Source organism: Thunnus thynnus, chromosome 11, assembly GCF_963924715.1.
Source record: "Thunnus thynnus chromosome 11, fThuThy2.1, whole genome shotgun sequence".
Lineage (NCBI taxonomy): Eukaryota > Metazoa > Chordata > Actinopteri > Scombriformes > Scombridae > Thunnus > Thunnus thynnus.
Genome location: NC_089527.1, coordinates 12,805,160 through 12,877,248, shown reverse-complemented (window position 1 = coordinate 12,877,248; position 72,089 = coordinate 12,805,160). Strand labels below are relative to the sequence as shown.

Here is a 72,089-nt window from a genome sequence, read left to right as displayed (position 1 = left end):
CTGTTAAGAGATCTCTTCTTAAAGCAATTTTAAAAGTGATGGGGGACAGAATCCAGAGTCCTTGTTTCTTTTGCTGCACCGCAGCACAACGTGGTTTTGCAAAGGCACTAGATTGGCCAATCAAATATGTGTGAGTTGTAAAATTCAGTCTCAGAGTATTATAAACTGCTGTGCAGTGAATCTGAGAAGCCTTCAAATTCACGGATCTGTTATTCAAGCTGGTCTGGTAAATTTAGATTTAATTACCTTGAACAATACACCATGGTGACAAACTATTTCAAATTATTGGAAACCAATTGTATATATTGGAGTTTTCAGAATTATCAGAGCCTCCAACATAATATCTACTTGGATGCTGACATAAATGATTTTTACAAGTTGGAAACTTGTAAATATGAATAGTCTCATATGACATAAATGCAGCATAAAGCTCACTGCTGGCAGGTAAAAAGAAGCTGTAGTAGAGGTAACCCTTCTCAGGCCAACAGTAGAGTCAGCAGTGAAAAGGACTGAAGGACGTATTGTATAAGACACTGAGCACTCAAAACCGAGAGAAAATGGGAAGAAATCAAAATAGTGCCAATAGTGTTTACTATGTGCCGTTTCCACTATATATCGCCCTCAAAAACTTCACAATGGAATGAAAAAAATAGTGGCCATGACATTGACTTCCTGCCTTTTGCTAACAAGACGGTGGCCAAAAAAGGTATGACGGCATGGGGATTCACCAACTCTGACTGTCTATATAACTGGAACTGAACTGTAACTGCTGTGTCAATAAAATCGCTACTAGCAGTGTGGCTTTGTTCTCAGTTGTTTGTTTTAGAATAGCCATAGTCTTTGTCTTCAATTGTTAGGCACCAATTCACATGACCTTCAGAATTACATACAAATGATGCACATTTAAATGATGTTTATGAAGGTGGGAATGATAAGTTTTAAAGTCTATCTGTATTCTCAGAATTTCTCACAGATGTAGAAGTCATAAAAGTAGAGGGGATTGAAGGTGGGAACATGAGCAACTTTTGCTTCAAGAGGAAGTCTTGGAATTATGTTTATATCAAATGATCAAGTCTGTTGAAACAGCACGAATACAAACACAGTGAGACAGAATGATCAAAGTAAACCACAGCTGTGAATGTGAACCCACACAAACACAACATTCATTTGTGAGTTTGGATTGGGCCGATTCTGCTGTGAAACTGCAAAGGGGAATTCGGAGGCATTCGCTGACCACTTCATTGCAAATTCAGAACACTTGAGTTTTACTGTAGCTTTCATCTCTATGAAAATGCTGAAATGACTGGTGTAGATTGGTAGGTAACCTATCAGCTCGTATTAATGCTGAGATTGGACATGGTGTGGTTCAGTAGTTTAGTTCAGCCTTTGCGAGCACAAATTCTGCTACCATGTTAAAATGGTAGATGAAAGTCAGAGGTTCAACTGCCTAATGAGAACTCTCATTATTAAGGTTGTACTATCTTCTGAAGAACCATATGGGTACTCATTTTTCTGTATATGTGAGAACATACTCCCCAAATGGAAGAGAAAAATATGGGAAGGCTTGTGCAGTGGACTGAGGAATTGCCATGATTTGCACATGAGTGCAAAGAGCAGGGTTCAGTGATTTTTTTATAGCCCAGAGGATCACTTCTCTTCAAGTCTACACACAGTAATGCCATAAATGTAGAGGGTGCGTATTACTCATACGTACCCTCATCGTTTATGCTGTATGCAAAATAGAGAAAAAAAAAAAAAAAAAGAATGAGCATGACCACTATGTCATTTGCTGGAGGTGAAAGAATAACTTCTGTAGAAGCTTGAAAGATGTGTCGAACTGGACAGAGGGCTGAATTTGGCATTATCTTGTATTTTTCCTGTCATTGGTTGAATGTCAATTATCTAGCCTGAATGAACTACTGCCATGAGAACAAAAAGAAATGGAAGTAAATGTAAAATTATTGATCTGACGCTGAATTTTAAAAAGTTGGCTGTTGACAAAGGGCACCCAATAATCGACTTGCAAAATAGCAGGGATCTGCCTTTAAAGCTGAAGGTCACTGCAGAAAAGCAGGTAACCGAGGTGAGCCTTTTCTTTCTCCTTCTAAAGTGCATTTTTTAGTTCTCTAAACTGACCCCCGCATGAAAAATGAAAGAAATCCCCCTCTTTCCCATGAGTAAGTGGAACAAAAGCTAAATGTCACCAGTTGAATCTTTTCTGAGCAAAAACCATTCATGCGAAACATATACAATATATGTAGTTTATTGTAAATAATAAATGAGCTTGCTTTCTAACAGCCTCTTAATAAAAAAAACTGTCTCTCACTCCTCTTTTCAAAGTTCATGGTGTCAGGTTGCAGTAAGATGAGGATGCACTGTCAAGAGAGTGCACAATTGGAGCTTTAGTTGTTTTAGACAGAATCGGCTAAAGCTGGGAACAGACCTAAAGAATGATAACACACAGATCACGTGACTTGTTCAACACACACAGAGTTCTTTTTGAGTTTCAGAACAGTTTTCTTTTTGAGAGTATGAGATGAGGAAATTGATATAAATCTCATGTCTGTGCGTTGAGGTGAAGCTGGAGTCAGAGTGCCTAGCTTAGTCTAGCTTAGCATCAAGAGTTGAGGCAGGGAGAAACAGCTAGCCTGGCTAAAGCTCAGTAATCGATGTGATATATTGTGTGTTTAATCCATCCACTAACAGCAATATAAAATTGTTTCATTTCTGTTTGTGCAGAGAAAACTTCAGCTGGGCTTGGATGGATTTTATTGTCCAGTACATTTGCACACAGTTTTTGTCCATAGTATGAATTATTATTTTTTCCTGTGCACATGACTTTCTCAAGATAATTACACTGTATGATAAAATACAGCTGGGAATCGTACAGATCTTTGCTGTCTTTGCATCTTTTTTGAGAACATACTGATTTAGCTGTATAATGTAATCTAGAAATTATTGCTTAGAGTACTTTGTAGAGGGACGTGATTACAGTGATTGAACTGACAATGCTATATTAACATCATCATCATCATCTACCTGTTAGTATTTGATATCTTGATGCTGAGCGGGGGATCTCATTACTGGACAGATGCTGACTTGTTATTCTGCTCACAGCCCATCAGAGCAGGACAGATGGGACGGGGGGGGGTTGGAAGCCTGGGAGGTTCTGCTGACCCTCTTCCCTTCCCTATCAGCTGCACCAACAACATGCCACACGCGTCATGGGCCCGACCCATCCTCTACTGTGACAGAAGCTCACCTGCCCTCCAGCCCCCCAGAACAACAGGGCGCGCTCCCCTGCCAGCTGTGTCGAACAGCCTGCGCCACTGGCCCGGTGAAGCCTGAACAAATTCTGCGGTCGCCTCTGGGAGACTTCTTGTTCATTAGGGCTCTGACATTTTATAAACAATGGCATAAATAACTGTTGTTGGGAAATGTTCAGAAGACTGTGAGGGAAATAAAAAACCTGTCTCAGAGAGCATAGGAGTAGCAATCACAGATGAGGGTGCTGGCATGCAGACAATATCATAAAATTGTAAGATATTTAAGATAATTGTATTCTTTTTTTAGCTTGCCGTTTTAACACCTGGCCAGGGACAAAAGACACCATTTACAGTTTTCTAATTTAAACTTATTTTTTCCTGTTGATGAATGAGTGTTGTCCCTGTAAAATGAACAAATAAAGTAAATGAATAAAAAAATATTGACAAATTCACTGTACAACTCTATATATGACAAATAAAACCTTTGAACCTTGAATTGTGGCTTAAACCTGAGACATGATTGGCTTATAAATTATATACATGGTTTTCAAAAGGTGTAAATGTTTTTAAAATAATCCTTATATAACTGCAAGTAACATAAACACAGTTGTAGGCTAATGTAATTTGGGTCTTTGATGGGCTTGGTGATTTTTTTCTGATATTTTATCCTTTGATATAACTAATTGTAGTGTAATTTGTTTTTTTTGTTGTAATTTTTATATATCTTGTGCTCATCCTGTAATGGAAACATGTACAGTTGGATGCTAATTATGTATTTAAGGAATAAATTGATGCTTTGGGAGATATGCTCTCATTTCTGTATGGTAAATATGAAACTAAAGCCAGCTAGCTTAGCATAACGACCTAGACTGGCTCTGTCCAAAGGCAACAAAATCTGCCTACCAGCTGACCGAGAAATAGTGCAGCCAATAACCCCCCATGAAACTACAGTGTGTTGTTTTTACACTGTTTTTTTCATACATTAAACAAACAAGACATAGCGAGCTTTAGAGGTGCTGGTGGGCAGATTTTGTAATCTTTGGCCAGGCTGGCTCTTTTCCCATGTTTCCATGTGCTGAGCTAAGCTAACCAGCTGCTGGCTATTGCTTTATATTTACCATACACATATGAGAGTGGTATTGATCTTCTCATCTTGACAACTCTCTCTGCAAGAAAGCGAATAAGCATATTTACCAAAATGTCCAACTATCCCTTTAAGGTCTGTGGTACATGAGGTTACATTTTGAAAGGTTCTCGAAAGGAGTCTATCTTGTTATTCTCTTTTTTAGTTATATTTCAAACATTGATATAACAGTAATGATAATGTAAGTCCAATGTGTGTTTGCTGGGATGTGATTTAGAGGCATAGAGGATGTATCCTGGTTCATTGATGAAGGTCACAGGTTAATACGTTTATACTTGTGTGAAACATGGCAGCGGAATATGGATTATTCCTATCTAATCAAACTTTGTCCTGCAGACTGCTCTTCTATCAGTGGTGGTGGACTTGCCGTAGTTTTTAGGGAGAAATTTACATGCCAGATGGTAAGCACAGAGTCTTACAGTTCTTTTTAATTGCAAATGTTTAGAGTCAATTGGCTAAACCCTATTTAATGTATTCTAATTTACAGATGACCAGGCCCAATCGACTCCTTCTTATCAGATTTTGCTGATTTTTTTTTATCATCTATCATAAAGCTGGACAGAGTCCTAATGATTGGGCATTTTAATCTTCATATTGATATTATTACGTGTAAAATTGCCTCTGAATTTCTTAATCACACTGAGTCCTTCGATTTTGTGCAACATGTATCTGGCTCTACACATATGGGAGGGCACACTTTGGACCTTGTATTTACACATGGAATGGATATTGAACTTGTTGGCTCTAAGGATTTATATGTCACTGACCACAAATGTATTTCATTTGATATTTGTATTAAATTGGAGTCTTCTTTGCATATGAGACACATCCATTTCATAAACAAGGCTGTGGCTGTTAATTTCTCTTTAATGTTTGACAGCAATAATATTTTAAAGGATGGCCATGTGGTGATTTTAGTTCAATCATTTAACAATCACCACTCCTCATTACTGGATAAAGTGGCTCCTCTCAAACTTAGAAAGATTCGCTTCCATAAATTCGTCCCCATGGATAAATTAAGATATCTGGAGTTTTAGGCGCAAATGTCGGATGACTGAGCACTTGCGGAAAGCCACAAAGCTTGAAGTACACAGGTTACATCTCAGAGAACTTATGGGTATCCTCAACAACATGGTGACGGCTAAAAGATCATCTTATTTCTCTAATCTAATATCTTCCAGCAAGAGAAATCCTAAAGTCCTGTTTGATACAATAAACAATATTGTCTCTCCAGGCACTCCGAATTTGCCAATTTTCTCTAACAGTGACTGCAATAACTTACTTAAATATTTTACAGATAAGGTTGTAAATGTTAGGGCAAACATCTCGCCCTGGTCCAGTCCACTCACTAGTGGTTCCTCTAAACCATCCATCTTGGATTCCTTTTGTCCTGTTTCTATAGACGATATTACAGCTGTGTTGGGAAAAACGAAACCCTCTTCAAGCCCACTAGATGTCCTACCAACATGTTCTTAAAGGTTTTTAAATTCATTGGTCGCTGCTTAGTCCATAATATAAACCACTCTCTTCTGTCAGGGTGTGTCCCCAGCTATTTTAAGCAGGTTCTTGTTCAACCTTTGTTGAAGAAACCAAACTTGGACCCCTCCCTGCTAGAGAACTATAGGCCTATTTCTAAACTCCCTTTCTTTTCTAAAATTTTAGAAAAGGTTGTTGAAATGCAACTTGTTCAAACTCCACTCCACTGAAATGGCTCTCCTTAAGGTTTCAAATGATATCTTAATGGTTCCAAATGCTGGAGAGTGTTCACTTTTGGTTTTACTGGATCTTTGCACAGCATTTGGTACTGTTGACCAGCACATAGTAATCCACAGGCTAAAACACCTGATGGACATTTCTAGGACTGTATTGGAGTGGTTCTCCTCCTATCACTCAGGACTCCATAAGGTTTTGGGGCCTATTTTATTCTCCATATCCATCTTTCCACTAGGACAGATTATCAGTAGTTTCAGCAACATCTCCTATCATTTGTACGCTGATGACATCCAGTTATATTTTTCCTTCAAACGTGATGAGCTTGATCGACTTTCTGTATTGAACTGTTTAAATGCAATCAAGAACTGGATGGCAAATAATTTTCTGCAGTTAAATGCAGATAACGCTGTCTGTACTATTGCTCCTGATAACCTTCACTCAGTAATCATGCAGAACCTTGGTGCCTTATTCTTGTCTTCTTGGTCTAGTCTGCGTAATCTTTTTTGACCAATCCAGGAGTTTTGATGCTCATATTAGGCCGTTGACTTGATCATATTTCTTTCACTTAAGAAACATAGCTTTACAGTTTTGTCAAGAGCTGAAATGGAGATGCTAATCTCATCACGTTTGGAATACTGTAATTCTCTTTTTCCACACAATCCAACAGATCTTCACACATTGCACCTATTTTAACCCCTCTGCACTGGCTTCCTGTTATTTTACAATTAATTTAAAAATTTTGGTGCTCACTATATAGAGCCCGACATGTCCAGGCTCCACATTATATTATGGATCTTCTGCATTCCCACATCATGAGCCCGAGTCTTAGGTCCTCTAACCAGGGTCTCGTAAGTGTCCCTCGGACACGTTTTAAGACTCAGGGAGACTGTGTTTTCCAGTCGACTGCACCTAAGTTTTGGAATAGTCGCCCAATAAGTCTGAGGTCTCTGGACTTTGTGGACTCTTTTAAAAAGCAGTTAAAAACCCATCTGTTCAGACAGGCATTTAGGTGGCATGTGGTATTTTATGTTTTAACTTGTATTTTATGTCTGTTTCCCTTTATGTGTTTTATCTGTTGTTTATCTTTGTTGTCTTTATTTGACTGTGAAGTACTTTGTGACTGGTGTCTGTGAAAGGTGCTATATAAATAAACTTTACTTACTTACTTGTGTCAGCTCTTCATTAAACTGACTTAAGAGCCTCTGGCATCATATGGTTGTCTTTATTTATTTCTTTTTTTTAAACACAAACCTGAAACTATTTACTGTCAGCTGTGCAGAACAGCCTGCTTCACTGCCCTGCTGAGGCCTGAACAAATCCTCCACTTGCCACTGGGAGACAGTTTGACTCTGATTTTGTGCTCATTAGGTTTGTGAGATTTTGTAAACAAATGGCATAAATAGTCTAAGTTCAGCATATGCATGTAGTGAGTATATCTAATGTATCACAAATGATTTTTCCAACAGATGAATACTAAAATGTTATTTTGAGAGGCAAGATTGTCTTGTTTTGGTTAGTCCTGTTTTTGAGGAATAGAAAACAGCGTATTCGATTTTGTCCATCCACAGAATGCCAATTATGACGCTGTTTAGTAAAGTATGAGACAGAGAGGAAAACAGTCTTCTATCAACAAAATAACAAATCTAAAAAGCAACAGTTTTCAAGCTGTGTCTATCTAAACAGTCAACCAACTGGAGACTATCACTGCCTTTTGCTTGAAGAGAAGGTGAAGCTACAGTCTGTGAAGAGGGTCTGATACTTGGATGGATGATGACACTGGGCCTAGACAGCCAAGTCCCAGAGGGCAGTCCTGACGCAAGATATTAGAACCTGAATAAATCATGTAATGTTGCTGTATCATCCCTCCCTGCCCTGATCAATCTCGCCCGATCAATACATCAGTCTTCAGGCATGATATCTGAGGGACAGTAGAGCTGGCACCTGGTCATTAGCATCAGGTGAATGATTGGCTGACAAAGAGACTCGGTGGAGGCAAGGGGGGCAATTATAGCAGGGGCAACGAGGGGTGAAAAGCATAAATATTGCAAAACGATCACCCGATAATGGAATTCTTGCAATCCCAAATAGAGAAAGATCAATTTTACACTATTTGGTAAGCTTTCGCATCAGCCATCTGCTCTCTGCAAACTCTGGAGATGGGTACTGTTTATTATTTCTTCAAATAATACCTTACTCTGGTCAGTTGTTCGTAAAAAAAAAAAAAATCTGGCTATTCGCAGCATGATGTTCAGTTATCTGACAACACCTCATATTGTTCAGTCAGTTTATGAATGCAAGTCGATTCTTATTTTGTTCTGTGGAGCAGAGATAAAGAAAGCAATAATCCTTTGTATTAAAAGTATTGCCATGGCTCCTTCAGTTCATCAAAGCAGTGTGAAATAACAACACACTGTGCTACTAGTTGCTGATTAATTCATGTTACACTTGCTCACAGCAGGAACAAAGAGTCTTACTTTACAATCTCACTGGGACTTATTTCCTCATTTTCCTCATTAGGGAGCATTTATGGTCTTATCTTTATTGTGTATCATTCCTGTAAATCTAACTCACTTACTCACTCACAGTATATTTAACATGATGACGCACTGGGTTGTACAAATATTCTTTGGCAAAATTGCTGCTAATTATTTGCTTATTAGAAACAAATTACCCAGTTAATTATTCGAATTTTGTTGGTATTTTTGCACATCAGTCATCACTTGTAAAATTTGTCTGCTTACAAAATTAATGTTTCTATCGCCTCTTAATAGTTTATTTCAAAGTTATGCAGCGTTTTCACTAATAAGCCTCTTTCACAGAAGACATTTTGATGTCACGGTCGGTGTTATGCACGCCCCCTGTTGGCGTTTCCTCACCCTTTGTGTTGCTGTTTTTCTCTCTGCTCTGAAATGTCCTATTCCTCCCCAGAGTTTGATAAACAGATAGAGAGTGCCTGAGTGGATTGAGGCTGCATGCCTATAAAGGAGAGATGGCAGAGTGGAGGGGGAGACCATGGCTGGGTAGTGCTGAACTGGATAATGCACCATAAGGATGGATGAGCAACCCTGACACTTGTGGTTATGGAACAAAGAACACAACAAATGAATAACTCTGGTATAAATGTTTCCATAATCCATACAAATGTTGGTTAACAAGCCCGAAAACTTACTGTAAATACACCACCAAGTGAAGGCAACTTCTCCAACTGGTAGCAGGAAAAAGAAGCAAACGAAAAACTTTTTAAATTTTATACAAAGCAAAAATGAAACATTACTTACACATCATGAATAGATCTTATGAATTACAAAGTCTGTTCATCAGTGCAAGAAAAAGCAATGAATAGCAAACAGCACATATAACTGATAAATACTGCAAACTGAGTCTGTCTCTACTGTAGCTTGAGTCCTAATTTTCATAATATAGTATGGTTTACTCTGATTGGGGTTTGGGTCAACACAATATTTATCAGCAATTATTTTGCAAATTGAATAACTGTTCTGGTAAGCTTGTTGGTTGGACAAAACAAACGGTCTGAGGATGTCACCTTGGTCTGTGGGAAACTACTATTTTCTGACATTTTATAGACCAAACGACTAATTGATTAATCAAGAAAATAATGGACAGGTTAATCAATAATGAAGATAATTGTTAGTTTCAGCCCTAATTTAGGTAAAAGAAATACATTGTAATGTTGCTTTTGTGTTGCTTAAAGCTCCCTAGTAGCACAAATGCTAACACAACCACGGCATACCATTGACCAACATTAATCTTATCGAGTCTCAGCATCAAAGAGTTTGCCTCACAGCTCTGATGCTTGGTTTATTTCTTTGAAATGTCCAGTTTAGATTCCCGTTTTTGATATGTAGATGTGTCTGTGTAGCTCAGTAAAAATGAATGAGCACTACACTAATTGCATGGGTGGGCTAGTTGCCAAGGTCAGGAGTTTGATTTCTACAGAGTAAATGAACTTGCAAGCACTACTTGGCCTTTTGGATAAAGGCGTTCACAAATAAGATATGGAAAGGAAGAACAGGTAGCTCAAAAATACATCAACAGAAAGAACCTTCAACAACACTTTTCAATCACATTTCATCATCACAGGGAAAAATGCACAACCACATTAGGATATTGTCTATTGATAGTTTTGTGGAAATTCCAGGAAAAGTACAGTCTCTCGCTATAACTGGTGTTTGATGGTTAAGGTACAAATAGATTTAGGCAACCACGGTATGACAACTTGGATATGACTATGGAGAGACTGTGGTCATGGTTAATGGTTAAAGCGTTGGAGCATTGACAAGGAGACAGGATTTAGCCACAAATTCCAGTGTTGATGTCTTTGTTCACCGGTCCATCACCCTGTAAAAAGATGTGTTCAGGCTAAGCTAATTTTAGAGGCAGCATTATTACATATGAAGTCAGCGCAGACATGCGAGTTGACCCGAATTTTCTCTGGGGTGCAAAAGTTGAGACAAAGATGCATCTGCATGACTTGAAAATGTTTCAACTTCAGCGAAAATTTTGCCCTATCCCGAGGGATTTATTACTCCAATTCATGAACTTACGAAAGAAAATGAGAGTGCTCTAGAGGGAAATAGACTGACAATAACAAGAAGAAAGATCAGCTGTCACACAGACACTTAACACACCTGAAGTGCATCACACTTGTTCTGGCTTTGGCATTGAAAATAAACAGTGGTCATTTTAAGTAGTTTCTGGAGAAAACAGCCTGAAAATGGTGAATATTCTCATTCTTTAATATTGATTAGATTAAAATGTGTATTTTGAATAAACTAATACAGATAAAGACACTTCATCAATTCCTGATGGCACCTTTATTCATTCCCGATCTGAGGTAATTAATGAGTACAGTGGAAGTGCAGAGATGGCTTTCTATAGGATTTTGTCCAGTTCTCTGGCTCATATGACATTTTTGTACTCAGTCTTGTTGACATTTATTCCAACAAACATTTTGCCACACAGCTGAATTGTAAGCAGTCATTCTAGCATGAAAACTGAATGAAATAAACAGCTGCAGGCCTATAAATTGAGCCATATATTCCATTCAGAGGCTTAGCAAATCCAGTAGAGTGACTCTGTTGATCAAGATTTCTAACCTTTATCTCAAAATGAAAGCTAAACTAATCAAGCAATCTAACATTAACCTAAATGCTACTTAAATGAACTGAAATGAAATAATGAAAGAAGAGTCCAAGAGGTCTTATTATAGTGACATATATACTGTACCTAGACAGCCACTGAATATAGCAGCTGATTAATTCCTCCTCCATGGTTACAGGTTTTTAATCAGTGAAATCACCCAGTAATACTGTTAGAAAGGAAAATATACTCTCGAATTTGCACACCATTTTACACTGTTAGCTATCTCTGTTGTAGTAGATCAAGTGTGGATATAGGTGTTAGAAGGAGGAAATTTATCAAATTTCATGTATTAGTTGGGATATACTTTTTATAATGTGGTCGAGTAGAAAGCGTATTTTTTTCAATTTGTCATTAGCACTACAAAAGAGACATAATCCTCACCAGTTAAGTGGGCATAAAAGCCAAAATTGAAGGGGACTCTCTCTTTGACTAACAGGTCAGAAATCACAGGGAAAAAATCCAATTTTCTCACCTAAACAAGATTGGCTTTAAGTCATGGGATGGGGATTTTTTGTAATCTTAGAAGTATTTTGCCTATCAATTCAAGGTGGGTCTTTTGACAGATTGCAGCACTAATAAGATCAGCTCAACACATAATAGCATGTGACCTTTTACAATGCTTTTGGCTTCACCTCCATACTGGAACATTTAGCTGTCGCTGTGGCCAATTATTTCTCAGGTACCTCCTGCTGTGCTGGATAATAACACTTAATTAGCCCGACAATGCAGGGCGGGCTCTCTTCTTTCCCCTTCATCTCCCATTTCCTCTATCTCTCTGTCTTTCCCAGTTGGAATGCGGCTCTCCGACAGGGTTTGCAGTGAGGGTCAATCATGTCCACTCTACTGCTTCAGTACTCGCCTGCACAGTGAGAGGTCGTGGGCCTGTGCAGTCTGGCCTGGCCATTATCAGAGTATTCACAGGTATCATGCTTTCAAGGGACGTGGAGGTCAGACCAGTGGTGGGCAGGAGGGAAGATGAGGGCCCATCTGCCTCTCTAGCCCCAAAGCTACTCCCATCATCATCACCATCATCATCCAGCAGGACACAAAAGTAGGAGGAAAGATTAGCCGACAGCCACTGGAATGCAGTATATACTCTGTTCCTGCAAACTGTGTGGACTCTGGGGTCACATTCAAGAGCCTGAACCAACTAAAGATGAGTTGAGGTTGTAGCTGTGCTTCAGTACAGGAGGAAAGAGCAGCAAAGTCATCATACTTTATTGGCAAAGGCTTACAGATTTGGACATGGAACACTGTTCTAATATTTGCATGGGCCAAGAGTGGATAAGAAATGTCACAGGAACTACAATCAGCACACAAGAGCATGCTCAAGAATATATGCTGGACAGATTTTTCATCATTCAATCATTGGCTTATTTCACAGCTGTGTGACCAGCAACATCCACTCAGATTCATGCAGGTGTACAGTGCCGACATCATAACCTGACAGTTATTGTTACTCTGCTGCTCATACTAACGCCGTTTGCCGCTGCAGCTTCCCTCCACCATCCCAACCTTATGTGGTATATTGCAGGGTTGATTTAACTAGGATTTATGTTCACGAACAGTACTGCGCAAACGTTTTAAGCACTAAAAGTAAAGTGAAGATGCTCAAAATTAATGCCATTAATAGTTATTTATCAATTAACTTCATACAAAATTCAGTAAGCAGAAGAAACCTAAATCAAATCAATATTTGCTTTAAAACAGCACCAGTTCTTCTTGGTATGCCTCAGTAGGTTGCTCCAAGCATCTTGGAGAACTTGCCCCAGTTTTTCTGTGCATTTAGGCGTCTCAGTTGCTTCTGTCTCTTCATGTAATCCCACACTGACTCAATAATGTCGAGATCAGGGCTCTGTGGGGGCCATACCATCTGTTGCAGGACTCCTTGTTCTTCATGTTGCTGAAAATAGTTCTTTATGACTCTGTCTGAGGTCATTGCCATGCTGTAGAATAAAATTGAGACCGATCAGACGTCTCCCTGATGGCACTGCATTATGGATAAGAACCTAAATAAAAGTACCTATAATGTTTGTGTAGTACTCTATGTTTATTAGGGGGGATTAGATCTTTCAGTAGAATCCTCATCAATGCAGCAGAGCCTTTGTCCACCAAATCTAACTGTATAACAATTTGCTATAAATGGTCAAATTTTTTGACATAAGTGTCTCTGACTGAACTGTAATGGAGGGATTATTAGAGACTCACAACTCTGTGTGAGGATGTGGAAGATCAGAGTCATATCTTTCATTGCTTTCATAAACTGCAGCATACTGTAATTATGACAGGAAACTGACAGATCGTCCCTGTTGGCACTTTGTATTCATGGTATAACCTGACTTTAATACAACAGTAGGCAAAAGCGGCTGTTAAGGATTTTGTCTCATCAGCTTTTGACAGACATGTTTGACTTCTGTTCGGTTGTTAGGCTGCTAATATCACCTTCACTGGTTGGCTAATGACCTCCTACACAGCAACATTCAAATCCAGTGAATAACACATTCTTCCTTGTGGCATAACATTGACAGAATAAAACTCCTCTCCACACAAGACAGAATAGACTTTTTTGATCAACAGAATTCAGTCACTGACAGACTGATCTCTTCATGCAATCTGTTTACTCTGTTACAATAATGTCAAAGGATCCAAACAAGTGGTTGGAGAGGACAAAAACTGGCTAAATTTACACCTCCATAGATCTGGGGTGATGGACAGCAGAACCAACCATGTACTTTATATTCACGTGTCATAATACAAACAGCTAGCTGCCTCACATACCTGAAAAGCAGACTACACTGTGAATTGTCTTACAATAATTTGAGGCTACAATGAATCCAGAAGGACCCTTGAACATGAGCCAGTTATATGTGGACACACACACACAGATCAGACCACTGCAATGTCCACAGAGGGCTATTGACCTACAGAAACTAAAGTGCTAATTTTTAAAAAATCGTATCTCTGTTAAGTTATATTATTTTCTGTGTCATATTCATTAGTAGTTCAGCCCCTTTGACAACAATCCTGGAGCCCCTTGTTCCCCTCCTGAGATCCGTTATTCAGACTTTTTCTATAATTTTAATGGAAACACTTAATGTGTTTTTCAGTCACATATAGTTTAATATCATTTTGGTTTTTCTTTTAGGCTACAGGGTGAATAATTAGCTTCAATGAGTAGAGAAACTACACAAGAAATTCTGTTGGCCTTCAGGCTATTTATGTATGCAATATGAAAGATGTGAAAGTCATGAATTTGCAACATGCAATGATATATTTTGATGTGAACTAAAACTCGATATGTTATCTGTTAGTGAGTGATGCTGCTTTCGACTGTCAAATCTGTGCCTTGTATCTGAATGGACAAGAAGCTTTGCAATATTGAGATGAGTCATACATCTGTGTATGTTCATTGTTTCTTGTTGCTGTCAATGTAAATCTGCACTCTAAATATTATTCTGTAGTTAACTATAATTAAATGTTAAATGTGGTTTGTGGTTTATGTGGCATTAAGATTAAGAACTGCATAACATAATTAACCAATTGTATTTATTTTAGTTGCTGTTTTAGTTTATTTGTAGTTTTCTTTGTGCCTCTCCAGGATGAAAAACTCTCGACGTACAGTATGTCCTCTCCTGCAGGGCTTTAGGAATACAGTAAATTAATATTTAGCCATTACTAATTATTATACTTATTATTATTGCACACAATCACTTGTCCGAGTATGTCCATGAAAGTACCATGTGAAGATTTTTTTGTGATTTATGTCACAAGAGCAGTGCAGAACTACTATAATATGTACTTTCTTGTAAGAATACCTTTTGTTGCCACAGTAAATGTCCCTGGTAAAAAGGCCACCAGAATCAGAATTAGGTCCATCAATTTTGTTTTAAAGGTCAAACATACCCATACTGTACATGGGGTACAGCACTTCAGTGTTTGGCTCTACTTTTTTCTGTCTGTATTTGATGATTTCACCAGTATAAAGAAATTCCACATTCATCACATCTTTTCAGCCAGGCTAGAAATAGGGCAGAGATACCATAAATTGCTAAACAGGACACACTACTTCCCTTTTGATCCGGCCACAGTGAAAGTCAAAGCCTTAGCAAACTAGCTGATGTCTGTGGTCTTGGTCAATTATTGTAAAAATGGCAGGCACTGCGGCTGAGATCAGAACAATAGCCCAGTCAGTCAGTAAATGACTTCAGTCAGTCGTCAATTACCCAGACACTATGTGGGAAGTACTAAAGCCACCTAATTACGTTTAATCTCGACTCTAGATGTAAAACAGGAGGTTAACATAATATCACTTAACCATCTTCACGGTTCAGTGATGCCAAATGACTAAGCTAATGAAAGCCAGTCTGCCTCACTAACACCCTCCGACTGGCCATTTTTTGCGAGACAAGGCTCTCTTGAAAATCCAATTTTCTGTGTGCTTGGTTTCTTTTTTATGTCTATTCACTTGTCATGTCTTACGTCAAGGAGATTATTATTTTTCCGTTTTCTTGCCTCTCCCTAAATCTATCATTTACAGCAGGTACAATACTTGGATAGGGCAAATCCTTTCTGCATGAGCTCCCCTTCTGTGGCAAGGACTTGAAAGGGGATGGAAACTGTTGAGCAGAAGGAATGAGGTCTGGGGGTTTTGAATATGTCATTGGCTTTATAATCTCAGGAGGGAAGACCAAAGTACAGTTGAAAAAACAGAGATTAAGAATTTAAGTCATTTGGGGATCAAGCAAGAAAAGCCTCTACAAACTACAGTTTAAAAAAAGAAAGTAAACAAAGTCTAAAAACCCACATCGGGAATATATAAATAGTCATAAATGCTGCACTCACAGGGCTCACGTGTCTTACTGATAGCCACATCACAGTCATAGATCATGAGGAGTTATTACAGTTCTAGCTTGTAATGGGTCTGTACAGGTAATGGGAGAATGGGCTGAATGTGACAGACAAATGGCCAATTTTCTCCCCAACCTCAGAAGGCCCCTAATACTCTCCCATATGCTTTGTGCTCTCATAAGACACATTGCAGGACGTACTTTGGAAGTCTCATTTCAGGCAGCACATTTCTAGAAAAAGCACTATGGGAAGAAAGATCTATCAGAAAAAATGGCACATGAAATATTATGTTGTAAAAAAAAAAAAAAAAGCACTGGCTTTGTGACAAAGAAGAAATTGATGTTGAAAAACCTGTTTCAGATGTTGCAGTGAGCTCTGTCACATTCAGACAATCACCCCAACAATGTTTACAGAAACCTTCCGAATGCTTCAAGGTAAACTCTAAAGTAACCTGAGGGCATTCAACAGTGTACTGCACAGCAAAGCATATACACACAGAGACTCTTAAATATAACCTACTGTAAACATGTTTATTAATAAGTGATGTGCCCTGAGGCTGACATTGACAGCAGTCAGTGTACAGATCCTAATGAATTTCAATTAGGTTTTCAGGGCAACATAAAGCTGATTTTGACCCTTTCAAAGATGAAACCAAGTGATCAAGCACTAATATTATCACTAACTGCAATAACACATTACAATCCTATTATCTGATCATTATTAATCAACATAGTCAGGTACCAAACAAACATTGAGACGTGTTTTTCTTGCCATAATCATTCCTCCTGTTCATACTGGCTATTAAGAGATCCTTTCATGCACTTTCAATGTAAGTGATGGGGGCCAAAACCCACAGCCCTCCTTCTGTGCAAAAATTATTTAAACATTTATTTGAATTCAAAATTAAGCTCCTGCGGAGGTGCTGGTAAGCAGATTTTGATACCTGTGGACAGAAACAGAATGTGATAAAATGCTCTATTACTACTACTATTCCTTTAAACACACAATATGTAATTTCTGCTGCTAGGGGTTTCTCAATCAGTGTTCATCGCTCAGGAGGTTTTTACTAGGAGCCGAATTATCCGCAGAGGTCTCCTCTCCAAAACAAACTTACACAGGGATTCAAACCGGTAAAAACACTGAATAAAGCAGTTTCACTTAAAAAATCAGTATTTCTCTGATGCTGTTAGGCGGACGCAGAACGTCCGGGAGGGGTTCTGTGTGAGCCAAGCTGCTGCTAACGTTTGCTCAGCTTGTTTCCAGTCCATTTATGACAGTGTGTGGCGGACAAACACAACGCCGATGTATCATCTTGTATGCAATACTCTTCGGTAAACGCCATTGTGGTGGACAACCACAACGCTGACGCATGCATCTTGCTCATGTATACTCTTGGTAGAAGGGGTATGACACCATTGACAGGTGACCAAATGAAACGGACCATTACCTTGATTAAAATCAGGGATTTCTTTGGGTTTGAACATTGTTGGAAACATTTGGGATAATGTAAGTACGCAACTCAACAAAATATATAACATAGATATAGTTACATATGGAATAGTTACATATTTTAGCTTTAAAACACTAGAAGCTTTTTTTACTTCACATTAAACATTTTGCAGCTCTCAATTGTCAGTGAACTCAACAAAATCAACCTGTGTTCCAGAAAAATTACCTTGTCATGATATATCACTGTCTCTTTCCTTAAGCCTTGTCCACCTTTGTCTGTTTTTCCACTGATAACATGAGTATTGCTGACCTTCTGTATAAAATCCCTCTTTCTGGTAATTCCGATTGGACCAAAAAGAAGAAGATAGAGATGGAAAGAAGGGTCCCTGCAGACACCTTGTTCCAATATTCTACACCAGCTGCTGGGTAGTTTAAGCCTCTGGGGTTAATCTGCTATTTAGTAGCAAACAAGCACACATTAAGTGGATTTCCACTCAACACAGCCCTCTGCAAGAAATGTTGTACTGGACTCTGATTGTGTTCAAGGGCTTACCCTTATGCTTGGACAAAAGGGGGTCTTGTGCCAAGACTGTGCTGATTTTCATTCAAAGAATCATGCCATTATTGGCATGAGGGCGGCTGCTCCTGTCCTTTGAGCTTTACGTGCCAAAGTGACGTTTTTTTAAACCTTTATTCGACAAGCATATGCCTGTGCCCTATGGAACACCCCCATGCTTAATTTCTAGCCTAAAGTCACTCCAAAAGGGCACCTGAGTGGCCCAAGTAACCCTAACCTAACCCCAACACTGCCTGTGCGTGCCACAGATTGGAAATGTGTAACCAAACGGGATTTAATTGCTTGAGTTTTTCTATTGTAATGCAAAACATCCACTGCTAGAGTAAAGCAGGGTGCAATTATTTGTGAAAACTGACCACATAAAATACAGAATGTAAGCATAAAGAAGACTGTAAAAAATATATTGTTTACACATTAAATCTAGATTTCTTAAGCACAACAACAGATACAGTTTGTGTTGCAAAAATGGTTTTGAATAGCTTGTAATTAAGAGTAATTTACACCAACAAATAATTCTACCAACACAGTTTTGCAGTTTTGTGACCTTGTCAGCCTTGTCAGCCTTGCGCTGTTATATACTGTACAACATGTTGTGTTTACCGTTGCTTAATCTTTCCCCCATCATTAGTTGTGCCACATTATCGACAGAAAATAAAAGATTAATGTGTTCTGTGGCCATACCTTCAGCATAAACCTCTCCCCTAATTCAATGTCCATTGCTTACAGGCTATTGTGCATGTGAGCAGAATACTAATGTCACTCCAAGGACCTGATGGCTTTGAAGTGTGCCAAGGAGCTGAGAAAAGTCCAAAAGGCTTCATTAAGAATGAAACAGACACAGTTTTTTGTCAAATATAAAATGCCGCCAAAGAGAAAGGAAGCTGTCTTTTTGACAAATTCAAATTCTCAGTTCTGACAATGATGTTTTTCCTTAAGCGCCCATCAATGTCAAGTGCAAAAAATATATATATATTGCAGATTATCAGTGACATTCTTCTTGAAAATCATCAAAATTACTAAATTGTAAGTTGGATCCCCTTTTCAAACCACCAGACTTTTTAAACCTGTTATAAAAATCAAAGCCACCACATAAAGCTTCAAAACACGAAAAGCCTGTTTAAATGGGCCATATTATACCCATTTTCCACAAGTTAACACAGTTCCCTGGGTTCCTGACATGCTTCGGTCAAAATACCACAAGAATCAAGCACCACAGCAGCCTTCTCATCCTGTCTAAACAGCCCTGTTCAGAACGACTGGTGTGAATGCCTGTCCCACCCACCTCACGCCCCTCATTTGCCCCTCATTTGCAGAGAACATAGCGGTGCCCATAAGCAGTGCAGCAAACACACCAAATGCCTCGGGTTACTTGCATGACTTTGACCGCAGAATCATTTATGTTTATTTGCACCAAACAGCTAGCAAGCAACGGCAGGCACTGACCAATCCCCAATCAGCATGCTGATGTTACTGAAGCTCATCAGCCTGACTGAACCCAAAGTAAACTTATATTTTTCTGTGATTTAATTGCAATAAACGGATCAAATGGATGCTGAAATAACTACATCATGATGCTGATTTGTAAAAAGTCTGATTCCATGCTTTGTCAGGTCTGTCCGCAAGACCACAAGCAAAGGACTTTTAAAATGCTTGTTTTCTGAATGGAGTTCAGATTGATCAGAGCTATGCTAACACTGTAGCTGCTCCATCCACACCTAAAATAATATCATTTAAAGCCATAAATATGGTAGCGACATTATTGTTTATACACATAGATATATATTTACGCTTTTACTTTAAAATTATATAAACTCACCGGTATTTAAGATGTTTATTATTGATGACAGCAGCTGAGGTGGTGTATGACTCTGGTGTTAGCTTTGGCTAGGTTGTGAAGCAAGATTGAAGATAAATCCACTTAATCCCAAAAGTTTAAAAAATAAACTCCTCCCACTGGTAAATTGCTCTGGATCAGAGCAGATTGAGTGCTTATTCCTCCAGAAGATGAGGCAGCAGCAGCAATGCAGGGCTCCCCGGCTCTCTCCTCCAGAGCTGGCCGATACTCAGCAGCCCCGCAATACCTGCAAATTTTTTCGCCCTTAGCTTAGTTTAGCTGGGTCCCAGCCGGCGCTTGTTAGAAAAATATGGCAGACCTCAGGAAATTCAGTGGGTGGAGACTCATATAGAGGTATGGATGGGGGGTAGTACAATTTCAATGAAGCCCCAAGAGACGTAAGAAGGGGCATCAAATCTGAATTGCTTGTTGAGTCACAAGAGTATAAAGCAAAGCAGCCCACACCAAACTGACTCAGTTTTCTTATTTCACAGTTTGTGTGATAGTCGGCACATCAGAGACCCAAATATATACACACAAGCACTGAAAAAGTGAGTTTTTCATATGGCCCCTTTAAAGTTAATCTTAAACTTGATAATTAATAGTTTATAATTTATCAGGTTGAAAAACCTCCAGCCATTTAGAAGGATAGCTTGCTAGCTATCTAGTTCAGAGAATATCAGCGCTCTTTTGTACATTTCTCCTCATATCTGCTTTTCTATAAGTTGACCTTTTACTTACTTTCGAAAGTTCTTTCACTATTTTTTATTTACAAGTGCCAGAGTATATTAAATTGTGTTACAGTGGGTAATCACTGCATTATCGGGTGTTACAAGCACTTCAATATGTTGTGGAGAAAATGGAGTACCAGGAGTGTCATTATCATTGACTCCTGGTAGTTAAGAACTGGCAGCTTTGACAAAAGACAAAACCAACTGATGTTTGATATATGGTTGTGATAAGATTGTGAGATTGAATGATTAAAGTAGCATTAACTCAGCCACTCCAGATACTGTGCTATGACTAGAACGTAATAGGATCATATCTAATGCAGTTGATGAGTGAGATGTCTGACTGTCACTTGGAGCCTCAGGATGAAGAGCCTGCTATCCTCAGTGACATGAGAGCTGGGGGCTATGATGGCAGAAGGTGTTATATTGCATTGTTCCCAGTGTCACCAGGTTCAATAATGCCTATGCCATGTCTTATAAAAAAAGAAAAGTGAAAAACAGATGCTGCAGGATGTTTGACATGTACAAAAGGACACATATATACACACATACACACACACACACACACATACATATATATATACATATGAAAATGGTATATTTCACCATTTTCTGACGTGTTATAGAACAGCTACTCAATCGATGATGAAAATAATCAATAGCTGCAGTCGTATATACATACTACTAGCAGTTATTGTTCACTGGCACCTTTTTTTTTTTGAATGAAGGAAGGCAAGTTTTTGTATGCTGAATGGAGGCGCAGGACTTTGATATTGGAGACTGGGGTTTGTATCCCGAGTAAGTTAAGGCAACAAAAGTGCAAAAGCAGTTTTATCTTGCTTTACTTTCTACACGCAGATATTGCATTGCAAGAACTGATGTTGGAGGCATAACAAATTAAAAAAACGTTGTCAGGGCTCAGAGGTCAAAGACATTGGCTATGAACAGCGACCAGTGTCCAGTTCTAATCGGGCCAGGGACTTATGTTGCACCTCTTTCTAACTCATTTCCTCATCTCTCCACTGTCTATAATAAAGGCAAAAAAATATGTTGTCAATGTTTTTATCAGATACAGTCATTAAACATGTGTCCCCATTATGCTGATAAAAATGTAATCCAGGTGGCATTACGTTTGTATTTGCTGTTACAAATTAGTAGTACATGAATGTTATTCCTTGGAGGTTCTCTGACCTCTAGGCAATCGCAAACCGAACAATATGATTGTGATCTTCGGATACACTGAAATGAAAGAATGTACAAATATGTTATTTGTGTTACATGAGGAGAGTGTAGTATTCTTCATTGTATTTTGTATATGACACACATGCATCAGGGGTAAATGAACATGTAAAATCAATGTTACAGTATGGATCAAAGGATGCATTGTACATTAACAACTGTTGTGAGCTAAGCTCTTGCTCAGGGGAAAATGCCAAGCTGCACTGGCCTCGTGCTAAAAATAGTCAATAATCATATCACACTGCTATTATTGAGAAGATCAAGTCCTAGCTCTTCTACAATCACAAAAACTGATCAAACTGAGCAGTTTTACAGCAAAGATGTGAAAAAAATGAAATATGGTTTCATTGAAAAACCATGTCTTTTTTTTTTACTGTATACATCTGAACTGAAGTGTTGAATGCTGCAATGAGACTTTGTCCCATTTTGTCCACATGGACCTTGAACATTTTCAACACATTGGCTGTTCAGTCAGAACCCACTTCACAAACTGGTTTAAAACAAAAAAGCACTTGTTCATAGCCTTGTAATTCTTTCTTCTCTACATTAAAGGTTAAAATGAGTAGAAGAACAGAGAAATGACACATAAATCCCTCTGCATTCTCATTAGCACACAAAAGGCATCTAATAAAAGGCTGACCTTCACACCATGTTTTTGAGGGAACCTGCAGTTTTAAAGTCTGTCTTTATGCCAGATAAGCAGTAGTGCATTTTAATCCTCTCTCTGCTGAGTGGGGCATCTGGTTAAATAACTGCCTTTTCACCTCTTCTCTTTGTAGTGGGGATTTCTGTTATGACTGCGCTTCTCTCCGCAGATCCCCAAGACCTCAGATCCACCCATTGTATAGGCACATTGTGTCAAGCTTAAGCTCCCGCTCCAAATAGCCTTCACAGGCTAAGGCAGCATATTCCTGCCCATGGCATGAACCAATCCTTATTTCCGGTGAGTTCAGATTATAAAACTTCCCTTAATATTTACATCCTCTGTTTACAAAAGCTCCTGTTGGTCAGTTATGGTTGGATCTCAAAACCAATTAATTTTTTTTCTCTCCTCACTGAGCCAGTGCTCCTTCCAACATTATCTTTTCCAGTTCTTAGTGTTTCCAATTCAACGTTTCCAAGGCAACAAGCCATCAAGCAAGATACTGCAGGTGTGCCATTTCAGGCAATTTCAACTCCAGCATTTCAGCCAGGTTAATTACTTATTAAAGATTTAAAAAGTGCACACTGACATGGTCAAGACAAGTAGTGAGAAGTGGGTGGTTTCCTGTAATGAACCTCATTATTCTTACCTTGCTCTCCACACCTTGTTACAAAGGAAGTGAGGGTGCACCCTATAAATATACATATGCTGGGAAAGTTTGACTGCACTACCTGTTAGGCAGTATGTCCAATCAAAGCTGCCTCCATGCCATATATGAAAGATCACAAGAGGTGTCAGTGTATGACAGTTTCTGTACTGCTGACTTTGGTGATCTCCCTCAGGCAAAAGATCTTCAGTTATCTCATTCAGAGCTGATATATGAAGCTCAGAGATTGACGCAAACTGGTTTAACTAAGCGGAAGACAAGCAGACATCCCCTGTTCGCCTTCAAATTATTCTTTAAAAGTCCTTGTCAAATGTGAAAGTCCAGGAAGTAGTTACACAAAGTGTGAAGCTGTCTGTACCCATCAAGTACAACAGAGAGAGCGAGCCAAAGCATTAGCGTGAACAGCATCTTAAACTGAAGATCAGGATGGTATGACCTTTCTGCCAGTTGGTGTTAACAGTACACGGAGTTACAGCTATGTTGGATGACGAAGGTGCACGGCTTCAGTCCCTGGTGACTGGTACAGTAATCTTGTTCTCCGAGAAGACTTTGACACAAAGCAAAGAATGCTTGCACAGGGTTTAATCAGAATATGTGGCAAAGCAATACAGAGCTGCATCCTCATAGTATAATCCTTTGCACTCCAATAGTGAATACAGTATAGAATTCCAATTAATAGTGCAATCTAAATACATTATTTGTCACAGTCCACACATGGACAAAATACTAACCTTTAATTATTCTGTTTTTCATTCTGTTTTTCATTATGCTCCATTATTAATAACATTATTTAGTATATTTATATAAATCCAATCCCAGTTTTAATGTGCATGTTTGACTTTGTAGTTGTTTCCACGGTCAGATGTAATGGTATAAAACTGCACACCAAATAAACAGCCATGAAGACGATTTTATTAGTGATGGCAATATCAGTCGGTCTGTCTGTCTGTGTAGTGCTGCCACTCCAGAAGAAGATGCAGAACTGGAAAACTCTAAAAGTGGAAGCTGAAGAGGCATAGTTGATAACAGGAGAGTAAACAGGAAGTGCCAAGAAAAGAGGTGGAAAAAACCAGCAAAAACCTGCAGCCTCACAGCACGCTGCCACCTGCTCTTCCTATTACTTTTACGTTCTCAGCAACACCTAACTGGAAGCGAGGGTCTGCTCAGGTTACCCTAGGGTGAGCTAAACCAAAAACAACACTTTCAAATCATATAGAACAAAAGAGAACATTAATTTAGGATTTATTTGTTACTGGTTAGAGTTACAGCTTTCAATGGGCACAAACACAGCAACGAGTGCATTAAGTTTAACAAAATGTCACTTTACTACACAACAGTTTTACCCACAGAGCCTAGTGACTCACTGCTTAGAGCACCTAATGATACACACCTGTTTTCACTATCACTGATTAAGTAGACAATCTGCCCTAACCTCACAAAGCACACAAAAAACACACTATCACAACAGAACATGACATTGTGAAAAACAAACTACTCAACTAAAACTTGTATTCTGTTATTTGTGAAACATGGCTGATAAATTACCAGATTAACTGAAACAATAGACTGAAATTAATGATTCATCACAAAGACACTGTGTGAAGGGAAACAGACTGAAATATCTCAACAACTATTGGATAAAATGTTGTACAGACATGCATGGGGTGCTTTTCATTATGCTAAAGTGTCTCCTCGCTTCCCTCACTCGCGTCTCTTCCTTGCATCTTAGCACCTCTCAGCAAGGATGTGAGAGAGGATGCGAGGAAGAGACGCGAGGACAGAGGAATTTAATCCATCAAATGGGACGTCCTCGCTCACTCCAGCGTCATTTAGAGGAGACGACAACCAGGCATGACACATAGCACCTAAACTGTCAAATATGAAGAAGTCAGCTATAAATATGTAGAAATGATTAAGTAACAGTTTTACTCTACAGTTTACGCTTAAAATTCATTCATACAATTAATTAACAACCTTAAAATGTTACTTAATTTCTACATAGTGATAGCTGGAAGGAAAACACCTTATTACTGCTTCAATATTTATCATTTGATTATAGATCTATAGCAGCATCTGGATGTCACAGAATAAGACACAAATAGACCATTTATATCTGTTAATTACTGTAAGAACACAACCAATGTAAAGTAGCAATAACATAGCTGCAGCCTGCAAAATATGTTTAAAGAAAACCTTGCTTATTTACTTTGTGAAAGTCTGATGTCCTTTTCAGACTCAGGATGATTTTATAGGAGACACGCAGCTGTGCTGAATTATATTTTCCTGAAGGAGCTGAGACGTACTTGAAACGAAAAAGCAGAAAGGAGAAGCCTTACAAGAGTGTTTTTTTTTGTGATTGATTCATGATGAATAAATATGATCAGCTGCTGTTGATGCTTTCAGTCCTGTTCCACAGGTACTTTTCATGATCTGCTGTATTACAACAACAGCCCGACTGTTTTCGTCCCGTCAGATCAGTTGACCAACCAGTAAACACATTGGATAAAAGGGGTGTTGCTATTTGGTAAAAAACTTCTGTGTAGGATATACCTGTGGTTCCTTGCTCTAAGATCCTCCAGGAGCCTCCTCTCTCCTCTAGGTGCATTTAAGGGATTGGAAAATCCACCATGATGGTGGAGGGAGATCGGTTTCCACGTCACGGCTGGAGGACAGAGGAGAGCTGACGCAAGGAAGCATATAGTTAGCATAATAAAAAGCACCCATGGTCCTCAGAGGATGAATCTTAATGACTTTGGTGATCCTCTGACTTTTCCTCTAGTGCCACCATGAGGTCAGTTTTCACTTATTCTGTAAAATATCTCTATCCTTTCTGTCTATTTATCTTCTGAATGGATTGGTAGAAAATTTGGTACAAATATTCATGATTCCGAGACAATGTATTCTATTGATTTAGGTGATCCCTAGACGTTTCATCTTGTGTCACCAGCAGGTTGTACTAGATAGATAGATAGATAGATAGATGGATAGATAGATATCCTTTCAGATGTTGATCCATGATGGCACAGTAGTGCTTTGAGCTACATTTGAAGTACAGCCTCACAAAGCTGCTAGCGTGGCTGCAGACTCTTAGTGTTGTTGTTTTTTATATAAATGAAATGTAACTAGGAGTTGAGGGAATGGTGAGGGTACCTATCATTAATGAAAGCACTGACAGAACAGAGGTCATACTGTAACACCAGCTCCACAGCAAAGGATGGAGGGTGACTGGTGGTTCACACTCACAAATGGAATACCTGAAAAACAACTACTATTGATGAAAAATAGCCCCTTGGCTAACTCTGGCACATTCAAAGCAATGTTTATTAATGTGCACTGTCCCTGTTAAACAAACCAACAAACAACTCAGAAAGATATGGCATGTTTTTTTTTCTGCATTTATTGTCCAATTCAACATTGCTAATTTTTGAAAAATGTACAAGCACTAGCAGGTGGAGCTGTCTCTTCTGTTTTAGTCATATTTGCCCTGTTGGACAGTTTGAACTTGAGACAAGTGACAGATTCAGAGTGGGATGATGTGACAAAACCCAGCATATCATGGTGACATGTTGCTGCATGTACCTCAACCAACCATCTCTCCAGTTATGTTTTCCTTCTGCATAATATGATTTTGGTTTGGTTTTTTGTTTTGTTTTTGTCCGGTGCTCCCTTTTCCACTTTTATTATTTCTTGTCATTCAAAAAAAAAACTGAAATAAACTGTACATTCTGAGATATTGATATACCAAATAGTCTCTTTTTTAAATTAGCCCAAATGGTGACTACAAAATCAAACATACAAAACAAGCTGATAGCAGTGAATGTGGTAGGCACACCTATAATACTGAATGATGGTTAACTTCACTCAGTGTTACATCTTTATATTTAATGATGCAGCCCATTGCATTTTATGTAGGTGGAGTGGGTGATAAAAAAGACCACATCTTTGGAGAAGCCTAATAAGATCATATATACCACGTTCTGGCCATTCTTAACTTCAGCTCTACTTAGTGGTATAAAGACTTGACTGACCTTCTTTCTTACAAAACAGTCCACTATCTCCCAGCTGGATTACACTGAAAATAATGCATGTGCATTTCCTTTTTCCTTCATGGCGCATATGTGAATGCAATGAAACTGTGTGGATCTTTAATGCCATTCTGAAAATAAATGAGAACACCTTCAGAGGAGCTCACAGCACATCATTTACAATGAGTATAATGAGAAAGTGTGAGAAATGGCAATTAACATTTAAAAGCGGAGCCCACCTCATGGATAATGGCTATGATGCCATGGCTCTGTGTGGCTGTGAGCACAGTGCAAATATTTAACAAGGCCCTCACTGAAATGGATGGTTGTAAAGAGGGTGATAGAATTTCATGTCTGAGAGAAAGTTAGCACTGCATCTGCATTTTGCTTGTTGGTTATGTCTTTATAACCAAGACTTCTATATATCTGCATTTTTAAGCGTTGAAATTTTGATAAGAAATATATGCTATAGCACAGTAGATAAATTATTTTTGAGACACTTTCAGAAAAGTAACAAAATAATCTATGCTCATATGACTAGGCTTAGTGAAATAGCACACTGGGAGCTCCATATAAACACCCAGTAATGCATTTCTGCTGAGACACAGACACAGACAGGCACTGAGGGGCAATGTGCCAGTAAATGATATGAGACAAAAAACTGAGAGACATTTACAAAAAGATTTAGCGTTCAATCAGTGCAAATAGTACTGAAGTATTATATTTAAGATTATCCTTATTGAGAGCTGGTGTGGACATTTATTCAGTTCAGGTCAGCAACATTAGACAGAATTTTGAATGTTTCACTCATATCATCAGCAATAAGGACAGACTTTTAATCCCTACTTTAAATATGCAAATATCTACAGTAATATAATCTGGTAGTTTATAATAAATATGAAAATCATTGATACATTTTATCCCATGCCAATTTTCCATGTCTGTAATTCGTAAAGTTAAGGTTCAAGGGGCAAATTACAGAACCACAGTGGACACCTGAAATAATAATACTCTTGCTAATTTCAGATGAGGTTAGCTTTTTTTATTTTAAGGGCAAAACAATGCATTTTGCTAAATCAGAAAGTGACAAACCACTAAATGGATAAGATATATGGACTGACATAATCTTGCCTATCCACCACACGGTGCAATGCACATCCAGTATTTGCTCAGCAGCTTCCTCTCTGTTTGAATTTGCAGAAACACACTCTGATGCTAAGACCTTGCATTTTGGCAGTTTTGGATGAGTATGAAAAAAAAAAAGCACCGTCAAAGCAGTAGGCACCACTTTATGAATCTGGACCACTCGCATCCGTCTAGTTTGACAGAAGCATTTCCAGGAGAGCTCATTCCCACGTCAGCTGTAGTTCTTTGATGTCAACAGTAAGGATTAGTTCAGCAAAACGCAAAGTTCTTGGAAGAGAGGGAGAGTATCCTGGGCCTGCTGTCCTTCCCTGCCCATTGTGAAGGACATTTCCCTCTTCCTGACTGCCCAATCAATCAGCCTCCTGCAGGGAGAGGGAGCTTCCTTGTCCCTGTCACAACAAGTGATTGCCTTGACTGCAATACTAACAGAACGTCAAGCTCTCAGCAGCTCATAATCGTCCTTACCTGACAAAAACGGTCTCACCAGACGCAGGTATGGAGTTGAATGAAAAAGATACCATCACTGGGTATTTGACTACATTGTGTGCATGTATTCATTATTGTTAAATGTTTTACTGTACATTTTAAATCACATTAAATAAATAATCCTACAGTATGAAAATCAAGAAGGCAGAAACTTGAAACCTGAGACAGATAATCTGTCAGTGAGCATCATGTTCAGTTTGTTCATGTAATTCATGTTTACTTTATAGATTAACCACGGATGAAAATGCAGTTGCCAGATGCACTTTTTCTGATTACATAATTGTCACCATCAGTCTGCTTTTAACCCAGTCTTTTCAAGCTCGGATGTTTGACCTACAGACAGTATATTTATCTCTCTAATGGCATTAAGTCCATAGAGTTTTCAAGCAATTAAAAAAGTCTGCAGTTTGAAAGCTTGAGAGTTTGAAAATCCTTGTCGAATACAGACTTTAACTGAAGATATTTGAGACTCATTTTCAGTCCATCGTGATGTCAGGTAATGTGCCAAGACATGCAAAAAGGTGGCACTGTATGATCCTTCAATATACTCCTGTTCTCTACCAAATGTATTTGTTGCCTTGTTCTATCTGGATGACATAAAAAACTTTGTTTAAGAGAAACTTCATGACCAAGAGGTGTAGAAGGAGATGATGTGTGATATATACATACAATTAAAACTATGGTATATATTATAATACAAGTGAAAGTCAAAAATAAGATGAAGATGAAGACACATAAACAACTTGTAACCATTAATTCTAGTTGCTAGAACTGAGGGGTTGCAAATAGTTGTCTATGAGCCAAATTTGGCCCTTCACCAAAATAATTTGTTAGTAAAATCTGATTTTTTTCTTATTTTATGCCACTTTTAACATCTTAAAGCAATTGTCACAAATCTACTCTCGATATAACAAAATATATATAAAATGTACCTAAATTTGACTTCATGTCATCATGTAAAGAGGCATGAAAACAGACACTGTGCCGTCTGCAACATATGCTGGTTATTTAAGAAGCCATATAATGGACAGCACACAGTGCTGAAATTAGGTTTTTATTACCTACCCTTTCATTTGCATGGCTTTGAGGGAAACATGTCTTTTATCTGGAGGCGCTGACTCTGACTGTGGACTATCTTTAATGAAAGTGTCATGAATTTCCCTCCACATCTGTCAAAACAGTTAAGTCAATGATATTGCAGTTACAAATCCATTTTATTTCAAAAATACATTATGAAATTTGAATACCAATACCTACAAATTAAAGGTGTTCAAGACATCCAGCCAGCATCCCCACCACAATTGTGAAATTGTGGTGGCCTCCCCAAATAAACAATTTGAATTTTTGAAATCTTTGTATATCACACATTTAAATGACCTCTGGCTGTAATGTGATGGTGAATAGTCCTTTGGGAAATGAGACACAGGGTGTATGGGCTGCCATGAAACTAGCCTAACGCGAGAGACAGGGAAACAAAGGAACAGTTACAAAGTGAGAGTGGGTGCTTTTAGTGCTATTTCTGTCCTTTTTGAATCCAGGTGAGTGATGTGAAGCTGTTGCTTGTCTGCTCAACTCAGCCTCAGGCACCATTTTCTCCTTTCTCTCTCTTTTTTTTTTTTTTTTTTTAACACTGAATTGTCAAATGAGGCCTTCTGTCAGAAGCAAAAGCTTTTGCTTGAGAAATTGCTGCAAATAATTCCCCAAAAATAATCACCATAAGTGCAAAAGCACACTGATGTCTTGCAAAATATAAGACTAGATTATAGGGGACACATTATCCTATTCAAACTTTTATTTATCCTGTTCCACTCTCGCTGTGGTAAATCTGTGAAAGTATTCTGTTGTGAGAAGGCAATAATCTGGAGCTTTGTGCAGGCTTCCAATTATTGGCATTTTTTTTTCTGGGTAATGTTCCTCTATACAGTACTTGCTACATAGGGGGGAGTAAAAGAGTACCCTAAAGGTTTCTTGGAATCACCAAGAGATTTTGTTTTCATTTCAGACCAAAAGGCAAAAAGACATCAGAGTTGTGTTGTGCTCACTGAGAAGAGAATTATGGTCACATAAGTGCAGTATGTTCGTAGTAGTAATAATGAAAAGCAAAGCTGAAATGAGTTTTGGGGGAGGAGAAATGTTTTCCTGTTTTTGCTTGGCAGTGCATGTTATACAGAAAACATGACTGCGATCCAGATAACCTTTACTGCATATCAGACGGGAAATCCTCTTTCATCAGGGGAGAGGCAATGGAAGGCGCATGTCCCCACAGATGCCTCCATATCCCTGTGATGATAGGTGGACAGAAAGATCAGGGATAAAACAAGCCAGCCAGAGATGTAATATTTCCTCCGAGGCTGTAATATAATGGCTTGGATCTTAGCTGTGATAGATTTTGCTTTGACACTGTGTAAAGAAAATTTCCACACTATCCAGTTTCCATCTGTAAGCGCAAACAATGCCGAGATGGGTCGACGGCTAGTTTATTTGTTTCACGTTTGTTCTCCGCTCCCTGTGGGTAATAGTTTGCAGAGAAGTGTCATTGAATAAAACAGACAAACATTTAAGCCAAGAGCTGCCCTGACTGTAAAACAGTCTCTGAAACCAGCTGTATCGATTTCTTGTCGTGGGCACACAAACACAGTAGCAGGGTAGAGTACCATCTTTATCTCGACTTTCCATCACTACTGTGACTGATAGGAGAGGCCCTTTGCTAACAGGTCTGTCCTCCACATATATGGACAGTTTAGACCAGCTATACATTGTCCTCTGCACACACCCTGTCAGCCCCTTGAGCCAACAGTTACAGTATTTGACAAATGGACTGATGCTATCTCGCTCAACAATACATTGACTTCAACAAAAAGCAATTCACGGGGACATTTCAGTATTTATAAATGTCAACTTAAGTAAAAGCGAAGGTCTCTCGCTGCAAAGGTTTTGTAATTAAAGGTCAGCATTTGTGATAAAGCTCTTGTTTTTTTTCTAACTATTCCATTTTCTTTTTCTCACACAGAGGGAAAGAACCAAAAACAATCTAAGATTAGAGGTAAAGGTCTACATTCCAGCAAGACTCGAGAAAGTAGAAGTGGGTGTGCAACAGCCCCTAATTTTAGGATTAGCTATATATTCAGAAGGCTTAATATCTCACACAGTCCACAGAGCAGAGAAAATGAATGCTAAAGGAAGATGTTGCTTGGAATAATAATGCACCAATCTCCTCACATATTTAAATAATTCTAAACCAAAGTATCAAGACACACTGAAGTCATTCTATTTCTATAGTTTTCCAAATAACACATCTACAATGATAACCTACATGCAAAACAATTTGAGATGGTGACCTTCTGGGTAGATTAATGCCGTCCGTTGTATGTGTGTCTGTCCGCCGCCCATCAAGCTTTTCCCTCGACGTCTCAGGAGCTGTCAGCCGCTCAGCAGAGAGCACCGGTGGGAGGAACAACTCAATTTGAGAGGACCATGTGTAGAATTGAGTCAAGAAATAAATAAATAAACAAAACAAAAACAAAAAAAAAAGTCAGTGAAGGCCTGAAGAACATCAAATGAGACACCTGCTTCCACTCGACTAACGTGGTGACAGATAAAGAGAGGTGGCCTTCATCTGCGGAGCTCGACCTTCTCGGCGGGCCACATCATGACAGACATGGTTATACGCTGACTTGGTGAGGAAACAAACCTCTGTGGGTCCAGGGCTGCTCAACAAATTTACACTTATAATTAGCAGCAACAGCGGTTTCCAAGCTGTGACAGAACATACAGTAACACCGTGACATCTTTATGTACAGGAAGTGAAACGAATCCAAAAGCGAACTCTCAGAGTCACATTTTCTGTTTCACAGCTCTAATAACCTGTTTGATCATCTTACTATTTGGTGCATTAACACATGAGTGCATCAAATGTAGCCTTTGTTTACGCCACGCTACAGGCGAGCGTCTATACTTGTTGGTAATTCAGTTCTCTAAGGTTTGTATATTACATTAGTCTAATAACCTAATTAAAAATTGATGTGAACTGATCAGGCATGCTTTTTTTTACTAGATACCAGTTCATTTACTGAATCACAATATATTAGCAAAAATTGTATTCAAAACATGGACCACATGAATATTCATAGTTGAATTTTCTATTACAGTAAATACCACTGTTTACTAATTTCAGAAACATAATCAAAGAAGCCAAATCATTCCTTGTATTTCTTTTTTAGTTACAACCAACAAAGACAGCAAAACATTTCTGGCCTCACGGGTAAAGGTCTGTGAGGGAAAATATTGTATGAATATGTATAAATGTTTGTGTAAACTTGTGAAAGGTTAAAATGCTTGGTGATAGAAATTGTGTTTGTGCATCTGAACAGTGTGTTTCTGTGTGAAAGAGAAACAAATAACATCTGTTTATTCTGAAACAGATCCTGCCATGTCTGTTTGGGTATAATCAGGCGTAGAGTAGTCACAACAACTCCTAGAGGTTGGTGTGAAACAGATTAACAAGTATTCGCCCCACTGTTCAAGCCTCACTCCTCTACAGCAGCTTGTATGTCTATTTGTATCAAGTGTGAGTGTGCAACCGGCATTAAAGAAAGTGTGACAATACTATATCGAGAGTTGTCTCTTTCCTCATTGAAGGCAAGAGGTAAATTGCCACGAAAGGCTCTATTACACTGTGCGCGGACAAAATTACACATTAAACAGACAAAAGTTGACAATCAAAAGTGGTGAAATCTTTGGTCATCAAACAAATATTAATTTCTGATTTCTGATAGAAATTTAGGACCAAAATTCCTCAATGTGACTGTTGCTACGACCCGCATTTACAACCAGCCGACCGCAATATGTCATGAAGTGATGTGGAATACACTGGCGAGATAAAGCATAGTGCTACTGCTAAAAAACATATTTAACTTCAACTCGCTTTGCAAAAGCGGTATTTCATGACGGACTTCCTCATTTCCTTCTCATGTTTTCTGATGCATGTAAATGCTGTGGCGAAATCATGTTCATTTGTTTTGCTACATTTTAGAAACATGAGAGTGACGCAGACGGATGATGGGAGTTGATGAGATGTCTCTGCTTGCATCTGTTTTTGTTTTTTTTTCTACTTACATTATAGCACAATGAATTACCAGGCTTTCATTGCAACATCTGTCATGCCTCAAAACTGATATCAGTCTGACACAGATTCAACCAAGACTTTATGAGACCCGTCAAAAACAGTGTGACTTGCAAACTTGTTCGACTGTTGTGATCGCACACTTTAAGCCCCCTTAGTCTGATTGTTTGTTTGTGTGTCGCAGGTGTATATTCAAGACGCTGCTGGATTGACAAAACCTGAAAACACTGTTCAAAACTGTTCTGCTATTTTTAAAACGACACTGGAATACTGGAATAAGAGAGGATGGAGGGATGATTGTTTGTTTCTTAAATGTCAAGACTGTATTTCAGACTGCTTAAGGGTCTGATGCATCTCACCACTTGTTGTGTCACATCCAACGTTATTCCTAGCCATCGGTAGTGTTACAGTTAGTTTATGTTTTTTTTGTTTTGGGTAAGAAATGTCCTTAGTGAGTGTTGGGTGGGCGTGAGTGTAAAAAGAGATGAGGGAGTTGGGGAGGCAACATAAACAGTTCCTCAAAAGCTAGCCTTGAATCTATGAGCACAACAATGTTGGGCTTGTTATTATTTTGAGCCAAAAGACTCTGATTAATCATAATATTCATGAGGCTCCAGCGACAGAGTGGGAGTGACCTTGACTTCTCTCTCTCTCAATGTGCTTATGCAAGCCCCGGAGTCAAGGAATATCAAAGGGAACACAGTCCTGGAGATCTGGGGCAGAGACATCACCCACATCCGTCACAGACCTCTGGGCTAAGCCAACACTTGGAGAGGCTGTACCACACTCTCAGTAAAATTTCAGACTTTTAGCGAGCTTCCTAACTTAAGGTACTGGCCAAATCCTAGGGCTTAAGCAGTTTGTTTGAGTGTGCAGAGTTCAACATTAATGTTTTTTTTTTTTTCACTGGACCAGTCAGGCAAGTGGGTCAGAAATCTACTTGCCCGAGGTCAATTTTTACTTGCCTCTATACAAATTGTTTTATTTATTAGCGGTTATCAAATAACAGCAAAGACTAAAGTTAATTGTCATGTTTAATCTTTATTTAAGTAAATGAAACAGAACAAGGATACAGAGTGTCATAGATGTGAAGCAACAAACAAAAATGTCAAAAATGTTATGACCCATCCTCTATGTTTCACTGAACACTGAGTTCTTTTGATCAGCCCAGTTTCTTTCAAATAATGGAATAGACTCCCTAACCCGATGGCAAATACATTCTTCAGACTGATTTCTTTCACTCCAAGCTTCCAGACTTCCCTCTTTAATGTTTCTCTGTCTCAAGAGTATTTATGGCAATGAAAAATTACATGCTCCACTGATTCCTCTATTTGACAGTGCTCACATGATCCTGAGGGATGTTTGTTTCACTCATCACACTACTAGCCTACTCAGTTCTTGACTGGCCAACGGCATATGCCAATATTCCCCAATGCACGCAAGAGGAGGGGGATATGGTGTGTGTTAGTGAATGAGAACATAATTTATGATATGACGATGATCGAAAAAACATGATTTAATCATTTTTTATATTATTATTATCTTTTTTTTTTTTACCACTTGCTCTAGATTTACTAGCCAGATGTGGCATTTTACTTGCCCCGGGCAATCGGGCAAGCCTTAATGTTGAACCATGTTGTGTGTGTGTGTATGTATGTATGTATGTGTGTGTGCAAGATGGATAGAAGTACAGCTGAGTGACAAAATATCCTCTAATTAATATAACAATAAAATTTCCTTGATTAAGGATGCTCTGACCGAGCAAACATTTCAAATTAATAAGGTTCTCAGACTGTAGTTTTTATAATCCAGCCAATCAAGCTGCAGCCAATCAGGATGCACTTTGTACAATGAATTATAAATCAAATGCCCATCGACTGGTAAGAAGAGAAGGAGCAAAAAAAAAAAAAAATACAAGAGCAGTAGGACCGAAGAAAGTAACACAGAAAACCTCCGACTTTGAGGAAATTGTTGAGGCAGGAAAATAACTGATTTCTTTCACTACATGTATAAGTACCGTTCCAGTACTTTGGGCTGATATACGTGCTTGAAAGTGCAGGAAAAAATTGTGCTGTGCCCTTTCATTCAACTTGTGTTTGTAGTCTACGTGAAATTAGCGTCTGATGAAGTGAGGCAGCAGGTAATTATGTAATCAGTAAGTGAGTCTGTCTCCTATGTGCTTTCTGTGAGTGAAAGACAGCTCAGATGATTAAAAAACAAATGAAGCCTTTTTACACTGCTGGGAGAATGTTTATTAGTAATCATTTATTTTATCATTAATATTATGTGCCTACATTTTTTTTGAAGGAAATAATAATACAAAACCATGCTTGTGTAGTTATACGCTCTCATACATTTAGCTAGATTTGACTCTTTGTCAAAATCAAAATGTATTAAAATCACAAAGAGTCTTCTTGTTGCTGACCACCGCAATTATCAATATATTAACTGAAACACTAAAACAAAATTACTGCTGAATTTTGGTGTCATAATGATAGAAAACCAGGTACATATTTCCACTCTGCTGACAGCTGATATCTGGTATCAAATAGTAGTATGACCAACATACATCCCATGTGTAGTTGTGTTAGCATTTCTCTAATATGTTTTTTTTATGTCCTGAAGCACTGGTCATAGTAAATGAGTCACCGAGGGCATCACTAATTGTAATGCATTAGTGTTAATTAATATCAATACCTGATATCTGGTTTATAAATATACCTGAAATGTGAAAATATAAATTGCTATAGATCTGCCTAGGGTAATAGTCTATATGTAGTTTTGGCTAAGACCCATATGTTTTGTGTTCCACTAACTATTTATGTCCTAATTTGGAGTCTCATGGTGTCACATTAAAAACCTTATTAATGGGGAGTGTTATTCATTTAAGCTACCTCATCTATTCTGCGCTGTCTCTCATTTCTGTCAATTTATAGCACTCCAAGGGAGGCACCTGATGACCAGATAGACCAGCTCAGCCTTTCTCGAGGTTCACGTTCTGCAGCGCCAGCATTAGCTGTCAGGGACATTTAACACTGAATTTGCATTATTTATGAGGCTACCTTTGAAATGCTTTCCTTAATTATGTTCAAAATTTCCATACAGAACTACTTAAAACATCCTGAAAACACACGCCTAGTGCAGCAATCGGAGGAACAGAGCTCGGTGTCTAAACAAATTGAGTTGTGACACAGTTGCTGATTGATCATGTTTACCTCACCCATCTTGCAACTCACATTACAGATAAACGAGTTTTAACCAATTTACAACACTTAAAGCACTATGGTTTCCTTGGTTACTTTCTTGTCCAATCACGAAGCACGATGCCTGTCCTCACCCCACCACCTCTCAGCCTATAAATGGCAGATTAAGTTAGGGGAGTTGGATAGATCCATTCTAAATAGCCTGAGGTTACACTACAACAAGCAAAATAAGGCAGGAACTAAATTACCTTTGTTTGCGCCTGTAAATGATATCACTCAATGTCACTTTCTAACAGTGTATCAGGGGGGAAATCCTCCTGATTGTTTGAGGGAGTGCTTTGTAAGGGGAAATGCTGTTTATTTTTATATGTTTGACAAAATATCACATGTTCACAACGATAAGCAACAGAACAAGTTCTACTTATCAATTTTTCTCATACACTGCTCTCAGCCTCCACTCTGCCCCAGTAAGTAGGCTTTGAATCCACTGCATTTACCAGAAAAACCTGTAGTGTGTGACATTGTGTATGTTTCTGTATTACAAAGCCTGCCACAGTCCTTTAAAGCCTTAACCTCTGTAAGGACTTAAGTTTTTGAAACATTACACAAAGTTGTTTTTTTGTTTTTTTTTAAAGAAAAAGAATCTATCTCATGTTTTGGCTGCCAACTTTGCTATTCAGAGGTTGCATTTAGCATTTAAGCGAAAGTGAAAATGCTTCAGTATGTCCCTGTCGAGTGAGTGATAATGAGGCTGCAACACAAGCTCACTTTTGTACCAGTAAACAATTTATGTAATATAAAAATGGTGGATTAAAAGGCAACTTTTTTTGGATAACAGCTAGATGTTGTTTTTTTTTGTTTGTTTCTTTTAAATCTAACCTGCTGGGAAAGAAAGACAATTGCGTATTCCTCCGCAAGAATATTTGGCTGTATTTTCCGGATGCATGACTAAATAATATCTCCTTTCCAAGTAACACAGAAGTAATCAGCTGCTCCTTCAGCATCTGGCAGAATGATGAATTCCCTCATCAGATCCTTCACTGAGGTGTTAATGTATTTAACAAATTGCATTTTATTCTGAAACCGATATATTGTGGGGAAGGCGTGGCGGCCAAGACTACTTTTAGTGCAACCTTGTCAAATTCCACTGACTTTTAAGCCATCAGCTTAAAACATATGACGTGAATTTTTGCATACACATTCAGAGATTCATAGGATCCTATATTAATGCCCCTATTGTACTGTATGTACAGGATTTGAAAATGTCTGAAAAATTTGCAGTTTCCCACTGGTATCAAAAAACTGTTGTGGACAGCAGATACCAACCCTGTAAATTCTACAGGAGCTTTGAAGTTTGTTTTTACCTTGATCAAATCAGACAAAAATCAAGAAGTCTCTGCCATCTGAATTCAGCGCACTGATATTTTCAAACAATATCCAAACGTTGTGGATTGCATGGGCAAAAAAAAGTTTTTACAAAAAAGAGATTTAAAGCAAGAAATCTCAGTAGTTATCCAAGTAATGTTTGAGTCACACTGATAAAAAAAAAGTCCTGTCCTCTTATACTATAAATATATATGGAGACAGAGAGAGAGAGAGAGAGAGAGAGAGAGAGAGAGAGGCTATCTGGTGCTAGACAATAAATGCATACACATCATATAAAAGACTTTATATGAAAATCTACATTACTTTCTGTTATCTAAGAATTACAATGATCATGATTGCACTTATCTGTGTGATTATCAGTATGCGACATACTGTGTGACACACAATAGCACAGACAAGTAGATAACACCTAAACAGATGGCATGTAAACATGATCTTGGCTTTGCTGTTAAGCCACCTAATTTCTCTAAAGCACCATCACACGAACTGACTGCAACCTTCTCTTTGAAAATATTCACAAATGGCAGGATGATAACGGTGCAGCTTACAACAGGGGAGGAGAGACAAGCAAATGTACTCTGAGAGTGGGTGGTGTGACTGTGCTTTGAGGGGACGGAGCCAAAGATGCGGTGAGAATGTGAGGAAGACACGAGGTGGAGGAGAAACCTCCAAGAAAATGGACGTAACAGCCAGAGAGAGGGAGAGGTTTGCGAGATCTAAAATAATAGTGACATTGTCTCTAGACAGCACTCATTATTTCTGTATTCAGTGAACTCAGTGCGGAGGGGACATGGCTGAAATACAACTTCAGAATAAATTTGACAGTGGGAGCAGAGATGAGGCGGTGGATTTACAGTGCCATACAGTATCAGTGTAATATTCAACTCCTGTCATCACAAATCACAGCATACTGCGTACTGGATAAATCCTACAACTTATTTGCAGAGGAAAGATATTTTCTGTTTGTTTAGAGGCAGAGATGAAAAAGATAAAGGCCATTTGATTTAAAACCCACATCAAATCTTGTGCTACAAACACTAAACCAGAGTAGGAGATCAAGTGCCAAATGATTTGTGGGCCATCAGAGCAAAGACACCGCTTTGCTATTTGACCTCTGATTTATCCTCACAAACTACTGGTGCATTTATGTTACACACTGAAGAAAATAGTGGCCAGAAAAAAAAGCATACAGCAAAACATCACCGCTGATAACAGGCCCATTCAAGTTGTGTGTGAAGTGCTATGGAGTCTTGTAGGGCTGCAACTAATAATTATTTTCATTATCAGTAAGTGTTTGGTTTATAAAATATCAGAAAATACCAAATTCAAATAAAAAATGGTTCCCAGAATCCAAGGTGATGTTTTCAAACGTCTTGTTTTGTCTGACCAACAGTCCAAAACCCAATAATAATAAATAAATGATAAAAAACAGACTGCAAACCCTCTCATATGAGATACTGAAACCAGAAAAGGGTTGGAGTTTTTGATTGATAAATAACTTAGTGATTATTCAATTATTGAAATTGTTTCCGATGAAGTGTCAGTCGATGGACTAATCCATTTACCAACTAATTGTTTCAGCTCTGGAGTCATGTATCAAAAGCCAAGTTGCTGAGGAGGAAAAAAGAAGAATAAGATTGAGGAGAGTAGCATTCTGTGACGACATGAATAAGTATGTAAAACAAATCTGTCTGCTTGAAATGAGTGGCCCATATTAATCAACTAAATGACTGCGTACGAGTTGCCCTTTAAAATCCCAGCTGTCCCTGGGGAAGTGCTGGCTGTTAATATTTAATACATACACGTGTAGTGTCACAAATCAATCTGTCATACAAATTAGTTCAAATTAATTCAATTGGTGGTCAAAAAGCCATCTGATTAGCATGAAGTGCTGACACTGGTACTGTGGAGATTTATTGTACGGTTGATGTTGTCTAGGTGGCTTCTTGTCTGCGAAATGATGCCGTTTTCATTTTTCCGTTCTAACTACTCACAATGTCAAACCATTTTTCACAATTTTTGTGCCATCCCAAATGTAAATGATAGCAGAAAGTCATTCTGTGGTTTGTTGAGGTTAAACGGGCATTATTAGTGCTGGAGGGTCTTTTTGTTCAGACTCCGCGTTGGTAAGCATTCCGACCAGGCCGGGTGTTAAGCAGATATTTCTAGCTGGCGTCAAGGTGGCAGCGCATCATAAATATGTATGTACCTGAGGCTCGCATGGAAAGCAATAAGACATCATCATCACAGAGATCACCCCGCTGTCAGTCCCCTCTGCAGGGCCCATTAATAAACAGTGACAATCAGAGCCCTTGACCTGCCCCTGCCACCCTGGAGGGGGTGAGGGAGCAGAGCATCCCTATTCTCCCGTTGTCCCTAAACACTCCTTTTGGAATTTTAGTTTACAGCTTCTTTACGTTTTGATGAAATGGCTGGATAACGGGAATATATTTAGATATTTATTTATTATTTATCATTGCTTAAAATATTTACTGGTGCAAGCCATGTAGAACTAAAATGAGGGATGATCAACGAGCCCCCATTAAGGCAATTCTTGCAGCAGACTTGACATAGCAGGATAAGCACAAAATGAGTCTAACATGTCCACCGTGAGAAGTGTGTACTGTATCAGAGACAGATGGACCAGATTAGATTGTAGAGCACAGTAGGTTCAGCTGTGGATGAATCATCAAGACACCAAATACATTTACCACAGTGTTGAGGATTTAATGCAGTTAGCAAAAAATAAGATGGCAATAAGTCAAATGTGTAACCTTATGTTATTGATTGATTGACAGCTAAACAAAACCTAAACAAAACAAAATGTAAATGCAAAATAGAGCAATGATGCATTTTTCCCTACAAGTCCATTCACCACAGTCAGGATTTTTTTGTGAAACTGACCCCATTTACATGATTTGTACTGTACTCTATATATATCTTATCTGAATAAAAAACATAAAATGCATGTTAACGGTATAATATGTAAATGTTCTGCATTATAATGTCTAAAAACAACTAGACCAATGTTATATATTTTGTCGAGTTGTGTCCTTACATTATCTCAAATGTTTCCAACAATTTTCAAACTCAGAGTAATCCGTAATTTTAATAAAGGTAATGGTCTGTTTCATTTGGTCGCCTGTCAATGGCATCATATCCCCTTTGTGCATCTGTCAGCGTTGTGGTTGTCCACCAGAAGCAGTCATGAATTAACTTTTTATCCAGTTTTAAGCCACATTTTTATGATACACTTTTTAGATCTTGGTAGTTTTTAATTATATCTGTTAACCGGATGAAGGATTTTAGTCATCAGATGTCTGGATCTTAAGTTATCAGAGAAACAAGCTCAGCAAACAGCACCAGAGAAACACAGATTTTAATGTGAAACTGCTTTATTCAGTGATTTACCAGTTTTAATCACAGGGTCCATTTGTTTTGGAGAGGAGGAGACCTCTGCGGATAATTAGGCTCCCGGTAAAAACCACCTGAACGATGAACACTGAGGGAATCCTAACCAGGAGAAGCTGAATGCAGAGCACAGCAATGGTGATTGTTTAAAAATGAAGACAACAACTCCCAAGAGCCCATGCTACTTCACGACATCATCAAACTCTGTCTTTTGTTATGTTTTGATTAAGAGACCGTTAGCGGCAGAAAAATACATATTGAATCAGAATGTTAACAGACCAGCCAGATTACATCTGGAGGTGGTCTGTCTCGCATCATGGTCAGATGTAAATGCAATCTGTACAGTTTGACCACATTCTTGAGAAAAAAAAATCCTTCCACATAGTCACTTAACTTCACCTTTTCCTGCTATCTCGAGCTGCTCATCAAAAGGCTACAGATCAAACCTTCCCTGGCAAAGGAAAAATAAGTAGTCGATACTCCTCCCCTCAACTGGCACGCACCGTGATTGTTGAAAATCCGCCAGCTCCGCATACCTAATTGCATATTAAGATCTGATCTCAAAGCTGGAACATTTGCGATTACGAGAATCCTTATTAGTACCAGGTGTAAATGCAAGTCCAGTGATAAGATGTCATTATTCACATACAGATAGACTGTTAATACCGGGTGCAAATGGGTCACAGAGACAATTATATAAAGAGCCATGAGAAAAAAAATCAGCACTGTGTGCTACATCCAGACAAGTGAACAGACACTCGTAGCACACTCCAGGCCCCTTTGTGCAATTTATAAAATGCCACAAAGGACACGTCATTTCCTAGAGTTTTGCTGAAATAGAATCTGTAGCATCCAAAATATTGTACATGATAGATGGAAAAATACACAAGCGGTGAGAGATGAACCATAGTTCCTTTGAAATTTCATTATTAGGACCATCCCTCATAGAGGCAGCATGGTATCCAACATCAGCATTACAAATAAAGGAAAAAAATGTACTTCTACAATAAAATTAACAGCATTACTAACCTTATAGAGTGTTTCCTGTCATACCTCTAATGATATTCTTGTTAAAATATTATGACAGATACTTAAGGCGAGTAAAATGACAAAGATGAACAAAATGTCTGAATTCCACACTGCATTTCCATTCAATCCAGGGGAGCAAGTGTCTATCCGTGTTTAAGCAAATAGCCTTTATGGAGAGACAGGGTGGATTTTGCCTCCAGGTAGCAGAGGCATTGGTGAATGAACAGGAGGCCTGTCACACCGGAGCCGTTCTCCTCTGCCTGTCTGAGAGGATTAACCTTTGTTTATCCCTACCTACACTCAGGGCTTCCACAGCCAGTCGGGTGCCTCAGAGCACTGGGTGCACTAGCAGCACCCCTCCGCAGGCCTTCACCCACCTTGCATCCTCTTCACAAGATGCTTCGTGGGTATGTGATTGTTATCATCACTAGTATTATCACCATCATTAAAAGTAGGTTAAGTATGAATTGTGAATGTTATAAACACTATGTGATGTGACATGATATTAGTCAGTGTGTTAAAATTATTTAATGTCTTTGTATAATCGTACTGCAGAAATAGTATATTTCAGTAATGTTATAGATCATGATGTGGCACACTCAGTAGCAGGGGCGGATCTACTGGGGTGGCATGGATTGGAGCTGCCACTCGTAAAAAAAATCCCTTGCCACCCCTGTTTTAGACAATCTAATTCAAATATATATATATATGAAAAGTTGTGGCTGGTCGGAAATTTACAGGAGTGAAACTCCGATGTCTGAGTGCAAGTGAATGTAGCAAGAGATGATGGCATCTGCCGCTAGTCGTCCCTGTAGCGGGCAGCAGCTCAGTTTTCTCCCGTTCCCGACCGCACACGACTGCTCGTGGCTTTTTTTCTTGCTAAATGTGTGTGTCAGGTTGCCAACTTTCACTAGTAGAAATACAGAACAGCCACAGATGGATTGTGGCGGGGTTGTTTTGTTGAAGCATGTTTTGTTTAGTAATAGTAAGTCGTGTTTGATTTGTGAGGGACAGATTAAAGCTGACTAAACCCAAATATTCTTATGAGTGCGTGAGAGTGTCTCCGGATTGCTTGCAGCTACCAACATCTCTGAAACTGCTCATTCTGCAGACAAATTTCAGATCAGTCATGCAAGTGAAATATACAAAAGCTCCCAGTGTAAAAAGCACTAAAATCACTCATTCCAAGCCCCAAACAAAAAGCTACATTAGTCAGCAATGCAGTGACAGTTCATTCAAAGCTTAAAACCTGAGAGCAGTTTTCGGGGTAATGTGTTACAGACTAATGTGTTAGAGTACTCATTACTTTTTTTGTAATGAGTAATGTAACATATTAGTGTTGCAATTCAAGTTATCAGTTACTTAGTTACATTTTCATATAAGCAATCAGTTACCTGTTACTTGTCACTACGGATGTAATCCCCCCTCTGACCACAATGTAGGTTGCAATAGCAGAGTGGTGCTGTTCATATTTCCGCTCACTAACTCCACGGAAAGTAGAGAAGCAGAAGCAGCGATTCAATGACTAACTTCGCTGAAAACTTTAGCCAAACTATGAGATATTCATGTGTTTTTATGTTTGTGGTGAATGAAACTCACAAAACCTTTCTTTGTTCGAGCTGATATTCGTCTGCTGGTCTTCAGCGAGTTTGTTCCTGATATTTATTCAGCTGTTTCTCCGCTGTGGAATGGATTAATTTTTGCCTTGTACTTCCACATAAGCACTCATATTCATAATGCAACATTATTGATAATCTCGCCACATGATAACATTGGTAATACTAATTGGTAATAACAACAACAAACAACAACAACAAATGAACGTACTGCTCTGTCCCCTGTATTGGTAACGTAAATGTAATCTGACAAGTTACTTTTCTCAGGTAATGCAGTAACATAAGTTCCTTTTTAATCACAGTAATGTTGTTATATAACGAATTAATACAAATTATTACTCACTACTGGATAAACACTGGATATCTTGCATCGTTGGCAACATAGGCTGGCTAAGTGATAGACGCATGTTAAATTATTTAAAAAACTGTTCTGGCGACAATTTAGACTAAGTGATGGGCTTATGTTCAATGAAAAAAGATTTTGAAAAATGTCTGAAGATTTGGAAATAAAACAATTTATTGATTACTAATGCCACCTTTAAATATTTCTATTCAATGCTTTACTCATGTGCCACAATAATGTAATGTTAGTTAAAATATCCCCATTTAGGGGCTTTTGTGATTATTTGTGATTAAATCAGCATATATATATATATATATATATATATATATATATATATATATATATATTTCTGCCACCCCTTAAAGTCTCCATGCCAACCTCTTGCCACCCCGTGAATATTTCTCCAGATCCGTCCCTGCACAGTAGAGCCATGGTACTGACGCTATGTAAATTATTACAGTAATTCTACTGCATATTTACTCATTTAATTTCAAAGTGTGCTGCAACCCTGATGAAGACCTCTGCTGAAATGCTGTGTGGGCAAGTGCTCTAATGAAAACATTTGAAAAAATTTAATTTACTACTTTGGTGTGAGCTCATGTAGCAGATATGAATCCAATCAGAAGAATATTTCATGTATTGAACAAATCTAGAATTTCATACTTTGTGAAACTAATGTATGCCAATTAAATCATTAACAGTCACCATATTTGAGGGCTATACGTGTGAAGGTTGAGGGTTTGAGGCAAAGTGTAAAAATACTGATGGAATGAAAATGCACTTTGAAGATAAGAAATTCTTTTGAATGAATTAACTGGTAATATACACGAGAAGACAATTCCACTGAGGTAGCACATGTCTTTTAGCTTCACTCCGCTCTCTCCTATTAAGCTCTGATTTATGGCTTCATAACTGTAATTGCTGAAGGGCAGCTGCTCCATTGCATGATTCAACTGAGTTTCCAGGGTGTCAACTGCATCACCTGCTGTTCTGCTTGGAAGTAGACATCACAGGTAGCAGGCTTCTGATAAATAACACCGTGCTCATCCTGGCTGCAGTCAAGAAAAACCACAGCAAGAGACGAGTTGAACTGAAGGCAAAATCACCGGTGTCTTCCCTTGTTTCATGTAATTCATTAAATAGGAAACCCAGACCCCCTGCGTAAACCTTATAATTTAGAGAAGTAATTAATAAGATTAGTGGATGCATCCTAATAGGAAGAGCCGGATAGAGGAGATGGCTGCCTGTTGTGTGCTGTCATCTTGATACAGATGTACATTTGGGAATATCTAATAAGACATTTGTGATGAAGTTCGTGTTACCTTGCGAACTGCTGGCAACTCAACAGCCCTCCTGCCTTAAAATGCTTTCCTTGTTTTGCATTTCAAATGCAATCATGGATAATTCTGTCGCAATTTATTTGAGTGACAGCATGACAGTGGAGTAATGCCTGCACAAGAGCGGTTCATCATGTCATCACTTCATATTCCACATTAAAGATAAAATACAGAAACCCAGAATATATTTTTTTTGTTGTTGTTGTTTTTTTGCTGGGCTTCTCATAAGAAGATATATAATAATAATAATAATAATAATAATACATTTTATATATAAAAGTAACACACTATAAGCATATATCATAGACCAAAACATATAGCATAGGAAACAACACACTAAAAAACATATGACACACATTATTAATCACACTTTAAAAGCAGTTCTGAAAAGGTGAGTTTTGATAAGTGATTTGAGAACACAGACAGATTGGTGCAGACTCGGATGTGTTTGGGGAGAGAGTTCCAGAGAGAGGGGGGAACTACGGAGAAGGCTCTGTTGCCCCATGTCTGGTGCTTGGTCCTGAGTAGTGGAGACAAGAGGCTGGCATCAGAGGAGTGAAGGCTGAGGGAGGGAGTTTTGGTGGTGGAGCAGGTTGGTGAGGTAGGAGGAGGGTTTTGTGAGTGAGGAAAAGGACTTTGAATTGGATCTGTTGTGGGAGAGGGAGCCAGTGAAGGTTTTGGAGGACAGGGGTGGTATGGTCATGGGAGTGGGAATGGGTGAGCAGGCGAGCAGCAGAGTTCTGGATGTACTGGAGTTTATTTAGGACTTTGCATGATGTGCCATAAAGAATGCTGTGGCAGTAGTCAATTCTGGCTGTCATGAAAGCATGGATCAGAGTTTTGGCAGCAGAGAAGGAGAGTGATGGGCAGAGACAAGCTATGTTTTTTAGGTGGAAAAATGCTGTTCTGGTAATTTGTTTGACGTGGTGTTCAAAGGAGAGGTTGCTGTTGAAAATGACTCAGAGGTTGGAAATATGTGGGGAGGGAGACAGAGTGGAGTTATCAATGCTGAGGCAGAAGTTGTGAATGATTTTGTTGAGGAATTTGGGACCGATGATGATCTTATCTGATTTATCACAGTTTAGTTTGAGGAAGTTGGCTTGCATCCATGTTTTAATTTCAGTGAGGCAGATGGTCAGAGTGGAGTGAGTTGCAGTGGTGATGGATTTAGTGGAGATGTAGAGCTGGACATCATCGGTGTAGCAGTGGAAGTGGAGACCATGACGATGTATGATGTTACCAAGGGGGAGCATGTAGACGACGAACAGTAGAGGACCAAGCACAGAGCCCTGAGGGACACCTTGGGCCAGAGAGGTGGTGGAGGAGGTGCAGTTGTTGATGTTAATGAACTGTTGTCTGTTTGTGAGATATGACTTATGCCAGGAGACGGCAGTACACACACAGATATATGTTAGCAAACAATTGCCCACTAACACATCCAGCAGACACTGAGAAATAATATAAAGTGTTTAAGGTGTTTCTGTCTACCTGATGAATGTGAGTCCAATTTCATTCTCCTTAGTTTTGCCACTGAAAATAAACTGCAGCAATCTATAGAGATTGCTGAAACCTTGTTATTATACTCTGTCACACACATAACGTTAAGTACACAAACACAGTAAACTAGTCACTACAGGTCAGTCTCCTGCACTCATGCACTCAGCAGCACAGCAGCTGAGTGGTGCACAGCCCATTGGCAAACTTGATTTGACATTTACTTGTTAAACAGTCAATAAGAAGGTTGTAGTGATTAAATGAACAACTACTCAGTGTTTTGTCCCTTATCAGTATAACACCAATAGCCACTATTAAACTACAGTTGCTAAAAGAGTTCCCTTCTTAGCCACCAAGCTAGCTAATGTCATGACTTGTCAGTAGAGTGAAAAATGGCTGATGAATGTATAACATTCTACTCATTCTACATAATGGTAAATATATTCGGGACTCGCACTTAAGTATGTGTGGTAATATTAGAAGGATTGTTAGGTGGAAAAACAGAGAAGAGAGAAGTAAATGACAGCGATTCAGACACCCCTGATGCTTGCTAGCTTGTTGTGCTACATATCACAACCTCTTGACTTTGTACTACAGTGTAAATTTCTCAAAGAACTTCAGGCATTTTTTTTTTTTTTTTCCCCACCCGCATTCTGTGAAGACCATAGACTGTAAAAAAAATATGGACGTAGTTACCGTGAGGTCACCCCTTGGATTCTGAAGGGTGGTTTAAATGAGCCGTCGCCATCTTGGCAGTGCGTGAACTCCCAGCTAATCAAAAATGGGCAAAGAGGAGGGCCGAATGACTGAAACATGCCACCTAGCGGCTGGCGGACCTGTCATTCAAAGCAGCCATGTCTGTCATTATGCATAACTTTATGGCTTAATAAAATTTAAATGAGTGAGTTATAAAAAAATTCACTCCCCATACAGTTGTCATGAAAGGGGAAATTAGCTTAAGAGACCAAAACCGGTTTTTGTACCAGGCTGTAAACATGTTTATTTCTGCTGTAAAGTTGGGCATTTTAACATGGGGGTCTATGGGGAATGACTCGCTTTTGGAGCCAGCCTCAAGTGGCCATTCAAGGAACTGCAGTTTTTGGCACTTCCGCATTAGCTTCATTTTACAACCCCAGGGGTTGCCGCTTGGTGAAGACCCACCCCTACTCTGTCTCTGATTGGCTCTGACCCTGATATTCTAAGCCTAACCCTAACCATCTCACTCCTCATGTCTACACCTAACCAACCTAACCAACAAAGGCATCGAGTACCAGCCAATCAGAGGCAGAGTGGGGCGGGTCTTCGTGGAATGCGGTTGGGAAAAAAATAAGGCGAACTTCAATATAAAGTTGAGAAGTAGTAGTGTAGTGGGACACACTGCCTGCATGAGCAGGGTGTGTGTGTTGCGGAACCTCTTGCTTTTCATTTCAACGCCCATGTTAACAGGTTAGAGCAGCCACACAGCTCAGCCGCACGTCTCACACGTCTCACACATGGCTGCAGTAGCACGTCATCTAGAAATTCAGCATCTTGCCTATTGTTTCTGTGTGAGGCGTGCGGTTCTCAGCGAAAACTGACAGTGAAAATGATCTGTTGATAGTCATATTGACATTATACCAGCAACATTATACCTTTCACTATAGTTAAAATGTCTAAATCTGTAGAATATGTCACAGACATGAAAAAAATATAGTGTCATCACTGCAGGTCAGCCTGCACAGTGCATGCCAAGGCAGGGAGCCTCTCTGGCATGGAGAGTCGGTGACAGACGGAGCTTCTGTTCTCGACTCTTGTCGCTTTCAGTGATATTAGTTCAAACCAGAACTCCTGCCTGTTGTTTTACCTGCTTCCAGAGATTTGGTGGTGTTATTTTCCTTATTTGTTGTCAGTTTCCCTCCCGGCAGTTAGTTTGGAGGTTTATTTGTCGGCGTGTGTTTGGCTCATTTGGGGAACTTGGTGTTGTCTGGAGAGATTTTCTTCACTTCGAACGGTGACAGTGGGGGTTTAACTGGCTGAATAATCAATATAATCAATAAAAAAACCCTGTCCTGTGTGAGGAGTGTATGTGGCTGACATAGAAGTAGCCCCTACCAGACTCCACCACGCCTGTCAGAAAGAAATCTGCTTTCTCCTCACATATTATTTGTTTTTCACAATTGAACAGACTTCTTTTTTTTCTGTCTAAACTAAATATAAATGAAATTTATAATGAAATTATATGAAACATTCTATTACTAATGGCCATTATGAAAGTCAGACTCTATGTAGAAAGATAGCACTGGCAGTAGCAGAACTACTCTCTAGAGACTGAAAACATGATCGCTGTTATTAGTCTTTGGAGCCGTTTCTAACCAAAGTAACATGACCATAATCTTCATGCAGAAGGAACATGTCAGCCAGTACAGCGGTGTGGCTATGACGACAACAAAGATCAACAGCACAAGATATATCTTTGGATACACCCACAATACTTGAAGTAGGATGGGTTCATTGTTGATTTGTCTCAGGCTCAAATGAAATTTGATGACAATAAGAAAATATAGAAAAAAAGCCAGCCTTATCATTTAATGTTAATGTGTTTTTGATGAAAAACTAGTATCTGTGGATACATTGTTATCAGATTTATTTAAACTCTACAATATCAAAATTGGCACCTGCCTTAAAAATCTTGTATTGGTCGAGTTCTATACCCCTACACATTAATTTACATGACACATGATTGTTTTCAATTGCCAGAGATTCTACATTTAGGCACCAAATGATTTTGATTTTATTGCAAATGCCATGCATGGCATATAAAATCTTGCTGTGTGAAGCTTTAAAGAGGTCAGACCAAATGGTCGTCCCTGTACATGTGTGTGTTTGGGTTCCTCAGACATGTTGTTATACACAGGCACCTCCAGTCATTGCTCACAGCTGACCTTCTTGTGAGGGCAGGAGACCCATAATGTGATGTACCTCTATGCTAAGGTTGAGCAATAAAACGATAATAATTATCTCAATATAATTTTCCTTATAAAAATATAGCAAATGTTTGATAAATGTAATTAAACTTAGAGGGAAGGAGAGAAGCCATCACAGGAGCTATGCTGGGTCAGCTTGCACCAGCTACTGAGGGCTGGCTAACTACAGCAGCGACTGGGTTTCCATGGTGCAGAGCTGCGCTTCTAATTCACTAAGCCTCGACTCCATCATGGCAAATAAACTACATTTATTGCATGTATCACTAAAGGAGGCAGAGGAATAGCTATACATGAGAAACACTGAGCAAGAGAGAGCAGGACAGTGAGAGGGAAAGAGAGAAGCCATTGCTAGCTGCTAAATTAAGCTAAAGCAGTTAGCAGATCTGTATAGCGTGTAAACAACAGTGGGATTAGCAAGAAAGTCACTAAAATAAGGAAAGAGCTACAAATACTTTAGCAGAACTAGTGTACGTTTAAATGTAAACCAGGTAATTAGCTGCAGTAATGAAGAATATAGCAAAGTTAACTGGGCTGAGAGCAGCAAAAACACTACCAGTAACACAGAAACACCAGCAACTGGAAATGCTGGTCACAACTTCATCTGGGCAGAGGTGATTTCTGTGGGCTATGTATTGTGGTTGTTTTAATTTGTATAATTTTATTGGAATTTAAATGCTTACGTTATGGGTGTTACTGGAAATGTAACTAACTTTGCAGCCTGAGCCATCTTACATCTGTGTTGTATCACACTGCAGCACTTGATTTTTCTATTAAGATATTTATTTTGTTAAGGAAAAGGGACTGAGAAAGGATTTTGCTTAATTTTATTCATGCATATTTTGATATTGAAAAAAGATTCTTTCATTATAATTGTTTTGAATGTTCTCCCTCAGATTTGTAAAATGTTCTGCTGTTTGGCAAGTGTTTGTCAGGTTCTGACCATAAAGAATAGTTTAAAATTGTCCATCTGGTATCTTCAACTATCACTCAGGAGCAAAAATGAGCCTTTAAACTGGAAAGAGATAATGATTTGAGATTTATTGTGATAATTATCGATATCAACTGATATGAACATTTTTATTTTGATAAAGTTTGGGCTATATCACCCAGCCCTACTCTCTGCCATCCATGGCATGTTAAAAAGGGAACAAAATTGCCTCAAAGAAAAACATTAAATAAGTCTTTTCACCTCAGTATTCAGTGTTGCAGTACTGCATCACATGAAATGTGTATTTAAAGTAATTTAAAAACCAGTTCCTTGGCAGAAAACTGCAATTATCATCTGAAATCACTGCTGTAGCAGCACTTGCTCCACACACAAAACATTGCAATTATGACACACAACTCTTCCTGTAAAAGCATTTTTTTTCTTTTTTCAATAAATATTTAACAAATTTGCCTGTTAGTGTGCACACAAACTCCTGTGCAAAGCTTTAACATGTCAGTGAAGGAACCAAACAGCATAGATGTTAGAAATTGGATGGTCAGTGTGGCATTCTGTGTATTAAACTGTTAATGGGAATATCCCTTTCTTCCTCAGTGTCACAATCACGCAGACCACCTATTGTCAAATTGGTACTAAATCACCCTTTTAATTATCTAATACACTTTGAGCTGATGCGTTTACAACAGAGCTTGGCTTTCATCTGTCTTTTCATACAAATGAGTCCTGTTATGTGGAAACATTCAAACATTAATCCTCTGTGCACATTAATATGTGTAGAAAACTCGGGCGACATATAATTTGCAGGTGACTAACTGCGAACAGTAAATGCAAAATGCACATTAAAAATGAATGTATATTTTCAAATTAAATCAAGGGAAAATGGTCCATATATAAATAGCTGAAAGTATTAAAATTTCTGAAGTCAGCTCCACTTACTCCAGCATGAAGAGTGCATGTATGTTGATGTAGCTACACTTGACAACAAAAGTAATGACTTCAGGTTTGCTGACAGAGACGAATGCTCATAAGTTAAACAGAGTAACAAAGACATGAGGTTATCTTACACTATCATCACACACATTATATCAGGTGTTATTGATCACTGGCAGAATGAAAAGAGCACAACACTGTGGTGTATTTTGGAACAATAAAAATCATGTCTCCTTGTTCAGACATACTGTATGTTTCTACCAGCTTTTATCAAAAGTGTAAACATAAAAAGAGAACAGGTGGAATTTACCTGTTCAGCAGAGACATGTGTATACCATGGTGATATCACACTAAGTAGCATTGTCAGATTTTCTCTACCAGTAAGTAAGATTGTGATTTCTAAGGTCCACAATTCACTGGGTAATGGCAGTAATAAAATGGCAGCAGCGATTCTAACTGGGTCACAAATGACAAAGAGCTCCATGTGATTTTGCTGTCCAAAGAAAAAAGATGAATCTCTGTGTTCTAAAGAGCGTCTGCAATGTAATACATCTCATCTATTGATTCCTGGACATCAAAGCCTTGTGTTTAAACAATAATTGATTTGTTTCTTCACTGTGTTTTTTGAAATAATTGATTTGAACACATCAGCAGCTAATATCGTATGGTGCTAATCGGTTTGAGGGGAGTTGTTCAAAATGTTGTTATGAGTCCAAAACAAAAATGCAGAAAGACAAGCTATGTGACACAAATCATGGGTGCAATTTAGGGCTTAGCAATATATTGATATTATACTGATTGAATGGGAAAGTAAAATATTGTAAATAATGTTTTATACATTATTTACAACATTTGTCAAATGTCTGAGCTTGGTTAGACAAATATTCTCCAAACCCTTGTTGATCAGAGTCACAAAACCCAGTTTACACATCATCATACAGACAAACTGATTTTATATTTTTAACCTATAGGACAGAGAAAGCAGGAGCAGTAGTAAATACTAGTGACAGCTCAGTTAAAGAGGAATTTCATCTCTGGAAAGCTGATGATTTCTTAAAACTAGGTCACTATTGTATGTAGTAGAAATGTGCAATTATTCTCAAGCTCTCTTTCTTTCTCTCTCTTTCTATCGATCATTTGTTCAATTACAAAATGTTTTTACTCATCATTGAGTCCATTTATATTGTACCAGCTTATAAGGATCATAAAAAACAAACAATGCACTGGAGTGAGTTACGCGGATCATTGCAAACTCACAGAGAGCTGTGCACAAGACAGAATACTGCCAGAGGACACCGGTGGACTCTACTGTACATTTCAGCTCGGTTTGGAAGACATTTAGTGGACGAGTGGGTGAAAAACGAAAAAAAAAAAATCCCTGTCCCTTTTATTTTAATTTAAATGTGCCATCTGGCCTTAGATGATTTCACACTAAAACCCCTCAGGATGAAGGAGTGAAAAGATTTAGTTGATCCTACACTCAGTTTTCAATCCCACGTCGCATATTGTCCCCTTTATTTAATTGTGAAATGTCACCACAGTAGAGGATTCTGTCACACCTTCACTATACTGAAGCATGCAGCCAAACAATCAGTTACTCCAGTAGTATCACAGAAATGTTTTAGTGCCTTATCACCACTAATGTTGACCACCAAAGACACAGGATCACTTCATGTGGGAGTAGTGTGTAGGGACCTTACAGGGATCTTTAATGATTGATTTGTTTGTGCTGCAGTAAGCTGTAAAAACTAATTATCTGCTGATGTAAAATATGATTGATTACAAATGTTCAAACTGAGTATCAAAATGGCCACAGAAACCTCTCAAAACACACCATCTGTACAATCAATATGTTTTCATTTCTTCATAAAAATATGGCTAAATACTTCCTTCTGTCTCCATCCTTACACTCTAGCTGCTGAGCTCGCCCCATGCACATACAGTATGTGAGCATCCACCTTTGCATCTATTCATCAGTCCAATCTTTGCTCACTTATTATCATGGCATTCATTCCACATACAGCAAAATATTTCTACAGTATGTGTCCTACTTCTCGGCTAAAACACATGTACAATATTGTCATATTATCAAAAGATTATCATGTTATTATTCTTTGAGCAACAGGACAGTCCGGAGGTAAACTATTATTAATTCAGTTTGTTTGATACTATCCTTATTGTTGGGAATTAATCTAATACTTCAACTTACTTTTAATGATCAATTCTTAAATTCAAGGAGTGCCTTTTGTGACCATGAAAATAAGCAAAACATTATAAATCTCCCTCTGTCACAATTAACTGCACACTGGAGTAGCTTTTTCTTCCTGCTTTTGCCACTACTTTGTTCTTTCATTTAAATTGGAGAGTTTTCCACGGAGATCTGCCCTTCGTGCAGTTGAGCTCTGACAACATCAGCTGATTATCAAACAGCATTGCAGTGGGAAAAAGGAACTGACTTCTCCATGTTAACCTTCTGAAAACCTGCAGCCTGCAGTTTCAAATGAGCTTAAATGCCTAGAGAATGTTTTGTCCATTTAGCGTCTGAGCACTGAGTGGATGTTTTTAGATTTATTATTAAAAAAAAGAAGCCAATTAAAGACAAACACATATAACTATAATATCTAAGAAGGAGGTGAATGCGAAAAAGACCAGGGAAGACATGAAAACAGTGGAATGATAGGATCAAACAGGAACTGGGATTCTGCAACCCAAAGTAGGAAGTGTTGCTTTTTCTACTGGTGAGTTTAAAAAATACATAATGAGTAGATTGTGAACACTCCTTTAATGATTTAAGAACATTAATCTGGTCAGAGCGCTAGATTTTAATAACATGGTGGATTCTTTTCCCCCAAATGAAGGCGAGGAAAAATCTGGTTTCATTATAAGTGCAACAGTTGGACAGACTATCATCAGTGCTTCGCTGATTAATGTTATGTAAAGCTTTATTGTGCGGGTTGGTGGCAGCTACCATTTAGTTGTAATTCAGGTTTGAAAGAGGAGGCAGGCTGATGCCTTTGGTCAGGAATCACAGCATTTTGTCATGGTTTTGAAGAGAAAATGAAACAGACGCCATCGTGTTTTAGAATTTGATGGATGCTGAAAATATGTAGTTGTGAAGTGTTACACTAGCTGTTAGCGTTTAGGCTGTAAAATGAAGTGGCACAGTCACTTTCATAAAGTGTTGAACTACAGATGGACTCACTAGTCTGTTAGTTTTTGTGAAACAGCAGAGAGAGAGGGGTTCCTTTACAGATGCTGGCTTTCAGAGAGCACATTAACCAGTTTCATTTTCTAATTTGGAGTTGTTATGTCCTTTCAACTGTCCAAATCAACAGTCGTCAGCTAAAAATGACAAGTCTGTACCGCATGTGTTTACAGACTGAAGACACACAAGTGTTGGCATAGTGCACATTCACTGTGAACAGCCCTGAAATATCTTGGTGATCGAAAATTGGACTGGCTGTTTAATCTTGAAATCGTTAAAATATATACGTGGCACACTCCGGTCCCGGTCTATATGAATTTATGATGTCTTGTCATGACACCATATGTTACCATGGTTACCAGATCGCCATGATAACATACTATGCAGTAGCAGCAGTGGATCAGATCAAACCATGCCAACAGCCTGCACATTAACAGCTGAGAAATTGAGTCATCATTTCTAGAGGATGAAAGTACTTCATTAACAATGACAAGCAGTAATGAGCACAAAGCATATTACATATCAGTTTAAAACTCTCATTTTCTTTGTATAATAATTTGCGTCATAAGAAATGTTTATAGCAAAACCATTTGTCCAATCTGGTTTTAAAACACAGCTTTTAACATCGGGAAGAAAGTTGAACATCAGAACTCAGAATAAATGAATTGGTGACACGATTGCTGATTAGCGATTACATCAATGACAGCTTTTACACTCTCTCTCTCACTGCAGCTCAGGATAACATGGGCAGACTTTGTGAATATTAAATCTTTTTAGACTCAGTAAGATTAAATAAATATATTCAAAGTATGCTCACTGGTTTTTTATTAGAGGAAAAAAATCAATTTATTGTCCTTTAAGTCTAACGAACACAAATATCAGCTGTTGTCTATTTTATTTTCTAGATAACTTTACATGTTGAAATACCCCTAATCCCAGCTATACGGGCTTATGTAATAATTTCTGCTATTCATGTTGCTCTTATCTATTCAAATAGTGTCATTATATTTGTGAAGGCATTTTATGTGCCATATATGAAAATGCTCCTATTTTCATATATGTGCCATGTATGAAATGCTGCTTAGACAAGCAGACTTTGAGGGACAGACATCTGTCTTCTTCCTGGTCAAGCCAACCTGGCTTTATAATTGTTGCCATAGAGACAGGGCTGAAGTAAACAATTTTTCTCTATAACAACATTGACCTTTACATTGTTCAAAATTAATTTAACACATTTCAACTAATTCCTCCAGGGGTATCAACCATTTAATCTTAAAAAACTCCACTCTTGAAATGTGTATGTTGCATTTGATTTGCTACTCCATAATGGCTGTTAGATTATGAATGCACCTCTTTTCATGTGAACACACTCATAGCTGATTAGAAAACAAACAAGAGTTAACAGAGCCAGTTGATAACCAGCTTTGTGATACTGGTTATTCAGTGTCACCAGTGTTAAATGTAGTGAAGCCAAGTAATACAAAGAGAGCCTGATTTTGTGACACAGCTCCCAGATGTTGAGCTGTGTTGTTCAGTGGGTTTTGGAGACAAGTTAGTTCACAGGAGGCTGGTAAAGTTTGGAAGAAAAAGCCACATAAACAGATTAATAAAAACTTCTGAGTATGTCATCATATAAAACTGCTACAGACACCCACTCCAGACTGCTTTGCATGGTGCTAATAAAATGTGACTGTCCCTGAGCTGTATTTTCTGAAATCATATACGGCTCTTCTGAGTCTGAGAGCACAGAATATATGTTTTTCTTTGGGCTGCTCCCGATGGCATAATTCCATCGCCTTGGCTGTGATTGCTGTGCTCCCCAGCAACTGGGGATCGTCATGTGCTTATTTAGTGACGACCAGATGCACAAGAATTCTGGAGACTGTATGAACAGTCAACAGCAACCTACTGTTAGCAAAAAAAAAAAAAACAGTCACTAATTGCAATGGACCAAAAAAGGATGTGCATCTTGTGTTGACAAACCTCAACAAAAGCACTTTTTAAACAATAATTCAGGCAAGCTGCCTGGTCAACAATTGAACAAAGAGCACACACAGGACAAATATTTTTTCTGCACAGCAAATTTCTGGTAGAATTGTTCATAAAAATATGTGTCTAATCCAGCTTTTTATCTATCAACATCTTTTCCCTCTGTTGTATTTTAAGTGCTGTCTATATTTGCTCATTTTGAGAATGTAAAAGCCTATTTTTGTGCTATTCACATGGTCATAGTTTGAAGGTTGTATTAATGTATCTTGATGCAAGGAAATTAGGCTACACATAAATACTTTAGTGCTGATAAAAAAATAAAGTAGCTGGCCTTCTGCTGATAAACAGTTCCCTCCGAATATGGATCCCAACTTTTGTTTATTATATTCAATTACTTTAAGATGAGGCTAAAGTACACTTTAGGTAGACCTTGGGAAGTTTGTCATTATTTTATTTTTTTTTTTTTCAATAAAAGCTCTATAAAAGCTGTGCAGGATTAGAGTTCAGTGACAATGGGGATAGACCGTCAAATTACTGTCAACCATAACTAAACATACAAAGAAACGGGTCGTAAAAATAGTGACAGCAAGGGTAGTTGTGTACACATTAACAAAGTCAGATGCAGGATGCAGATCAGAACCACAAAAACAAAAAAATATCTGCACACTGAAATTAAATAGACTTTATGGGTAACCTAAGTCTTCCTCTGAATACAAAGTAATATAAATTTGCCTGAAGAAGACCTGCTCACTTAAAAATGTTGCCAGTAAGAGTCAGAAGCTTGCTCTTCTTCCACTAACAGTGCACTATACTCCATCAGAACTGCTTGTCGGCAAAGTCTAGAAGCTTCAGAAGCCCCCTCCCCTCACACCTTCCAGACATCAGATTAGGGGCAGCTGTGGAAGACCATTTCTGTAACTTTACGATAGTGACTATCTCTCTCTCTCTCTCTTTTCTCATTCTTTGCACAACTATTTCTGCCACTTTTCACTTGAACAACTGAGTGCAACACTGTGAATGTCTTCCAGGAGGAGGAAATGTTTGCCATTATCTCCGTATTTAAACGATACTGCATCCCTACGATGGCTGGCTTTTCACTCAGTCGTCCAGGAACCACTGTGAATGCTTTTGGTATCTGATGTGCTTTGACAACACCTCATAAAAAACAAGTTCTGCTCGAGCACAACCCAACTCTAAAAGGAAGTTACTTTTTTAGACAAGGAAGCTTTAATTCTTCCATTCCTTCTTTTCCCTTTCTTTTCATTAAAGTGTAGGGATGCAATCACGGTTGTCAGTGCTGATAAGGTTTTAATGTAATCAAGTCCAAGAACCACTCAGTTATCTAAACAGTGATCAGTGATCTCAGCATTTTTACAGAAAGCTCCTGCACAGCAGACCAAAAGCCACCACTCTGCCTCACATCTAAACTTTACAAGTTCTAGATAGTTTTTCTGAATGTGTGCACTGTACTTATAGGATTGGATCTATAAGCACAACCAGTAATGTTTTTTTATAGTCTACAAAATGTCTAAACATAATGACAGACACCCATCACAGGTTACTAGAGCCTGATTAACATTCCAAAACCCCCAAAAGGTATTCATTTAACAATGTGGAGCAGAAAAGGCAGCACACCCTGACGTTTTCAGCTTGAAAGAACAGATAAAATCCTCCCAATGCATGTTCATAGAAAATATCATAGAAAATAAAGTGGAGGTCCCAGAGGATGTGAACACAGGAAACCAAGCGCATACAGAGAAGATGATGTCCAGCATTTGAACACAGTACTGCTGTGTTGGGAGCCACTGTGCTCCCAGAAAGCATCTTAAGATTTTTAAATATTAGCATTTGCCACAATGAATTTGCATCTTATCAGTGCAACACTTTAGCATAATTGGTCCTTCTTGATATAGCCTGCCTCCACCACTGGGGTTTGGTGAATATGTGGCAAATGGCCAGAGCAGTTGTATTACTTTTTATTGATCCACTTATCTTTAATTACAGTTCATAAGATCAAATTAGGCAAATTGTTGTTGGCTGGAAGGTAGGATTTAAATTACTGTTTAGTTTTTCAGTGAATAACGCAAGGTGCATCCATCCACCAAAAAAAACCAACTTAAAACAAACAAGTGCTGTTGTTAGGAATCACATTTTAATGGTGCACCTTGTTCTTTCTATATTTGTTTTCACCTGCAGATATTTTATCAAGTTAAATTTGACTTCTTTTACTGGCTGTTTTCATTGTTACAGTGTTCAGGTATTTCTGACGGTGTTATAAAAGATTCCTTTGAAATAAATTACTATTTCTCACTTAATGTTTTATGCTCCCAAAGATAAAAAAAAAAAAAAAATGTTATGCTGATGAATTATCCATGTTGCACTGAATCGCAGTCTGCGGTACATTCAGATCTAGCATGGTAAATTATCAAATGGGAGGCCAATTTTCATGAGGCCGATGGGGGACAATTATTTTTACAATTATTTAGACAAAATCTAATACAAGCTCTATCCACTTTTAATGAAATTAGTTTCACACATTTTCTTCTGGACTGAGCTGGGAATGAGTCATGGTTTTAAATGTTCAAAAAAGCACGACATGGGCCTGGATGGGTCTTGCAGTTATTGTTAGCTGGACAGGATTAACAACTCTGATGCTGTGAGCAAGTGTAATATAAAAATGGACATATTAATACAAATCACAGGTCAGAATGAAAATGATAAGGAAGCAAGGACGATATTACCAGTCCAAGTTGTAATGACTGAGCATATGTCTGAACATGCATCGTCGCTCATGATGTGATCAGTGAAATTAAACTTTGAGTCAACAGACATGATCACATTGTGGCTAATCTGACAGGCTCATTCATCACCCAGTGGCAGATTCCTTGCTGTCAGTGCCAGCTTCTCAATCTGTTCTGCTGAGCTGCACTGATTGGAAAATAAACATATTGTTTAGTGCAGGTATTGTGACTTTTCATTTAGCTCAGAGAGAAAAAACTTCATTTCGTAAAGGCTCTTAATGTTAAGTATTTCAGTTAAGATTATGAAAGTTTAAGGGGTATAGAAACACAAATGAACCGTGTCTGTCATCTGGTCAAGGTCACAATCACAGACTGTATAAAAATAATGGACGCACATCTGTGACCATGATGTCACTTACTGGTTTGTGGACTCACATTTTGAAGCCTCAAGTTTGGCATTTTGACTGTCGCCACCTTGGATTTTTGGAGCCAGAAGTGATAACAAATGACCATATTTGGATGAGAGGGTGGAGCTGACCCTAACACTAGTTGCTAGCTTGGTTAGCACGGTACATTTACAGCCTATGGTTAACTGTGATATTGCTAACGCTAATGCTATTTTTTGCTAGCGAAAAACAGCCTTAAAACCATTAAAACAAAATATATACTTACCGGAAAAACTGAATAGCTGACTCCTTAGAGGTGTTTTAGTAAAACCAAACAACTTTTTTAGGCAACCAAATGATACAGTTAACGTTCATGAACTGAAAACACACTGAAATAGCACTGGCTAAGGATACAACTATACTCTGGGGTTACGCCATGGTTACGTTATCTAACCCATGTTGTTGCCGTGGTAGCGACTTGTCAATCACAATGTAGTCACACCCTAAAGCATACGCTGCTTTATCGTCTATTTAACTCTAAATGGGACCATAATTTACAAAATGAACATCATGTTGTATTGAAGAAGACTTGATACTAGCGGTTAAGACCATAAACTTATTAGGAAAGCGTTTACTGAGATCATAAATCACGTGAGAAGTAGGGTCATTTTTCTCCTAGACTTCCATACAAACTGACTACTTTTTGGAGCCAGTGGAGTCTCCCCCTGCTGGCCATTAGAGAGAATGCAGGTTTAAGGCACTCTCGCATTGGCTTCATTTTTCACACGCAGAACTACCAACTTGGCAACAATACAGAATTCATAAGCAACACTATTTAACTGACTTATAGTATTGATTATTTTATCTCATTTATCTGTGCAGATGGAGCACAGGCCAATCTGGCACTCCTCCTCCCTCTTCGCTATAACCTACAGTATAATAATCATCAGGAGCACAAAATGTATTAGTGAGCTAATTAAACTGTAAAAGACGTTTAAATTATTGAATAGCCATACTGATCATTTCTTTCCCACTCACAGACAATTAGACTGTCAGTCATCATGCATGCAGTTTGTGCTGTGGAGATTAATTTCTAACCCGAACCAGGTGACGCTCAGCTCCAAATAAACAATAGTTATCAAATAATTTACTTACACCCCTTATATCCTAATTAGGCATGTTTACTTTGGCAATCATCATTTTCAATTTCACGCCATTTTAACTTGAAGTTAATTAAAACCAGGTTGTGCATGGTTCCAGACCCTTCCCTAGCCACTGCACCTGCACTATATTGCAATGCAAATAGGTAGCGGGGGAAACTGAAGTATTTCACATTTCTTTCAAGGAAGTCTCCAATGAAATAGCCATAACAGACAAATAGAAAACAAACAATTAAAAATAACTTTAAATGTCCTCACAGATGGCAAAAACACAGAATGAATTAATGCTTAATTCATTCTGTGTTTTTGCCATCTGTGAGGGATGTCCTCACAGACTTAATTCATTAAGTGTATATTTGTAAAGGAACACATGGACAACAATGTGTGAAGTACTGTAGTGAATTTCTTTTTCTCTGCTAAAGAAACATGTCATTTTCATCTGCATTAGTGCATAAAAATGCTTATTAGCACATTTCCAGACCGTTTGCTCACCACTGCCCTCGTGTAATAAAATCATGGAGATGACAGGCAGAAAAAACAATCAGGTTCTTATCAACATTTTAAATGAAATACTCTCCAGAGGGCTGTGTTTGTCCCATGAAAAATAGCCCAATTAAAAGAGATTTGACAAATGACCTTTCTAGAGGTAAGAATAATGAGCAGAAGAGTGCCTGGTAAACAATTGTATTGAGAAACAAAAAGAGGAAAGGTTCCTTGACTTGAGGTAACACTCGTGTTAGCTCTCCTCTCGAATGACAAGCCCTGATATGAGCTCAGAGCAATTCAGGTTTCCTGGGCTGTATTTGTTCCTGATTAAAGCCAGAAATTTCAACTTCAAAAGCAACAGAAGGTATTCCTAAAGACTGTAAACCCACTTTTACATTAATAACATTTTATGTATGGAGGTTTTTGTCTTATAGTAACATTGAAATCCTGAGGTTTCTCTACAGTTGTGAGACGTGCTGTAATTGAAATGATTGCTGAACCACAACAAAGCCTGTCTCATCAGCAAGTTAAGCAAACACACGTTATCAGTGTAGCCGCATGACAGGCACAACTTACTTTTCGCTCAACACACAAAATGCTAAATATATTTGGAAGCCTATACATAACAATAATAGTCATGCAACACCAGTTATTACTTTTGAACCAGAAAAATGCAAAGAACAAAATACAAGATAATAGGCCTGTCGCAATAACTGCAATATTGTAATACTGCGCTATAGACAAGCCAACCACAATGGATAGCAAGCAACTGCCACAACTGCCGTTTTCTGCCTGTGTATTCAATGTTTTACTTTTACTTTTTTTGTGTATTCAAGGTTATACTGTATGTTTAAACTCTCTCAGGTCACCGCGTGGCTGAGCAGGCTGCCATTTAACCTGCAAGGTAAAGTAGTTTTCCACCAATCATACAATCTAAACGTACGTCCAGCCAGACTCCATTCATAAATCCCAGTTTTAAGCCAACGTTGTTTCCTGCCACAACACAATTTAAAGTGTTTTTCGTGTTTGCCAAGTACTGCTGCTCCATTCAGCTGACACATAATCAGACTAACATACCTTGGAAAGGCAATAATACCCCATTTGACTGCATACTGCGCTGTTGAGCCACCCAAAATCATTGCAGGGGAAATTTCTCCACCGTGACAGCCCAACAAAGTAAGTTTTAGAATCATAAAATATCTTCTAATGAAGCCAGCTGCACACAATAACTTTTTTGTTCTTTATTGTTGATAAAGTTGCCAGTATGGCCAAAAAAAATCTAATCTCAATTTTTTTCAAACTTGGGGTCAATTCACATTTTTAATGAGCAAGAATAATAAAAGACCTGCACCACCTGTGAGGCTGTTATCATTATGCATAAAACACAAGCTTTCCCACGCAGCTACTGACTGTCAGTACAAGATGCTTCAACTAAGTAGAGCGTATCCAGTTTAATAATCAGTATCAGCACAAAGCACAAAGGTCCACTCACTAAATGATTTGCTGTTTATTGTGTTACTTTACAAGACATCAGCCTGATATCTGCAGACTGCTGCTAGATAGCGTTAGCTCCCCAGCAGGTATGGAAACTGTTCAGTCAACTCCCAGCACTTCATCTCCAAGTAACCAGAGATGATACCCCGTTAACAAACACAAACCGAGAACACAGATCAGTGTGTCATTTTCAGTCTGTCCTTCTCATAGGTGCGACCGTTAAATTTGCTGTGAGATAACGAGAGAGAGCTAGCCGTTTGGAACCACAACAGTCTCTTAAACTGCGGCAGGTGCACATGTAGTGTATCTAATCACATCACAGTTTACTGCCAGCTACCATCTTTTGACTAAAAATAACCTTTTTGTGCATATTGTAATAACTCCTTTTCATATCACCCAGTCATAGTTGCCAGCATCAGAGCCTGAATTATGTCCTCTCAGTTTACTATATGATACAGTGGGGCATCTCAGATTTAAAACCGTAATTAGATTGTGGTTCTGTCTCTTGTACAGAATGTGCATAGGCTTAATCTGGATAAAATGTGATATTGGTAATGTGGTGGAGTCTAAATTCATTGCAGGTTTATTTACTGTAAACTGATCCTATATGAAATGGACCTAATGAACTCCCCCTCCCCTCCTACAACTGAGATAAAATATGTGTTGGTGCAGCCACACAGAAGAACGGAGTATAGCAGACAACGAAGTATGAATCTAAAAACCAACAATCACTTATTTTTATTATTACTTTATTTCAAACTGCACATATCCTCTTACATGGAAGCTATAATGTTCACTTTCATAAAGTGATTGTGGCTGTAATGTGGCTGACTCCATGGTGTGGTGCATGTTTCCTTGCAGCTCTGGTAAACATTCATGGTTTGTTCTCTGCTTTGCATGATGACAGCACTGCGATATGTTTCTTCTGTTTGTTGCAGCCTTGCACGGCGTCCATGTCTTCATTAACCTAGCGAAGGAACCCTACTTCCCTCTGAGGCAAGTCTTGTTCACAGTGCGAAGAGTGGGGGTGGGGGACCTCTGGTGTTTCACAACCCCTGGCTTCACAGACCATGCTCCCTGATTGATGTTTTTATAAGTAAGACCTTGCACTGCTTTCCCTCTGGGCCGTGCCTATGCTTCATGGCATCAATCACATATCATTTCCATTCTTGCGCCGTCGCCTGACAGAAATACTGTAAAGGTGATCTATGTGTGTGTGTGTTAAGTAATTATTAAGTGTCCAGCTACACAAATAAATCATTCACACCATACACACATATAACCTCTCTCCTTTGCCCCATTCCCCACTTGCCTCTTTACATTTTCTCCCCTGCTTTCTGAAATAATATCAAAGCTGTAAAGTAGCTATGATATGGACCATGTCTCTTTCTCTTGAGTACAGTTGGTTTCCAGAGGAGTTTTAATTGCAGTGCAAAAACAGCACAGTCGAGGGAGGATGTACCGATCGGACATGTTCGGAGGCCTTGGACTGCTGTAGTGTTAATGAGATGGCTGCCATCAATCAGGGACTGTGGGAGATGACTGTAAATAAGGCTGTGATCATGGGAGGTGGGTGTGTGATGACAGGCAGGGTTCCTGGCCCACTTTACTCCCTCATATTTGACCTGTGTAATAATGTGTCAAAGTGACAGAGGTCAAGGGTTGGGGCATAGCCAGGCCCAATGTCCTCAAGCAACATCGTCTCCATCAGCCCAGCAGCTCTGAAGGGAACCGAGACAGACATGTTGCACAAGTTGACGAGCAAGGGAAAAGGAATAGAAAGGATGCGGTTATATGTTTGCTGTATTCATCTAGTCATCTTCAGACGTACTTCAGGTTCAGTTTATTATGTCATTTAGCCCTCACAGCTTGCTCAATCACGGTAGGCTCAAGTTGTACTCAGCTTGGATTCATGGAAAGTAAAATGGGGTTTTATAGAAATATGCCAAAAGAAATTTCTCAAACCACTGGTGATTCTTTATTTTACTTTTTCAAGTATGTTTTTTCAGTAATGACAACAACTGCAAGTTTGGATACTTTTGAGGTGAACACATTGGTCAAATACAATCAGCAGCCTTCGTCGCTTGTTACAGTTTTTCATTGGATTATCTTGTATGAAAATGGGTTTAGTGCTCACCCAAAAATGAAAACAATTTGCTCACTGAGTGAATTGCTAAGCTGCTGACAAAACTGAGGCTGAAGACCTTCAGTCTACAGATACATTTTTCAGTTGTCCATCTGACAGAACAGATACATCTATGTTTTAATGCGCTAACATTAATTTCTGTACATATTTTGTTATTATTTTAATGCATTTATATGTATATATTTTTATGGGATCAATCTTTTTCCTTTTTTGTTATGTAACCTTTGAGCTTGATAAAAAACCTCAACAGTAGGGAAAAATCTTTCTTTATGGGGATCCCAGATTTAATCTGGTATTTAACTATTTGTTTTTTCCACAAATACAGCTCTTTATTGTAATGTGCTGTTTTAATGCTCTCATGCTAGTCTCTTGTAGCATACAGATGGTTTCTCATGCAACTCTATGCTCTCTTCCCTCTTTCCTCTAAAGATATGTATATAGACACCAAGTGTCATATGAAGTTACTGATTTTATATTATTTCATTGTATCTAGGTATGTGAGATCTCACTTTGCTCTGTTGTTTTGATACTGCATTCCTATTTGTGTATATATTTCTGATATATAATAATAATAATAATAATAATAATAATAATAATAATAATAATAATAATAATGAACAGTATTTGTCAGCAATTATAACTTCTCTGATGAAGACATATTTTACACATAACTGTGTTTTGCAGTAATTCATTATCTGTTTATATACCAGCCTCCACTTATATCAAATACATAATAAACCCTGCTTACAACTATATTATGTTTTATAAACTATTTTTTAAATGTTTCTATACTACTTATAAATGCTAAATAGGATGACACAAATTAAAGTGCTACAATTGAAGAGACCACAGTATTGTAACATATGTAAAAAGCCCAGTGTCATGAAGCTATGTACTACTACTTTTTTTATTTAGAGCCTTGCAAAGAGGGACTAGACCTGTCAGCTGGCAAGAGATCAATGGCCCTTATTTCCTTAAATGCAATGTACATTACGTGGATTTTCAAAAATGACCATATGTCAGAGCAGACCAATTACATGCACGTAACTGCATTTCACAGCAGTTCTGTGGCCGAACGGTTACAGCAGACAGTGAGAGAGGACTGCAGTGGCTGCTGCTGTTTTGCTGACATGCTGCTTTTGCTACACAGTTGTTGAAGACATGTTACGTTTGCGCCACCTTTGTTGACAGAGTTGCAGCTTACTCACAGCTAATCACTTTGTTGTTTTGAAATCAATATTAAAAGTAGAATCAGAAGCAAAGCAGCCTGGGAAAGGAAGATGGACTATATGAAACCCACCCACCGGTCTGATGCAGGACTATAAATACACCTTGTGACAGTTTTCTGTTTGTAAGAGTGTTGCCAGATTCACTGTCGACCCACAGGTCAACCAGCCCACGGAGGAAATCCCACCACTCCAGATGGCCAGTCCGCCCCTGCTGTCAAATTATCATTGACTGTTTTTAGTTAACTTTGATCACAGTTAATCAGTGACAAATTACCCTTTCTCTTGCCTGCAGCTGAGACACTCAGCAGAGAGGAGTAAGAGGGGGACATATGTGACTATGACACAAGTTTCAGAAAGCCAATAATTGTGTTGATGCTGAAGTTCCACATCATACAACTGTCAGTCTACCAATTGAGATCCTTTTACATAAAATGGCAGGTCACATTGTGACGGGGGATGTCCCAAATGAGTCTTTTTGGCCCCAATCCCAACCCGAAACCTTTAATATTGTTGATTTAGTATGCTGGAGCGCCCTTGTAGCCAAATGGTTACTGCCACATAACCGTAACGTCCCTGGGTCGATTCCAGCCAGGTTTGTTTGATGTCATACCCATCTCTCTCTCCCCTTATTTTCTGTCTGCTTCTTCACTATCCCCTGTCCAATAAAGGCAAAAATGCCAACAAGTAATCTTTAAAAATAAATAAATAAATTTACATGTGATACATTAACATGTAGCCTACTAAATTTTACATTTTTCACAAGCTACTTGATACAAATAGTCCTGGTACTAAGTTTATAAACTTAAATAATAGATATCATATGTATTAAAGTTTAACTGGGTGAATGCGACTCCAGAAATTGATGTGATGGAATCTGCTGGATGGTTTTTACCAGAGAAGACTAATGACTCGGTTGGAGATATGGGAATTACAAAAACACTCCTCTCACAAATGTACAGGGGTGTTACAGTTTGTTTTTTCAAGTGGCGAAAGTGATGCTCAGTAACAGGTAAAAATGAGAAGCTGCTATTTGAGTGTTGGATACACTGCCCTGTGCTAATAAGGAAGGGAGAGGAGAAATAGCAGATTAGTTAAGGTCTGCGTTTAGTGAATCCATGTTTTTTTTCCAAATACATTACATAAATACACTATAAATACACTAAATATAATATTAAATACACTAGCAAGCAGAGGTGGACAAAATAGAGCACAGTAAAGAAAGGATCAGAGTTTTTAAAGGTTTCCTGTTGAGTTTGTCACCAATTGATTATTTGTCTAGTTTTAAAATCCAACTGAAATTAAACTGCATTTTCTATCTGCTACAGCACACATATCTGACTTGTAAATCATGTCCTGTTTTCACCTTTGAATCACACGAACATGACTAACATCCAGACAGCAGCCTGTACACTAGAGCCTAAGACTAAACAACAACCCACATTAGCTTTCCTGCTAAGTCTCCTTCATATCTAACTTAAAAACATGAACATCTTGTCCTCCCGCGCCTTTGCTTGTGGAACAAGCTGCCAAACAAACATTCACCAGGCAAAAGTGCACTGCTAACGTCACTTTGCTGGCTAGATAGATAATTAGCTGATTGGCTGCAGCACATTAAACAGCATGTAAACATACATGAAAATGTCACTTCGGTCCTGTGAGATGCTGGTGTGGTCCTTACTCTTCAATACCACTGCTAACAACACGTATAAGACACGTAACATGTAAGTTTGTTTACTTTGTCTCTCATCGACCTGCTGGTGCCGCCATCAAAGACCAACATGGACACGACTCTTCAGCCAGCTGAGATGAAAGGCAATATCTCTAATATTTCTACTTTTTAAGAGACTTTAAGAGAAAAACTATTAATAATACACTTAAAAACACGACTTATTGCTGACTGCAAAAAAGGGATGACTTAATGTGATTTCAGTTGGACTTTAACAAGGGCTGATATTTAAATCAGAGTGATAAGGTTAAGAGTACATTTATTGGGTGTCTAAATTATTAAAAAATACATATTTTATATAAATTCCTCACCAGTTTGTTCGCTATATCAATTGAGAACAAGCAACAATCTAAAACTGGTAATGAAAATATAACATTTTCTTTTTTTTTTTTTTTTTTTGATACTTTTTTTTTTACTAAATGTGACTTGTGAGATTGTGTTAAGATGTGTTTGTAAAGTGTGTTTGAGGGCTTGTGAACCTCCTTCCACCTTGCCTGCCCTGCACACCAGGTGGCCTTCCCTTTCCTGCAACCACGTGCTTGTTAGCTACCTGTAATAGTGACCAAGACTGGCCTTTGAGATTCGTTCCAGCTATGTCCTCACCCTCTCATTAATATTTTTTTTTAACATAACATCTACTACTCCCTCATTTCAAAAGTTACACTGAGAATGTATATGATGTATGTATATGTGCACAAGAGGCTTCAGGTTTAAACACCATACTTGTGTATGTTGCATACTGGACTACAGTTGGGTCCGAACCAGTTGTGATGTCACAAATCATGCTTGTATGCACTTGTGTTGAACTCAGATTGTGGTAAACACAGAGTAGTCCTGTCACTTTTTATTCGAAATTTGAACTTTTGTTCGAACATGGGGAAAAATTAAATATTCAAACAGTTTTGACCTTTTCAAATTCAAAATTTACAGTCTATAAGTGCAACAGACCATTTGAAGTAGTTGTAGTTGTAGTAGCCTTGTAATCCAGCATGTCGTCCTTAAAATTAACAGCTATTTAAATTAATCAGCTTGACCTATTGCATGCTCTTTGACCTATCAGTAAAGTAAGCTAATAAATCAAAATGGAACAGGACACTAGCGAACAAAGCCGTGCTGATCAGATAATCACGGCACCGAAGCATCTGAGAAGCAGTGTGTGGAAATATTTTGGGGGCTACACCATAGGTGGCAAAATTACCAACAAAGACGAGGCTGTTTGCCAACTTTGTAAAAGCTGCTGCCTTACTCTACATTGACAATAAATCACGTGCTAGTTTACCACACAAGTGAGGCAGCGGAGGCGTCAAAAAAACAGAGCAACGTCAACTTTACAACCTCATCTGACTGCCCACTTAAGACACAGTGCAATCTCAAGACACATAGTGCAGTTTTATAACACCACACAAGAAAATATAAAGACTACACTGAACAGTAAAATGACCACTGACAGATGGACATCGTTAGCCATATACGCTTATGACAACAAATTGCATCGCTGACACATTACAGTATATGGATTGTGTTTGAATTGATTTGAGCAAATTACTTGTTGGTTCAAATTTGTTCGAAGTTGACTTTCTGACAAAGTGACAGCCCTACCACAGAGAAACTTTCCCCTTTCAGTAGATGAATGTGAAAACAGCCTTCTAGTGTCACACTCTGAACATACAGTACCAGTCAAAAGGTTGGACACACCTTCTCATTACCTTGAATGAGAAAGTGTGTCTAAATTTTTGACTGGCACTGTACATCATTCTGTAAAGTGAAGGTCAAACATCCAAGTGAAGTGACAAGAAGCTAAACACATATTTGACTTGAGGGGGACTTGAAAGTGGTTATTGGAGCCCCAAAATTTACTTTCAGCTGGGAAGAAAAACTCTTTTCCTACAAGAAAAATACAAGGAAAAGCATTCACACACACATCAATCTGTACAATATCAATCAAATATAACAGATTGCTTCAAGTTTCAACATGGCCATCACCTCCCGGCCATTCTGCCATTACATATTACTGTTACAGACAGGATGTTTTCAGAAAAGCTTAGAAATCTGAGTGAGGTGATAAGGTCACCAGAGAAGGGCTTTGTAACATGTATTAACATGACTAATATAAAGCATTCACTCCATATGAAAGCCCTTAGGATTCAAAAGGCCCTGAATTTCAAGACTCAGCATGCATGTATGCTTTTTCTAATGCAAATTAGCTGGGAAATGACTTCTTTTGATTATGCACTGGAATAAAACGAGAAAAAGAAAGAAAGAAAGCATCAACATGTATTTAAGAACACTTCAGATAGATTTTGTTTTCCTTCTTTTTCTCTTTCAATTTCTGTAAATGCATACAAATCAACCATCATCCTTATTCAAGCTATTTCAAAAGTCAATGCATTTGCATTAATTAATAAATTAATTAAGGCAGTGAATTACATTATTTCTTGGCAACAAGTAATGTACAGTGGGGGCATTAGACGAACTTCTCATATACCAGAAATGAATGCAGAAAAAGCTCAAAAAGAGATACTGCCAGTGGTATTTATTGATTTTTACATTCAAACTGACATTGTTTATGATATTTTCCCAATCTGACTTGACCTACTTAGTAATTACTAAAAGTATTGCTTATCCATCTGGTTAGTATGCTAAAGGGAAGCACACATGGGTCCCATGGGAATTTGAGAGAGGTAGGCACAGTAGATGTCTGTTTACTTCCATATGTGCAAATGTAGTGAGTTTAATTACTTTTTTATTACTATTATCTTCATGTGCAACTCTGCAACTGACCATTTATTAAAAGAGGCAGTTAAACAGATCCCTAC

The 72,089-nt window shown here is 38.4% G+C and overlaps 1 long non-coding RNA gene across 1 annotated transcript; it reads right to left on the bottom strand.

Annotated features, from left to right (window-relative positions):
• Positions 1-24,499: 24,499 nt before the first annotated feature.
• On the bottom strand, positions 24,500-25,569 carry LOC137192099 (uncharacterized). Its single transcript, XR_010930512.1, has 2 exons — positions 25,481-25,569; positions 24,500-25,144 (listed from the first exon to the last, which is right to left on the bottom strand). It is a non-coding gene; the product is annotated as an uncharacterized lncRNA (long non-coding RNA).
• Positions 25,570-72,089: the final 46,520 nt, after the last annotated feature.